We start from the raw sequence: 72,089 nt of genomic DNA on the forward strand, positions 1-72,089 counted from the left end.
AGACAATAAAGAAGCGCTTGCTAGGAGGCAACCCAGCCATTAGCAAAACTTTTTCTGTTATTTTGCCTTATTCTTCATTTATTTATTTATTTATTTTTAAAGCATATAAGTTCAATGTTAATAAGGTAAAGAGTCAATTGCATAGGTTCAAAGGGTTACAGAAGGATTCAGCACACAAAACAGAGAAAAAGAGCTCACTGGCAAGAAAACGCCAGTAAGAGGCACAACTGGGCGTTAAACGCCCAAAAGGAGCATCCACTGGGCGTTTAACGCCAGTAAAGATAGCCATCTGGGCGTTAAACGCCAGAAAGAAGCAGCTTCTGGGCGTTTAACGCCAGATTGACAGCATCCTGGGCGTTCAGAAAAATGCCCAGTAACAAAGGGGTTTCTGGCGTTTAACGCCAGCTAGAAGCAACAGCTGGGCGTTAAACGCCCAAAACAAGCAGCAACTGGGCGTTAAACACCCAGAACATGCAGCAGTTGGGCGTTTAACGCCAGGATTGTGGGGAGTAGGCAATTTCATTTCCAATTCAATTTTTTTCCAATTTTTATGTTTCAATTCATGATTTCTTGTACAAACATGTTACAAATCCTAATTTTTCAAATCCTTTTTTTTTCAAAAAGATATCAAATGTATCTTAATTCATAAGCCCTTTTTCTTAATCCTCTTCAAATTATTTTCAAATCCTTTTCAAACCAAATCTATCTTTTTTCACTCTAAAATCTTTTCAAATTATCAATATCTTTTTCAAATCCTCACATCATCTTTTTCAAAATTCAGATTTATCTTTTTTAAATATCTTTCATATCTTTTCAATTTTAAATCATATCTTTTTCCTATCATACTTATCTTTTACAAATCATATCTTCTATCATATCTCCTTCAAAATTTTTTAACCCACCCTCCCTTTTCCCTTTAAATCCTAATTCGGCCTCCCCCTCTCCTCCACAAGTTGCGCTTGGCTCTCCCTCTTTCCCTCTCTTTTCTTTTCTTTTGCTTGAGGACAAGCAAACCTCTAAGTTTGGTGTGTTTATCCGTGATCACTAAGCCAATACCCACTAAGATCATGGCTCCCAAGGGAAAACAAACCGACCCAAGAGGCAAGAAGGAGAATATTCTAAAACCACTTTGGAATCAAGGGAAGTTCATAACCAAAGAACATTCAGACCATTTTTACAAAATAATGAGTCTAAGTTCAGTGATCTCGGAAGTTAAATTCGATTTGAAAGAAGATGAATATCCGGAGATCCAAGAGCAAATTCGAAACAGGAGCTGGGAAGTCCTAGCTAATCCTGAAACAAAGGTGGGAAGAAACATGGTTCAGGAATTCTATGCTAATCTATGGCAGACGGACAAGCAGAGAATAGCTGGAACCGCATTCTATGACTATAGAACTCTGGTCAGAGGGAAGATTGTTCACACCCACCCTGACAAAATAAGGGAGATCTTCAAGCTGCCTCAACTGCAAGATGACCCAGACTCCTTTAATAGGAGAATGATGAGATCAAACCTGGGATTGAACAAAATCCTAGAGGACATATGCCTCCCTGGAGCCAAGTGGACAACCAACATAAAGAGTACCCCAAACCAACTTAAGAGAGGAGATCTCAAACCAGTTGCCAGGGGCTGGCTGGACTTCATTGGGTGCTCTATACTGCCCACTAGCAACCGCTGTGAGGTCACCATCAGAAGAGCAGTGATGATTCATTGCATTATGCTAGAAAAAGAAGTGGAAGTTCATCAGCTGATTGCTTGTGAGCTTTACAAAATTGCAAACAAGAACTCCAAAGATGCTAAATTGGCTTATCCAAGCTTAGTCTCTCTGCTATGTAAAGATGCTGGAATAAAAATGGAAGTAGATAAGTATATCTCAGTTGAGCAACCAATCACCAAAAAGTCTATGGAAGGACTACAAATGCAGGACGACCCCATCAAGAGAAAAGCAGAGGAGCTCCTCCCGAAAATCCCTCAAATTGAATACTGGGAGCGCCTAGAAGCATCTGTCACCAAGTTGCAAGAAGCTGTGAATCAACTAAAGGAAGAACAGCAAAATCAAAATAGCATGCTATGCAAACTGCTTAAAGAACAAGAAGAGCAAGGGCGTGACATAAAGGAACTGAAGCGCCAGAAGCTGTCTCTTGAAGGGCCAAGCACCCCACAGACTAAAGAAGCATCTACCTCCCAAAATAAAGGTTGTTGAGTCCTAACTCTGAGATAACCTTTTATCTATTTTAAGAGTATATGAGTATTAGAGTTAGAGTCATTTATTTTTAAGTCCTTAATTTCCTGTCTTTTATTATTAAGTGTCTGCTTTTATGCCTAATTTATATTATTAAATAATAAATAAAGATTAGAGTCTATGCCTTAAAGTTATGAATATCCTATGAATCCATCACCTTTCTTAAATAAGAAAATGTTTTAATTACACAAGAACAAGAAGTACATGGTTTCAAATTCATCCTTGAAACTAGTTTAATTATTTTGATGTGGTGACAATACTTTTTATTTTCTGAATGAATGCTTGAACAGTGCATATGTCTTTTGAATTTGATTGTTTATGAATGTTAAATATGTTGGCTCTTGAAAGAATGATGAAAAGGAGAAATGTTATTTGATGATCTGAAAAATCATAAAATTGATTCTTGAAGCAAGAAAAAGCAGTGAATACAAAAGCTTGCGAAAAAAAAGAAAAAGAAAAAGCAAGCAGAAAAAGCCAAAAGCTCTTTAAACCAAAAGGCAAGAGCAAAAAGCCAATAGCCCTTAAAACTAAAAGGCAAGGGTGATAAAAAGGATCCAAGGCTTTGAGCATCAGTGGATAGGAGGGCCTAAAGGAATAAAATCCTGGCCTAAGCGGCTAAACCAAGCTGTCCCTAACCATGTGCTTGTGGCGTGAAGGTGTCAAGTGAAAACTTGAGACTGAGCAGTTAAAGTCAATGTCCAAAGAAAAAGAAGAGTGTGCTTAAGAACCCTGGACACCTCTAACTGAGGACTTTAGCAAAGCTGAGTCACAATCTGAAAAGGTTCACCCAGTTATGTGTCTGTGGCATTTATGTATCCGGTGGTAATACCGGAAAACAAAGTGCTTAGGGCCACGGCCAAGACTCATAAAGTAGCTGTGTTTGAGAATCAACATACTAAACTAGGAGAATCAATAACACTATCTGAATTCTAAGTTCCTATAGATGCCAATCATTCTGAACCTCAATGGATAAAGTGAGATGCCAAAACTATTCAAGAGGCAAAAAGCTTCTAGTCCCGCTCATCTAATTGGAGCTAAGTTTCATTGATATTTTGGAATTTATAGTATATTCTCTTCTTTTTACCCTAATTGATTTTCAGTTGCTTGGGGACAAGCAACAATTTACGTTTGGTGTTGTGATGAGCGGATAATTTATACGCTTTTTGGCATTGTTTTTAGTATGTTTTCAGTATAATTTAGTTAGTTTTTATTATATTTCTATTAGTTTTTAAATAAAAATCACAATTCTGGACTTTACTATGAGTTTGTGTATTTTTCTATAATTTCAGGTATTTTCTGGCTGAAATTGAGGGAGCTGAGCAAAAATCTGATTCAGGTTGAAAAAGGACTGCTGATGCTGTTGGATTCTGACCTTCCTACACTCGGAATGAATTTTCTGGGGCTACAGAAGTCCAATTGGCGCGCTCTCAATTGCGTTGGAAAGTAGACATCCAGAGCTTTCCAGCAATATATAATAGTCCATACTTTGCTCAAGGATAGATGACGTAAACTGGCGTTCAACGCCAGTTTCATGTTGCAGTCTGGCGTCAAACGCCAGAAATAGGTTACAAATGGGAGTTGAACGCCAGAAACAGGTTACAACCTGGCGTTTAACTCCAGAAACAGCCTAGGCACGTGAGAAGCTTAAGTCTCAGCCCCAGCACACACCAAGTGGGTCCCAGAAGTGGATTTCTGCACCATCTATCATAGTTTATTCATTTTCTGTAAACCTAGGTTACTAGTTTAGTATTTAAACAACTTTTAGAGGTCTATTTCGCACCTCATGACATTTTTAGATCTGAACTTTGTACTCTTTGATGGCACGAGTCTCTAAACTCCATTGTTGGGGGTGAGGAGCTCTGCTGTGTCTCAATGAATTAATGCAAGTATTTCTGTTTTTCATTCAAACATGCTTGTTTCTATCTAAGATGTTCATTCGCACTTCAATATGATGAATGTGATGATCCGTGACACTCATCACCATTCTCAATCTATGAACGCGTGCCTGACAACCACTCCCGTTCTACCTTCGATTGAATGAATGTCTCTTGGATTCCTTAATCAGAATCTTCGTGGTATAAACTAGAATCCATTGGTAGCATTCTTGAGAATCTGGAAAGTCTAAACCTTGTCTGTGGTATTTCGAGTAGGATTCAGGGATTGAATGACTATGACGAGCTTCAAACTCACAAAGGTTGGGCGTAGTGACAGACGCAAAAGGACCAACGGATCCTATTCTAGCATGAGTGAGAACCGACAGATGATTAGCCGGGCGGTGACAGCGCACCTGGACCATTTTCACTGAGAGGACGGATGGTAGCCATTGACAACGGTGATCCACCAACATACAGCTTGCCATAGGAAGACCTTGCGTGCGTAAAGAAGAAGACAGGGGAAAGCAGAGATTCAGAAGACAAAGCATCTCCAAAACTCCAACATATTCTCCATTACTGTAGAACAAGTATTTATTTCATGCTCTTTTATTTTTCGCAATTCAAACTGATAAATATAATTGATATCCTGACTAAGAATTACAAAATAACCATAGATTACTTCAAGCCAACAATCTCCGTGGAATTCGACCCTTACTCACGTAAGGTATTACTTGGATGACCCAGTGCACTTGCTGGTTAGTTGTGCGAATTTGTGAGAAATAGTAATATTGACATTGACATACACAATTTCGTGCACCAATGGTGACTGTGTTTTAAAAAGGGAAATTTACGTTTGAGGAAAAGTGGTTTGTGATCTTGAAATGATTTGAGAAATGAGAATTTTAAAGTTAAGACTGATATGGATTGATTTTTGGTTTCAAAGAAAGAGATTTGAGAATAAGTGACTTATGGCTTGAATGATGATTGATTTGATATGAATTGTTAATGAAGTGCGGAAATGATGATGAATAAATGAATAAATCAATCATCAGCCATAGGGCAGGCATTCATCATATGCATCTATGTGACATTGTTTGGGTGTGCATATTGTAATTGGTTTGCCTACGTGAATAATTATGTCTAATTGCTAATTGCTCTACTTGATATAACTGTTTGATTGTGTTTGAACCTTCTTACTTGTGTTTGTGACTAAAAACTTGTTGGATTGTGGTGGATTGACTGTTGATTGAAATGTTTGGGCCTATGGCCATGATTGATTATGTGATGGGCCGAAGGCCGTGAATGCTTTGTGTTTTTAGTTTAGTAAACTATGAAAAACTAAACTGGTTCATTATAGACTTAATGAACCTATGCTTTGAACAGTGTGGTCATTCATACTGCCTAAGAAAAGCTCTTTTAAAAAGGTTTGGATTTTTGGAGAATTAATGGATTTCTCTTTTAAAAAGGATTTCGAATTTTGAATGTGGATCTATGATTTTGAAAAGATACATAAGGCGGGTAACAATCATTGTACTTTAAAAACAGTTTTTATTTTCATGTATCCTATATATTATAATAATTCTGCAACCCTATAGTGAGAATCCTTTCGAGAACAATATTATCACTACCCTACAGATGTTTGCTTTTCAAGATATGGACGAAGAAGTCACAAAGAGTTTATTCTATTTTCTGTTTATATGATGTATTGTAGTAGTTACTTTTTCCCTCGCCTTTATCTTTACAAATTTTTATAAGAGGGATAGGAATTTGATTATGTAATGCTTGTAAAAATATTTGAGTATATATATTTATATGTATTCTCTGTGAGTATTACAATTTGCAATGTAAGTATGGGTGTAAGTTTTTAAAATATACGGTTTAAAATTTTAAACAAGCTCATATTTTAGTATTAAATATTATAAAAGTAGTCGTAATATTCGAGCTATCAGAGTGGCACAACCGGAAGTGTAGCATTTTGATAGTTAGGGTGTTACATGATTTATTGTCCAAAAATTTTTTTTTATAAATTTTATAATATGTGAAAATAGTGATCTTATTTTTTATTATTATTTAAAAAATTATTCATATTTTTTTATTATGTAATTAACTTAATTAATAATCTTTATTATTGCTTTTTTACCAAAAAATTATGTTTATACTATTTAAATATTTTTTTAATTTTAATAAATTAGTAGATATTGGTACTATTATATTTATTGTCCTAGATAATGACTTATTTTTTTATTTCTTATGTTAAATAATATTAAATTATATTTTGTATATTAAATTTATTAATTTACCCATATTAAGAGGAATAAAATTATACAGTAAATTATATGTTATAAAGATTAGTTGATTTACACATAAATTTTCTTTACAAAAAAAATTATCATATATAATAAACCTTGATATATGTAATGTATGTCATGTATATATTAGAATGATTTATTTTAATTATGTGAGTGATTATTATTGTTATTCACTTTTTCTGTTTTTCATTACGTCAGTAAATAATATTTAAAAATAAAAGAAAGAAAAAAGATAATCAGAATTTTTTTTAGTTTGATTAAAAAAATTTTTATAAGTATATCCAATTTTTATATGTACTAAATATAGTAATATTTAATAGTATAGTATTTGTTACAGTAATGACTCAAAACATTAATTCAAGTGAGCAAGATCAAACTAGGTTCACTGTTAGGATTCCAAATCCGAATAAGGTTCATTATCTTAGAATCCAATACAGATGAAGTCCACGTGTCTCATCTCAAACCGGCTCAAATTGAATTTTCATTGTTAGTTAGAGATGGTAATAGATACTTGTGTAGGTATGTAGACCCCCTTTTTCTGTCCTTCACTCCCGTGTTAAAAACATGCCCCTCATCTCCTCTCCATCTTCATCGTAGATTCCTATTTAATTATCATTTTAGAAAACACAGATATCTATGATTATTTATGATTCGTGATGTGGAGCTACTCCAACCACTTAATAAATTTTTAAATAATCAAAGTTCAAGCTATATCATTCTTATAAAGTCACATATATTCTTGTTATAACAATACTAATCGAAGATAAATGATTAAACACTAAATTAATCACATTTTTTATGTATATAATAACAATGACTGGTATCAAATATTATAACTTGTGAAATTATATTATAAAATATTGATAACTTTGGACAACTTTAAGAAGAAATAAAAAAATATTAAAAATTACTGAGTGATTCATAAGATTAAATTTTATTTTTAGTCTATGATTAATAACTTCGAAATTACATATGTGTTATTTATTTTATATCTATTTTATTTTATTTTATATAAATTTATACTTTTTTCGTATCGACGATGTTAGTGATTATAGAGAGACTTTTACCATTAGATAAAATTATAAAGAAATTAAAAATAAAATTAATTGATATTTTTTTGATAATTTATTCAATTTTTAATTTGAATTAAAATTAAATTATATATTCAATTTATATTTGTTTGTTTATCCTAATAATTGTTTATAATAGATAATATATTTAAGTATGTTTTAAAAGAAACGGTTCAATTTTATATGATTGAAAGATAACTATGAAATTGAGACTAAGATGAGGTGGAATATAATAAACATATTGGGAGTAAAATTTAAATAAACAATTAAAAATAAAGTAAAAAATAATAACTAAAAGAAGTAGAAGTAGGCAGAAAAGACTATGAGTGCAGTTGATAAAAAATACATTGTAAGAAAAGTTTAGTATAAATCAATGAAGAGTAAGTATCGTTTTTGTCTCCAACATTTGGGATAAGTCCAAAAGTTGTCCCTAACGTTTAAATCGTCCTATTTAAAATCCCTAACGTTTAAAAATTGGTTCAATGTTGTCATGCCATTAAGGATCTGTTAACAGAATTGATGGCGGGACAAAATTGAGACGATTTTGAAACGTTAGGAACTTAAATAAGACGAAAACGTTGAGAACAAAAATGATACATAAAAATAATATTTCAATTTTATCCTTCAATAATATCAATTTTTTACGGTACATATTTATTCAATTATTTTTTAATCACATCTTAGTAAATTACACTTAATCACATTACTTTCATTGTAAACAAATTTATTTTTTTATAAGTTTACTTTTAAAGATTTTTACTCATCATAAAATATTTGTAGAATGACTAATATATAAACTTGTGAAAAAAAATGATACATAGACAATAAAGTATAAATTGTACCTTTTGTCTCTAATGTATCAAAATTCTTTAATGTTTAATTAGTTAAACTTTATTTTTAATTTTATTCTTCAATAATATCAAATTTTTACGGTAGATAATTATTCAATTATTTTTTAATTTTATTCTTAATCACATTATTTTTTCTAAGTGAATTTATTTTTATTAAGAGCAAAATTAAAAAATAAATTTAAGTATTGATTTTGTCGTATGAAATTATTGAAAAAAAGATTAAAATTATTAAAAATAAAGTTTAACTAAATTAAATATTAAAAAATTTCAATATATTAAAGACAAAATGTACAATTTATACTTTATTTTATATGTATAATTTTTTTTTTCTATTCAACAATTTTATGTATTACTCATTCTACAAATATATTACAATGAGTAAAATTTTTTAAGAGTAAAATTAAAAAAAATTATTTAGAATGAAAATAATGTGATTAAGTGTAATTTACTTAGTTGTGATTAAAAATAATTGAATAACTATATACCGTAAAAAATTGATATTATTAAAGGATAAAATTAAAATTTATTTCTATGTATCATTTTTATCCCTAACGTTTTCGTCCTATTTAAGTCCCTAACGTTTCAAAATCGTCTCAATTTTGTTCTGCCATCAATTCTATTAACAGATCCCTAACGGCAGGACAATGTTGAACCAATTTTAAAACGTTAAAGACTTAAATAAGATGATCTAAACGTTAGGGACAACTTTGAGACTTACCCCAAATGTTAGAGAAAAAAATGATACTTTACTCATCAATAAATATAAAAAATGACAGACAAAAATTAAAATATATTCTTATTAAAAAATTTCAAGAAAAATATCGTGAAGAAAAATCTATTAATCAAATTCTAAGAAAATATTATAGAAAAATATTAATAAACAAAATAGTAACACTCTTAAAAATTATTAATCAAAATACATAAAAAATATAAAATAAAATCATAAAAAATTTTGGCAAAATAAATATAAACAAAATCAAAAAATAAAAAATTACAAAAATTATAAACAAAGTACAAAAGAAAAAGAGAGAAAGAAAGGTATAAATTATATTCTAATTTCATTTATATAGAAAATAATAGAAAAAATTTTAAATTAATTTTTTTATTTTATTTTGTTATTCATAATTTACTAAATAATTTAATATAATTGATTATTTATATATAATATTACTAACCCTAGTAGTATAATTAAAATATATTGAAACGTCAAAAGTAAAATTAAAATTTAATATTAAGGATAAAATTAAAAAAATTGTATTTATTTTCTTATAATTTTTTCTAAATAAAAATTACATTTATATACCTTTAAAATATATGACTTTAACACAATAATATTTTTTATTAAAATAAAAATTATGATAAATACCACATATATTTGTCAGTAAATTATACAAAATATTTTTTGAAGTGTATTACTTTTATTATATAAAAATAACTTGAATAATTTTAAATGTGGTTATGATAATTAACTAAATATTATATATTTTTTAATAATTTATCTCTAATATTATATTTAATAATGTGATAGTTTGTTATATTTGAAAAACTTTTAATTATAGTAAAAAAAAGTAAGATATAATTCAAATAAAAAAAATAAAATGATATCGATTTTTTATTGAAAGGAAAAACATATTTTTTTTCATTGGATTAGAAATATAAATTGAAAAAATTTAACCACAAAATTTAAATTTTCTTATTTTCAAATTTCATAATTTAATAATTTTTTAATTTTTATACTAATCATATTAATTCTCCTAATTTTTTTAATCTATGTCCCCCCTCTCTCACTCTCCCCCCCCCCCCCAAAAAACCAACTTTATCATAAATTTGACATCCAAAAGTTTTATATTTGAACAAAAGCTTTTTTTTTTCTTGTAGTTATTATATGTTACTTTTAATTAAATTTATTTAATCTTATCAAGTTTTTTCAATACTTTTTGTTGACTTTAACTAACTATTTTGTCTATACTAGCTAATTCTATTAAGAGACTGACTTTTACTATTTTCATGACCTATTAAGGTAAAAAGTTTGATCAATAATAAAAATATTTAATATACAAAAATACTGATATTCAAATAATTAAGGAATCACTATTTATTCATAAGATGTAACTTACCTTTATATATTATTGAGTATGAAAAACTTTTAACACGCGACACTAAATCAAAATAAATAATTTTTAAATAAAAATATACTTTCTTGTTGATGAGTCCAATAATACATGCAAATTTTTTTATTGTATTCTTTTCATAATCAATCATAATGTATAAGCTAATTTCGTAATCACAATCATTGTAGTTTCAAAATATGGTTTAACAAATAAAAATTAAAACTAAAAAAACCTTCAAAAATATACTTTTTTTTATCTCTATAATAAATTAAAATATTACAAAATTTAAAAGTCTAAAAGATAGATATCTAACTCTATTGGATTTGGATCCTCTAAATTTTGTAGAGAAAAAAGTGTGATTTCTCACCATTTATTTCATAAATAGGATCAAGAGAAAATATGAGACAGAAACCATTCAAGGGTAAGAGATCATACTTTACCTTCTAAAATGAAAATTCAAAATTTAGAAGATCCAAATTCAACTCTATTACTAAAAATTTTAGATTATACCGCATAAACTTTCTCTTTATATCACCAAGTATTTGCAAATTATCTATATAAATAAGATCAATAACATGAAGAATGAAGAGTAAAAACAAATAAATTTTAATCATAATAGCATCTAAAAAATTAGTTCTAAATTTAATTTAGACAAAAGAAAAATAAAAATTTTTTATATAGTAGAACAAAAGTAAATATTTTATAACTTGTATGAAGAATAACAAAAATATAAAACAAAATAAAAATAGAAAAATATTAAAGAAGGAAAAATATTATTATTATCGTTTAATCGAAAGGAACGAAGGACCTATAAAGTCTAAAAAATAAAAGTACTAAATATAGTTTAGTAGAATGAATAAAAAAATAAAATTAGTATAAAAAATTGAATAAAATACTTTAAACAACTTTATATAGATGAAATTCATTTTTATTTTAAAGGACTTTTATCTTTCTTTGTAAGAGAAAAATATTAAAAATTAATAAAAAATAAAATAATATATAACTCCGTAAAGAATAATGTTAAAAAATAAAAAAATTATAAAATATAAAAAAAATATATGAAAAAAATATATAACACAAAAAATTATTTGAACATTTTAAAGAGTAAAAGAAAATAAAAGTTCTCTAAAAAAAAAGAAAGATATGAAGAGTGTTAAATAATAAATGAGAACTTAAAATTATATTTACAAATTAAAATAATAATGTATTTAATGTGATTTGCAAAGAAAAATTCACATTATTCATTTGAACATTACATATTGCATAATTGAAAAATCAAATAACAATGATAAATTAAGTTTAATATAATATTAGTAAAAGGTTAAAGATAACGTGAAACATTATTATTTTCATGAAAAATAAAACTTATTAATGAGTTAGATTAACGTTAGCATATTAATATAATTAGGTTCACTATGTTAGGCTAAATGAAATGGAAAAAAAAAATTGTCACCTATGACATGTTATTAATATGATATAATAATAGATTATTTACAATTGATTATAATTGATTTAGATTAATCAATCAAACAAAATAAAATTGAAAAATATCTTTAAGAGAAAGTTATGTCAATTCATAACTAAATGATTGAAATTTAATTTGGTATTTATGAATTAATTAAATCAATTAGTGTAATACTTAAATATCTAATAATTAAATTAATTAGTTTATATAATTAGATTATTATAATAAATTATATTTAATGAGTTAAAAAAATAAATTAAAAAATACTTTTAAAATATATTATGTCAATTCTATCATTAAGTGGAGAACACTAATTTTTATATAATTAATAGAATATAATATATAGATGTAATAGATAACAGATAATAGATATAATAGATAATAAATAATATAGTTACGTTGTTAATTATATTATTATTGCATTAACTATTTTCTTTCAAATGGTCAAATGAAATAATAAACTGGTGAGCAGTAATCAAATGTGACATTGATGCTATATATCATTGCATTTATCATTAGTTGAGAATTTTATCTTACTTTTCCAAAATTTACTAATTCAAATATTTGTTTCCTTATTTGCGGTCAACTCATTAATTAAGTATTAAGCATAACTAAATTTTCAAATGCATAAGTGTTAAAAGGACAACAATTAATGAATGACATTTATAACATGAAAAATTAAAATTTATTCTTAGCCATATATTCTCTGTATTTGATATTATAATTTAATTAAAAAATATTTTAAACTTATTTAAATTAAAATATAAAATAAATACTCAAATCAATTTCTGAAATTTTTGAAGTCAAACATTTTAGTCTCTTAAGTTTTAAAATATACAAAATAATCTCTAACATTTACTTCCATTATACAATACAATTTCCTTCCGTTAGTTACTAACGTCTAACGGTGACTATTGATGTAGAACATTAACTCACATATGTGGTCGTTAAATGTTCATGTGTGCATTTTGGACAAATCAGTCTTTACAGTGAAGTACAAAACAGTCCCCAAAAAATTTAACAAATCTCAAAACAGTTCATGAATTTTTTTAAAATTTTCAAAATAATCTCTTCAGATATTTTTAATCTTTATTAAAAGTCATCGTCTAATAATTTTGTTAATAAAAAAATAAAATAGTATTAAAAATTATATAATAAATAAAGAATACAAAAAATAACAAAATATATACTAAAATATAATTTTATATATTAACACTAAAATATCATAAGAAATAATATTATTTAATTATTAATATATGATACCAACATTGAGGTGATATAGAAACAATAATAATAACAACTAAATTTAAGAAATTATTGAATTAACGAAGGTCAATATAAATATACCTAACTTTAGCTTTTAAAATGTTGATACCAAATAAACTTAGAAAAAATGACTATTTTAAAATTTTTTAGAGACTATTTTAAAATTTTTTAAATTTTTTAAAACTATTTTTTACTTTATTCTACATGTGTAAATTAACGTTTCACATCAATAGTCACAATTAGTGATTAATGAAAAAGGCCACATGTCCGACTTCAATGTACGTACTAACTTTTATTAGGGTTTTTTTTATTAGGAGTTTTACTCTATTTTATTAGGTTTTTTTTATCAAATGTGCTAAGTTTTTTAAAATTTATTATTAAATATTATTTTTTTTGAGACTAATTATTCAAATGATACTTTTTTACATTACTATAAATAATTATAATTAAAAATAAAATAGAAAATCAAATTAATTACTGTAGTCAAAGAATGACATATAATTCAGATAGATAATTAGTTATTAAAAGATAATATTTTGATAACAAATCTCAAAAAATGACACATTGATGAAAAATCCCGCCCAAACGTAATCTTATTTCTTCATAATAGTATGGGTTTACTTATTAATTATTAATTATAGTGCAAGACTGCAAGTGGCTTAGTAAATACAGCTATTTTTATTAGAAGTTTTGATAAGAAAATAAGGAACGAGTATGAATGAACCATATGGAGGAAACAAAAAGATAGATAAAAGTTTTTTTTATTAGATTTTAAAAAAAAATTGTTCTTGACAACTTAGATTAAATGGTTAAAATTAAAAGAACTAACATTAATTTACTTTACATCACTTGATTACACACGGTAAAATGTAAATAAAGTAATTCAAAATTTTTATTCATAAAAAAGTGTTTAAATTGTCTCACAAAAAGTATTTAATAAATTCTGTTTCGAGGATTATTTGAAACGATAATTTGGACCTGAATGTGAGGTCCAGACTCCTTAAGCAATGTTTGACTTGTACTGGTGCCGAGGTGCCACCATCCGAGTTCCTTGTGAGGAGGTGGGGGGTGGTACCTGTAAGAGACTTTCATGTTTAAGTTAGCAATGGATTTAAGCAGATTTTTAGCAGATTGAGACTTGAATATACCTAAGGGGCATCAGTGTATTTATAGTAGAATATATAACCATCTTTTGGAGTAGTTCCAACTTTGTTGGTGGATAACCATTTTTTTTATCTTGGAAGTTTGTTGAGATCTACATTCTAGATGAGGTAGAGATAGTAAGAGAGATTCGGGGAGGTAGTTACTTATTTGGATAAGTGGGACTGAACCTCCCTAGTCGCGTCCGACCTCCTAATAGGTTGGGAAGATAGAAGTGGCTACCATTTTTTGGGTGGGCCTTCTTCCTTGTTGGGTCTGGCTTTATGTTTTGGACAAGGGTATGAGCAGTGTCCCTACTTGAGTCCGAGCTTTCATGAGGTCGGGCTTAAGCATTTGTGGTTACAATTTCCTTCGTTGGGTACGCCGCCTTCAAGAGATCGGGTACTCGACGTGTATCAAATTTTGAAACGTTGCCACTTTAATCACATGGTGTACGTTAAGTGGTAATTTCCTAGGGATCCGTGCGGGACATTAAAAGAGTGGTGTGAAATTTCTTTTTTACCCCTCGTATCTTATAAATGCCTCATTCTTTTCCATTTCTTCCTTTTCTGTTTCTTAAGCATTAGCACTCTTACCTCTCTTTTTTTTTTCACTTCTTCCTTTCGTGCGCCTTGTTCCAGCATTCAAGAATTTTCTTTCTTGAAGCTTTTAGAGGGTTTCGTTTATGCTTTTGGAGAGAATCGTTCGTGTTTTTACTGTTTGACATGCTCTACTAATTTTTGTTCCACCAAGGTTAGTGCTTTTGCCCATTTTTGTTATTTTCTGTTTTGGGTAGCACTTTGTATTTTTTTTGTTTGTTTTGAATGATACTTTGAAACGTGATTTAAAATGTCGATGGAGGGTTTTTCATTTTCTTTGGAACTGTCTTTTGGAACTGTCACTTGTTGTTTATTCTTGAAATTTATTGAAACTGTTTGTTGTTTGAGATTGTTGCTACGGGCTTTGATATGGTTGTGTTGTCCTCAAATGGTGTCGCTTTTTCCTTCTCAGAAGCAATACCATTTCTGTATTTGGAATGTTGATAGTGATTGGTTGCATTTATGTGATTTTATACGAGCTGTAGTGAATTGTTGGTGTTGTCGACGACGACCTGACTTCTTGTGATTATTTGCTCGACTTCCCAACTTGTTGTGACGATTTTTCCTTTGTGTGTTGCATTTGTAGGTATAGCTTTAAATGTCTCAATCTGTAATTCACAACATGTCGACCGAAATTTCCTTTGACCTGACCTGGGTAGATATTTTTGTTCTTACTCCGATGTCCATTATTGATAGAGAGTATGCCGAGACCATTTGTAGGCACCATAGACTGTGTGAAAACTTGGAGGATGAGAGGAACTATGAGATAGTAGTTGCAGATCCCGAAGAGAAGGTGTGTTTTCCCCAATTGATAGGTCGGAACGCCCTTTCTTCTATGTCTATGATTGCTTCTTCACTAAGCTAGATGTTAGGCTTCCTTTTTCCGACTTTGAAATTAACGTCCTCTGAACTTGTAACGTTGCTCCTACCCAACTACACCCTAACTCATGGGCTTTTCTATAAATATACTAGCTCCTTTGTCAGGAACTGGATGTCCGACCTTCTCTTAAAGTGTTCTTCTACCTCTTTGTGTTGACCAAACCTTTTAGCTCTTCTAAAAACTAGGTTGGGTTTCTTTCTGGGCTATTTAGGTGATAAAAGTTTTTTCTATGTTCTTCGAGTCTTTTCACAATTCTAAAAATTACTTTTTCAAATTTCAAGCTATTGAAGATGCCCGACCTTTCTTCCTTGACGAGAACGATGAACCCTGTGTGGAAACTTCGACATGGTAGAACTACAATGGACGAAATGCTTTGACGACTTAGGTTGACAACGTTACAAGCAGAATACTTCGTGGAGGAAGGAATTGTGAGGATATGGGCATGCTTCATATTAAAAGGGGCTAGCCGAGAATCAAGAAACTAGGAGTTGGAGGAAATAATATGCGATTCGAATTTTGGGGACAAAATTTCTAATTAGGAAGGGATAATGTAAGAACTGTAATTATTAAAAATTGATCGTTTAGATAATCTAACATAATAAATTAATTTCCCGGAATAGGTTCAAAATTTATAAGTCTTAATTTGAAAATTTAACGGCGAGATTTGAATTCAGTGAATTTTTCTGGGTGGGAAAATGTAATTTTTTGCGAAAAATTTTGTAAAAACGCGTATCGGTAATTTAGCCAGCAGTGCCGGTTTAAGACTGTCCAGTACGGTGTAAGAATAATAAAAATAGTAGAAAAACTTAGGAAAATAATTAAAGTTGAAAACCAGGCACTAATTTTAAAGGTTTTGGCCCAAAGTAGGTCAAACGGGCTAGAAATGCTAACAGGTTGGACCGAGTTTAAGTTGGGCCCAAGTCCAACATATATAAAGCCATTTAAGTGGCCATTTCAGCCACTTTCAACACAACACAGCAGCAGCAACGTGAATTAGAGAAGAGAGGTGAGGGTTGCAAGAAAATACTATTCACATTCATCTTCTTTCGCTTGTAAGTCGAGTTACGGTGCTCCGATTCGTGAACGGTTTGCGACCACGAGAAACTCTCGCCGAGCCCATCGTTCCTAACTAAGAATTGTGGTAATTTTTTTGAAAATATCTGTCTAGTTCTCAACCCTTAAGAATTTTGAAATTTAGATTTTGGTTTTGAGTAGATTTTTATGTATTGGTTGTTTAGGTGCCACCCATTAGCGAGAATTTGTTGGGTTTCATCCTAATCTACTGTGGGTAAGGTAAGCTTACTCTCCACACTTGTAAAATTGTGTATTTGGAAATCCTAGGTATTGTTCTTTATGAATTAATTGTGTATAGCTTGATAATTGTGATATTGGAAGCAAGTGGAGTTGAGTTGGTGACTTGATTGAGCTTGGTTGTGATCAATTGGTGATTTTGGTGCATATTGGTAATTGGTCAAGGTATGGTTTTATTTTTCTTTATGTAATATATAATGTTTTGTAAGATATAGGCTAGTGGACCTTAGGATTGGTTTTGAATTTTTGATGAATTATGATATTGAATGATGATGTTGATGATTGATGGTGATTGATGATGTTGTTGTAGATAAATGTTGTTTATAATGGGTTAAAATGAGGTATATGTGATTTGTTTGATGTTGGGTTGATGGTTGTTGAGAATTGTGATGTATGAGTATGAATTTTGGAAGAATTTTACGAGTTTGGAAACTTATGGATAACGATAGGAATTATGTTGAATTGAGAGGTTGGAATGGATTTAGAAAGTAGAATGGATTGAAAACGGTTTGGTATGAGTATAATGGGTTAAAATGAGGTATATGTGATTTGTTTGATGTTGGGTTGATGGTTGTTGAGAATTGTGATGTATGAGTATGAATTTTGGAAGAATTTTACGAGTTTGGAAACTTATGGATAACGATAGGAATTATGTTGAATTGAGAGGTTGGAATGGATTTAGAAAGTAGAATGGATTGAAAAGGGTTTGGTATGAGTTTAATGTTGTTTTGGTATGGTTGAAATGTGATGGAATTGGTTTGGAGGAAGAATGTGGTAAATTAGAAAAGTTACACAATTAGGTAAAATAAATGTTTTGAGCCAATTTCGACGGGCTATAACTTCACTCTGAGAGCTTGGATTCGAGTGAAATTTATCTTAAATTAAAGATAATTAAGAGAGATTTAAAGCGGTATAAAGATGATTGAATTTGAGATTTTGTAGAGAAAGTTATGGAGGTTGGAAGTTAGGATAAAAAATATGATTTCTGTGATGTTGCAAAAAGTTTGGAAATCTGTCATGTGTGCCCATGCACACTTTTGTACTCACGCACAGAACAGAGCGGGTTCAAGTTATGCGTACGCACAACACCATGCGTATGCATAGGCCGGGAAATCTTTTTGTTGCGTGCATACGCACACATCCCGTGCGTACGCACAAGCCTTGTTTTTCAATAAAAACTCTGTTTTTAACTGTTTTACCTCCCCGGTAAGCTTGTAAACTTTCATAATACTTCTTTAAGTTTCTTTAGCATGATTTTAAGCTTTGAAACATATGACAGTACAATAGGTGAGTTTACCTAGATATTCCTGGTAATAAGTTAGAAGATGGAGACTTAGGTTTCTGGAGTACGGGGGATGGACTAGTTGGGTATTTTGACGGTGTACTATATTGATGATGAACTTGTAATATTGAGGACGGATGATGAGTTTGAGACTTGGAAATGAATACTTATGGTTAATAAGATTTAGTATGTTATTGTGACATGTATTGTTTTGGTAAATCGCTATACGCCTCGGGCAAGGGCTGTGGCAGTCTCTCGCTTGTCGAGGTAGCGGTACCGGTGTAGGGACCGAGTCAGTCTCCCGCCAACGTTGAGATGTGAGGACTAAGACAGTCTCTCGCTCACATAACCTTTCTACCGCCAGAGTGAACTTGGGCACTATAACCCGAAAGAGTGTGCCAGACACTATAATTCACGGGCCGCAAGAAAAAGTGCTGGGCCTAGAAAGAGTGAGCAAGGCACTATAACACTGGTCGTGGTAGAAAGGCGACATCCCGAAGATGTGTTGGGTTGGAATTTTGAACCGACAAGTGATATCACAAGCTAAATAGGATAGACATTCATCATATGCATCTTCTACATGCTTACTTGCTTTGATTACTTGAGTTATGCCTAATTGAATAACATGCCTAAATTCTAGTTGATTTACTTGCTATATATATATACTATTTGTGCTTTACTTGTTTGCATTAAATGTGTTTTACTGGCGTTGAGGATGATCGACAGGCGATGACGATGGGATCGCACAGAGGGTAAGTTGGCGAAGGTTGTGGGATAGCGGTGATTTTAGTGATAGTTAGTAATCGCTTAAGTTAGATTACCCGTTTATGGTTTAAGTTATTTATTTCTTTAAGCTTGAATATTTGTATCGATGTGAAGTTATAGGATTGCCTTTGGCGTCCTAGAACCTTATATCTTACATATTGCGCACTGTTACCATATTGAGAACCTCCGATTCTCATACCATATATTGTTGTTATTTTTCAGATGCAGGTCGCAACCCACCTATGTGAGTTGCAGATTGGTGACAGAGCAGAGGATGGCTTCAATTTATTTTGTATCTAATTTACTTTTGTTATAGTTATTCTTTCATATTTTGTATAAGTATATCTTTGTTGCCTTAGAAACTAAACTTGAGAGATAGAATGTATATGTTGTTTTAAATCAAATACTCTGTATTGTTTGTATTAACCAGTCGACTTAAACTTCGGGGGTTTCGGCTAGTGTCCTTTTTTACTATCATATTTATATATATTTATCTTGATTATTATTATATTATATCTCATGTTGTATCTTGTGCCTTTACGTGTTTAGTTATCGTGAGTGACATTTCGTTCATTGTATCTCTGTTTTTATGTCCTTGAGCTATATTTCTTCATCGTGCTTCTTGTATTATTATTTTCCTTTATATATATATTATGGTATAAGCCTTAGAATTGTCATGGTACTTAGTTATCCTTTGCTTTACGGCATGAGGTAAGGATTAGGGTAATTAGGGTGTTACAATAGAGACTTCAACGTTGATCCTGCTAAGAACCTGGATAGTGCTGCCAACCTTCCATTTAGTTGTTGGACTTCTTTGAGACAAGTCGAGCTCATCATGTCTAGTATGGTTGTGCACTTGTCCAGGATAGCCTCTATGCCTCTTTGAGTGAGCATGAAGCCTAAGAACTTTCGCGCTTCTACTCTGAAGGTGCATGTTGAGGGGTTTAGTCTCATCCCATGCTTTCTTATTGTGGAGAACACCTCGGAGAGGTCAGACAAGAGGGCTAAGTCGTCTTTAGTTTTGACGAGCATGTCGTCCACATATACTTCGATGATTTTTCAAGTGGGGAGAAAAAAAAAACTTTGTTCATCAGTCGCTGGTATGTGACTCCGGCATTTTTTAACCCAAAAGATATTACTACGTAACAGTAGTTAGCCTTGGGAGTGATGAAAGGAGTATTTTCTTGGTCTAAATTATACATCGAAATTTGATTGTATCAAGAGTATGCGTCCATGAAGGACAAGTACTGATAACCTGAGGCTAAGTCAACCAGAGCATCGATACTCGGGAGGGGGTATGGATCTTTGGGACAAGCCTTATTGAGGTCGGTATAATCGACACACATCCTCCACTTTCCATTCTGTTTCTTTACCAGAACCACGTTGGCCAGCCACAATGGATACTTTACCTCTCTTATGAATTTGGCTTCCAATAACATTTGTACTTGTTCCTCCACGACCTGTGTCCTTTCGGGTCTGAGTTTCTGATGCTTTTGCTGAATAGCTCTAGGTAAAAGGTGAGCTTATGAGACATCAGGTCGGGATCTATACCAGGCATGTCGGAGGCTTTCTAGGCGAAGAGGTCGGAGTTTCTTTGTAGTAGGTCAACGGGTTGTGCTTTCAGTCCTTCTTCTAAGTTAGCCCCTATACTCATTGTCTTTCAAGATGATCTCCGATTTGCACTTCTACCTTTCCTCCAGGTTGGGGGCGCAGTTCTTCTCGAGTTTGAATACCACCGAGCTCGAGAGTGTTGACTTCTTTTTCGCGCCGGGTAGCCTTTTAGATTAAGGCTTTCATTGTAACACTTTTGTGCCAACTTTTGATCTTTCTTTATGGTGGCAATTCCTTCTGCAGTAGAAACTTCATACACAAGTGAGGTGTAGAGACAACTGCTACTAGTCGGTTTAAAGTGGTCCGACCTATTAGGGCATTATATGTCGACGTGACGTCAACCACAACATAGTCATTGCTTAAAATCTTCGACTTTGTGCCTCAAATATACATATATATCAAAAGGAGAAATATTATATACATGAAATACAATTGGAACATAATACTTACCAAGAAACTTATTCTTGCTGGAATTATCGTTGATAATTTCCAACACTTAGAATGGACGATCTTTTCTAGAAACAAGTGTTATTTTCCTTTGAATGAGAAGCTCCTCTTTTCTCCAATGAATCCAAACCAAATCTTCGGGTTCCAAGACCATGTTTTAACGGATCTTCTTTACCCACTGAATTATGGCTATGCCCCTCATGTGTGTAAGTTTAATCTTTTCAACCTTACTTTCACCATCTAAAGAATTCAATGACAAAGGCAATAATTCCAAAATAGTCAAATACTTAAAATCATTCTGAGTTTCACAAGGATAACGACCAACATAGTTATAAATATCAAAGTTATAAGAAAACTCAAAGTCTCATATAGAATTATCCGAAACACTCTTAACATGCAAGATATGATCATCTAAACAAACTCTTTGGAAAATAACTTAGTAATGTGTGTAGAATCTTTAATGTTTGGAATTACAATTAAAAATACCATCACATTAAATCTATCCACAAAAAATAATGATATATTTACATTTTTTACCCTAGGCAAACCAAGTAAAAAATTCATAGAAATATCAATCCATGTATGAGTATGAATGAGTAAAGAAATGCACAACATAGTCGAGAATACTTGAGATTTAACTTTCTTACATGTAGTAAAATCAAAGTAAAGTCCTCAACACTCCTATGTATATACGGCCAACAAAAATGTATAGATAATATATTTGAGATTATTTTTATTCTACTATGGTGCTTTAAAACAATATTCTCACAAACAACAAATATAGAACAAAAATAAGATTAGTTGCATAAAAATTTTTCATATAATCAAATACGAATAATTTATGAGTAAGAGTTGTGATTAAATCATACCTTATAGACAACTCATTAGTAATCACATTCTCATTACCTTGTTCTATCACATACAAAAAATAATCCAGCAACTTAGTCCCCTTTGCATGTCTTTTATTCAAGATCCTTTGAACTATCAAATGTAAAATATACATCACCTTGTCATATGTTGAATACTTAAGACATGTTCAATGTAATTTCTCACTAAAAATAGAAGTGGTTGTTTTTCTTTTTCTTCATCCATATTAATGCCTTCAAAATTGTTCACAAAACCTGCAAAACTTTGAAAAAGTGTGATGGAAACACTAGAAAGTTCATAGTTAGTTTCAACATGAGAAATTAAAGACTTTTTAGACTTTAATGGCATTAATGCATTCTTGTGTAAACTATAACTTTTTAAATCTCTCTCACAAGTGAGTTTATTGTGCTAAGTTTTTTTCTCTCATTGATTCTTTTTTTGACTATTCTCTTTCTTTCTCTGAAAACTATCTGTTTTAATCGAACATTGTCTCTTTTCACTCAAACACTCACTTTTTGTTTTCTCAATTTCTTCTTCTCTCAAATTCTTCTCTTTTCTCTGGTGTGTTTTAATTTGGTCACATTCCAAGGACCCTTTTGAGAAATTCTTCACATTTGGTTTCTCCAAGTACACATTTTTATCTATAGCATACTCAATAAATTCTTTCACAACTGACTTTGAAAAGAAATTAAAGATAGAATTGGAAAAACTCTTCTTATTATGTCTATATATAAGATTCTTCTTGAAATGTACAACTTTAAATTTTGTTTTACCTTTTAAACTTTTCACCTTTAGAAATCTTTATAGAATTGGAGTCTGAAGGAAGCTAAATTATAATAAGTTATTGTTACTTCTGATGTAAAATTTTGCAAACCCACAACTCAGCAAGTGCACTGAATCATAACAAGTAATACCATGGTGAGTGGGTTATCGTTCCCACGAGGATTAAAGGACTAAGCAACAATGATCAATTGATTATTCTAATTAGACAAATCAAAATCAAAGGAATAAAGGAATTAAACGTGAATAGAGGCAAATAAAATAGCAAACAGTGAGTGAAAACAATAATAGAGAGAATGTTAAGGTTTCACAGATGTTCACTATTTAGGAAAACAATTCTTGTATTCATTTATTTGAGGCATGCAGAGATCAATCACGACAAATCATAAATAATCAAATCTGAATTTCTTGGCAATTCAATTTCTCTTTAACCTAATTAATTGCTGATTCCTTAGTCAATTAATTACTAATTGCTAAAAAGAACCCTGCTGGAGAAATCTTGCGCTACAAGGCACGCTAGTAGCAAAAGGATTTCATCAACATGAGTGATGCCTAGATATTTTTAGTTGTTTGTAGGTTTATTTTTGAAATAGTTTTCTTAGGTTTGAATCAAAATTCTTATATTTTTAGTGAAGTTTCTATGACTAATCATATATTTGGAATTTGTTTTAGAATGATTGTGTTTTCAGAATTTATTTTCAAGAAATCAGGATAAAAGAAAAAGGAAACACAAGTACACTTCTACAGAAGAAACATAAGGCTGACACTAGGCTTGAAGATACCAACAAGCCCAGTGCCCAAATAGGCACCCAACTACCTTGCTCCAAAGCCCAACACCTTTGTGCCTGTGAGAACCCAAAACGGGCTGGCGCCCAACTCCCATGGGTGGTGCCAAGTGCCACCCAACTCGAACATATTGGGCGCCAACGTCCAATCCTAGAACCCTGCTCCAAAGTAAATTTCCAACTCCCAATGGCCTAGAATTCCTCAAAGCCCAGCGGTAAGACCATATTCCACTTCCAAGAATCTCTAAATTCAACCGAAGATTCAAGATTTAAATGAATGGTTAGTATTAACTTCTAAAAAGATACAATTTAGTTGTTAAGATTTAGTTTAGATTTGGATTGAATTATTGTTTTGAATTTGAATAAGTTGTTATCTTATCCTTTAGAGATAAGAAGATATGATTATTTTTTGAATTTCAATAGTTAGGAAGTTAGAATATAAATAAGTGAGCATGGTTCACAAGGGAATCATTGACGGATCATCGAATAATAACTGAATTCATCCATCACCTCATTAGTTTTAGGTTGTTTTCTTTTCTACCATGAGTAACTATACCTTCTCTTATTAAAGGTTAAGAGTTCTGTTTGATTTTATGAATTAGTAAGGTGGGTGTTTTCTTTATTTTGACTCATGCTTTTCTACTTTTTCACGATTGAGTCTCGTTCTTCATTTTTAATGTTTAGAAGTATTGAAAGATATTCTAATTTTATCTTAAATTCTGTTATTAAAGTAAAATTTAATATCGGAATTAGTTTGAAATTTTTTCTCATGATTTTCAACTTGATTAGGAATAGTATTTTGAAAGTTGTGTGGCTTTAAATCGAAATGTTGCTTAACCTTTTCTCTTAATTAGTTGACCAAGGGATTGACAATTAATTAAGTTAAGAGAAATTAAATTCCCAAGGAATTGGAATTTGGTTATAAATGATTTGTTGTGAAAAGATTTTTGTATGAGTCAAAGTAGGAAAACATAAGCATTACCTTTTCTAAGAGTTAAACATCTCTGAAACCTTTAACATCTCGCTCATTAATTGCTTTTCTAAATCCATAAGCTTTCTCTCGTTCAACTTCAATATACTTCTTCACTGTTCTTTGCTTTCACTTCAAGATTCACAATCCTCTTGCAAAGATTTGATGGATCTAATTAGATGTTCAATTAGACGTTGCTTGATTCAATCTGTTAATCCTCGTAGAAATGATATTCACTTACCGTGGTATTACAAGGAGTGATTTAATACCCTTGCCAATATCAAAGCATATCAATTTTGGCTCATCAATAAGGATGTGGGTTTTGAACAGGTGTATAGTCCTATTATTAAGCCACAAACTATAAGAATTATCCTCTCCCTTACTCTTACTAATGGTTAGAATTTGCATCAATTCAATTTTGATAACGGTTTTTTAAATGGATTTCATGAGGAAACTATGTTCATGAATTAACAAGAGAAATTTTACTCATCTGACTCTATTATGGTGTGCAAACTACATAAAACCATATATGGCTTAAAACAGCCCCAAGAGCATGGTTTCATACCATAACAAAAATTTTACATCCCTCTGGCTTTCAACATACAAAATCTGATCACTTTTTATTTGTTAAAAGGACTAACACATATGTTTTATATTTCTTAGCATATGTGGATGATATCATTCTTATAGATAGTTCTAATCATGAAATAGATGTTCTCATCAAATAGCTGGTGCGCAGAAATTGTGATTACACTTTAATTATGTAAAATTCATCGCTCTTTCTTTCCCTGGTAATGGCGCCAAAAACATGATGCTAATACCATGGTTCACAACTTCGCACAACTAACCAGCAAGTGCACTGGGTCGTCCAAGTAATACCTTACGTGAGTAAGGGTCGAATCCCACGGAGATTGTTGGTATGAAGCAAGCTATGGTCACCTTTCAAATCTCAGTCAGGTAGGGTTAAATGTGATTGGATTAGATAATGGTGTTTTCGAATAATAATTAATAAAATAGGGATAGAAATACTTATGTAAATCATTGGTGAGAATTTCAGATAAGCGAATAGAGATGCTTTCATTCCTCTGAACCTCTGCTTTCCTGCTATCTTCATCCAATCAGTCTTACTCCTTTCCATGGCTGGCTTTATGCAAGGGCATCACCGTTGTCAGTGGCTACATCCCCTCCTCTCAGTGAAAATGGTCAACGCACCCTGTCACGGCACGGCTATTCATCTGTCGGTTCTCGATCATGCTGGAATAGGATTCACCCTCCTTTTGCGTCTGTCACTAACGCCCAGCACTCGCGAGTTTGAAGCTCGTCACAGTCATTCAATCATTGAATCCTACTCAGAATACCACAGACAAGGTTTAGACTTTCCGGATTCTCTTGAATGCCGCCATCATTCTAGCTTACACCACGAAGATTTCGATTAAGAGATCTAAGAGATACTCATTCAGTCGAAGGTAGAACAGAAGTGGTTGTCAGGCACGCGTTCATAGGGAATGATGATGATTGTCACGTTCATCACATTCAGGTTGAAAAGCAAATGAATATCTTAGAAATGAAATAAGATGAATTGAATAGAAAACAATAGTACTTTGCATTAATCTTTGAGGAACAGCAGAGCTCCACACCTTAATCTAAGGAGTGTAGAAACTCTACCGTTGAAAATACATAAGTGAAAGGTCCAGGCATGGCCGAGATGGCCAGCCCCCAAAACGAGATCACAGGATCAAAATACAATCCAGGATGCCTAATACAATAGTAAAAGGTCCTATTTATAATAAACTAGTCACTAGGGTTTACAGAAATAAGTAATTGATGCATAAATCCACTTCCGGGGCCCGCTTGGTGTGTGCTTGGGCTGAGCTTGAGTGTTACACATGTAGAGGCCATTTGTGGAGTTGAACGCCAGTATTTGTGCCAGTTTGGGCGTTCAACTCTGGTTTTGGATCCTTTTCTGGCGCTAGATGCCAGAATTGGGCAGAGAGCTGGCGTTGAACGCCAGTTTGCGTCATCTATTCTTGGCCAAAGTATGGACTATTATATATTTCTGGAAAGCCCTGGATGTCTACTTTCCAACGCAATTGGAAGCGCGCCATTATGAGTTCTGTAGCTCCAGAAAATCCATTTTGAGTGCAGGGAGGTCAGAATCCAACAGCATCAGCAGTCCTTCTTCAACCTCTGAATCTGATTTCTGCTCAAGTCCCTCAATTTCAGCCAGAAAATACCTGAAATCATAGAAAAACACACAAACTTATAGTAAAGTCTAGAAATGTGAATTTAACATAAAAACTAATGAAAATATCCCTAAAAGTAACTAGATCCTACTAAAAACATACTAAAAACAATGCCAAAAAGAGTATAAATTATCCGCTCATCACAACATCAAACTTAAATTGTTGCTTGTCCCCAAGCAACTGAAAATCAAATAGGATAAAAAGAAGAGAATATACTATAAATTTCAAACTATCAATGAAACATAGCTTCAATCATATGAGCGGGACTTATAGCTTTTTGCCTCTTGAATAGTTTTGGCATCTCACTTTATCCATTGAGGTTCAGAATGATTGGCATCTATAGGAACTCAGAGTTCAGATAGTGTTATTGATTCTCCTAGTTCAGTATGATGATTCTTGAACACAGCTATTTTATGAGTCTTGGCCGTGGCCCTAAGCACTTTGTTTTCCAGTATTACCACCGGATACATAAATGCCACAGACACATAATTGGGTGAACCTTTTCAGATTGTGACTCAGCTTTGCTAAAGTCCCCAATTAGAGGTGTCCAGGGTTCTTAAGCACACTCTTTTTTTGCTTTGGACCTTGACTTTAACCGCTCAGTCTCAAGTTTTCACTTGACACCTACACGCCACAAGCACATGGTTAGGGAAAGCTTGGTTTAGCCGCTTAGACCAGGATTTTATTCCTTTAGGCCCTCCTATCCACTGATGCTCAAAGCCTTGGGATCCTTTTTATTTGCCCTTGCCTTTTGGTTTTAAGGGTTATTGGCTTTTTGCTCTTGCCTCTTGGTTTTAAGAGCTTTTGGCTTTTTCTGCTTGCTTTTTCTTTTTCTTTCTATTTTTTTTTCGCTATTTTTTTTTCTGCAAGCTTTGTTCTTTGCTGCTTTTTCTTGCTTCAAGAATCATTTTTATGATTTTTCAGATTATCAAATAACATGTCTCCTAGTCATCATTCTTTCAAGAGCCAACATATTTAACATTCTTAAACAACAACTTCAAAAGACATATGCACTGTTCAAGCATACATTCAGAAAACAAGAAGTATTGTCACCACATCAATATAATTAAACTAAGTTCAAGGATAAATTCGAAACTCATGTACTTCTTATTCTTTTGAATTAAAACATTTTTCATTTAAGAGAGGTGATGGATTCATAGGACATTCATAACTTTAAGACAAAGTTACTAACTACTAATGATCATGTAATGAAGACACAAACATAGATAACACTTAACATAGAGAAAACGAAAAACAGAAGAAATAAGAACAAGGAATGAATCCACCTTAGTGATGGTGGCGTTTCCTTCTTGAGGAACCAATGATGTCCTTGAGCTCTTCTATGTCTCTTCCTTGTCTTTGTTGCTCCTCCCTCATTGCTTTTTGATCTTCTCTAATTTCATGAAGGATGATGGAGTGTTCTTGATGTTCCACCCTTAGTTGTCCCATATTGGAACTTAATTCTCCTAGGGAGGTGTTGATTTGCTCCCAATAGTTTTGTGGAGGAAAATGCATTTGAGGCATCTCCGGGATCTCATGGTGATGAGCTTCCTGCGCCTCTTGAGCTCCATGAATGGGCTCTCTTGCTTGCTCCATCTTTTTCTTAGTGATGGGCTTCTCTTCCTTAATAGGAATGTCTCCTTCTATGAAAGCTCCAGCTGAGTAACATAGATGGCAGATAAGATGAGGAAAAGCTAGCCTTGCCATGGGGGATGACTTTTCAGCTATTTTGTAGAGTTCATTAGAGATGACTTCATGAACTTCTATTTCCTCTCCAATCATGATGCTATGAATCATGATGGCCCGATCCACAGTAACTTCAGATCGGTTGCTAGTGGGAATGATTGAGCATTGAATGAACTCCAACCATCCTCTAGCCACAGGCTTGAGGTCCAATCTTCTTAGTTGAACCGGCTTGCCTTTGGAGTCAATCTTCCATTGAGCTCCTTCCACACATATGTCCATAAGGACTTGGTCCAACCTTTGATTAAAGTTGACCCTTCTAGTGTAGGGGCGTTCATCTCCTTGCATCATGGGCAAGTTAAACGCCAACCTCACATTCTCCGGACTGAAATCTAAGTATTTCCCCCGAACCATTGTAACGTAGTTCTTTGGATCCGGGTTCTTACTTTGATCATGGTTCTTGGTGATCCATGCATTGGCATAGAACTCTTGAACCATTAGGATGCCGACTTGTTGGATGGGATTTGTTAGAACTTCCCAACCTCTTCTTTGAATTTCATGTCGGATCTCTGGACACTCATTTCTTTTGAGTTTGAAAGGGACCTCGGGGATCACCTTCTTCTTGGCCGCAACATCATAGAAGTGGTCTTGATGGTCTTTGGAGATGAACATTTCCATCTCCCATGACTCGGAGGTGGAAGCTTTCGTCTTCCCTTTCCCCTTTCTAGAGGATTCTCCGGTCTTAGGTGCCATCAATGGTAATGGAAAAACAAAAAGCTTATGCTTTTACCACACCAAACTTAGAATATTGCTCGTCCTCGAGCAATAAAAGAAAGAATAGAGGAAGAAGAAGAAGAAAATATGGAGAAGAGGGGTGAAGTGTGTTTCGGCCAAGTAGAGAGGAGAGGGTTGTGTTGTGTGAAAATGATGAAGAATGGAGGGCTATATATAGGGGAGGGAGGGGGGTTAAGGTTCGGCCATTTAGGGTGGGTTTGGGTGGGAAATTGGTTTTGAATTTTGAAGGTAGGTGGAGTTTATGAGGTAGGTTTATGGGGAAGAGTGGATGGATGTGAGTGGTGAAGAGGTGATGGGGAAGAGAGATTGAGGTGATTGGTGAAGGACTTTTGGGGAAGAGTGTTTATGGGATTGTGTGAAAGAGAGTGGTGAGGGATGAGAAGAAGTGAGTGGAGGTAGGTGGGGATCCTGTGGGGTCCACAGATCCTGAGATGATCCTGTGGGGTCCACAGATCCTGAGGTGTTCAAGGAATTACAACCTTGTACCAAATTAGGCATGTAAAATGCCCTTGCACACAACTCTGGGCGTTCAGCGCTAGGTTGGTGCCCATTTTAGGCGTTCAACGCCCATTTGTTGGCCATTTCTGGCGTTGAACGCCAGAACCATGCTTGTTCTGGGCGTTCAGCGCCCAGACACTGCCCATTTTGGGCGTTCAGCGCCAGTACCATGCTCTGTTCTGGCGTTGAACGCCAGGCAGGTGCTTCCTCCAGGGTGTGATTTTTCTTTTGCTGTTTTTGATTCCGTTTTCAATTTTTATATTTATTTTGTGACTCCACATGATCATGAACCTAAGAAAACATGAAAAACAAAAATATAGTTAGATAAATAAACATTGGGTTGCCTCCCAACAAGCGCTTCTTTAATGTCAATAGCTTGACAGTGGGCTCTCATGGAGCCTCACAGATGTTCAGAGCATTGTTGAGACTCTCCAACACAAAACTTAGAGTTTGGATATGGGAGTTCAACACCAAACTTAGAGTTTGGTTGTGGCCTCCCAACACCAAACTTAGAGTTTGACTGTGGGGGCTTTGTTTGACTCTGCTTTGAGAGAAGCTTTTTATGCTTCCTCTCCATGGATGCAGAGAGAGATCCTTGAGTTGTAAACACAAGGTTGTCCTCATTTATTTGAAGGATCACTTCTCCTCTGTCCACATCAATCACAGCTCTTGCTGTGGCTAGGAAAGGTCTTTCTAGGATGATGGATTCATCATCTTCCTTTCCAGTATCCAGGACTATGAAATCAGCAGGGATGTAAAGGCCTTCAACCTTTACTAACACGTCCTCTACTTGTCCATAAGCCTGTTTTCTTGAATTGTCTGCCATCTCTAATGAGATTTTAGCAGCTTGCACCCCATAGATTCCCAGTTTCTCTATTACAGAGAGGGGCATGAGGTTTATCCCTGAACCAAGGTCACACAGAGCCTTAAAGATCATGGTGCCTATGGTACAAGGTATTATGAACTTACCAGGATCCTGTCTCTTCTGAGGCAATGTCAGTTGATCCAGATCACTTAGTTCATTGGTGAACAAGGGAAGTTCATCTTCCCAAGTCTCAATACCAAATAATTTGGCATTCAGCTTCATGATTGCACCAAGAAACTTGGCAGTTTGCTCTTCAGTGACATCCTCATTTTCTTCAGAAGAGGAGTACTCATCAGAGCTCATGAATGGCATAAGGAGGTTCAATGGAATCACTATGGTCTCTAGATGAGCCTCAGAGTCCTTTGGTTCCTCAGAGGGAAGCTCCTTATTGATCACTGGACGTCCCAGGAGGTCTTCCTCCTTGGGATTCACGTCCTCCTCTCCCTCATTGGGTTCGGCCATTTTGATTATGTCAATGGCCTTGCACTCTCCTTTTGGATTCTCTTCTGTATTGCTTGGGAGAGTATTAGGAGGGATTTCAGGGATCCTCTTACTCAGCTGGCCCACTTGTGCTTCCAAATTTCTAATGGAAGACCTTGTTTCATTCATGAAACTTACAGTGGCCTTGGACAGATCAGAGACTAAGTTTGCCAAATTAGAGGTATTTTGTTCAGAATTCTTTGTCTGTTGCTGAGTGGATGATGGAAAAGGCTTACTATTGCTAAACCTGTTTCTTCCACCATTATTAAAGCCTTGTTGAGGCCTTTGATCCTTCCATGAGAGATTTGGATGATTTCTCCATGATGGATTATAGGTGTTTCCATAAGGTTCACCTAAGTAATTCACCTCTGCTATTGCAGGGTTCTCAGGATCATAAGCTTCTTCTGCATAAGAAGCCTCTTGAGTACTGTTGGATGCAGCTTGCATTCCATTCAGACTCTGAGAAATCATATTGACTTGCTGAGTCAATATTTTGTTCTGAGCCAATATGGCATTCAGAGTATCAACTTTAAGAACTCCCTTCTTCATAGGCGTCCCATTACTCATAGGATTCCTCTAAGAAGTGTACATGAACTGGTTGTTAGCAACCATGTCAATGAGTTCTTGAGCTTCTGCAGGCGTTTTCTTTAGGTGAATGGATCCACCTGCAGAAGTATCCAATGACATCTTTGATAACTCAGATAAACCATCATAGAATATATCTAGGATGGTCCATTCTGAAAGCATGTCAGAAGGACACTTTTTGGTCAGCTGTTTGTATCTTTCCCAAGCTTTATAGAGGGATTCACCATCTTTTTGTTTGAAGGTTTGAACATCCACTCTAAGCTTGCTCAGCTTTTGAGGAGGAAAGAACTTGGCTATGAAAGCCGTGACCAGCTTATCCCAAGAGTTCAGGCTATCTCTAGGTTGAGAGTCCAACCACGCTCTAGCTCTGTCTCTTACAGCAAAAAGGAAAAGCATGAGCCTGTAGACTTCAGGATCTACTCCATTAGTCTTAACAGTATCACAGATCTGCAAGAATTCAGTTAAGAACTGAAAAGGATCTTCAGATGGAAGTCCATGAAACTTGCAGTTCTGCTGCATCAGAGAAACTAATTGAGGTTTCAGCTCAAAGTTGTTTGCTCCAATGGCAGGAATGGAAATGCTTCTTCTATGTAAATTGGAATTAGGTGCAGTAAAGTCACCAAGCATCCTCCTTGCATTATTATTATTTTCGGCTGCCATCTCCTCTTCCTATTCGAAAATTTCTGAAAGGTTATCTCTGGATTGTTGTAATTTAGCTTCTCTTAATTTTCTCTTCAGAGTCCTTTCAGGTTCTGGATCTGCTTCAACAAGAATGTTCTTGTCCTTGCTCCTTCTCATATGACAAAGAAGAGGGCACAGAAAAAATAATAATAATAATATGGATCCTTTATATCACAGTATAGAGGTCCTTGTGTTAGTAGAAGAAAAGAAGAAGAAAATCTAAACTCAGAGAGAGAGAGAGAGGGTTCGGATTTTTGGTGATGTGAGGAAGAGATGTTAGTAGATGAATAAATAAATAGAAGGAGATGAGAGAGAAGGAATTTTCGAAAATAATTTTTGAAAAAGAGTTAGTGATTTTCGAAAATAGTTTTTGAAAAATGTTAGTAATTTTCGAAAATTAAGATTTAAAAAATTAGAATAAAAAGAATTTTTGAAAAAGGGGGGAGATAATTTCAAAAATTAGAGAGAGAAAGAGTTAGTTAGGTAGTTTTGAAAAAGATAAGAAACAAACAAAAAGTTAGTTAGTTAGTCGAAACAAATTTTGAAAATCAATTTTGAAAAGATAAGGAGTTAGGAAGTTAGAAAAGATATTTTGAAATCATATTTTTGAAAAAGATAAGATAAGAAGATATTTTTGAAAAGATATGATTGAAATTAGTTTTGAAAAAGATTTGATTTTTAAAATCACAATTAATGACTTGATTCACAAGAAATAAAAAAATATGATTCTAGAACTTAAAGTTTGAATCTTTCTTAACAAGCAAGTAACAAACTTGAAATTTTTGAATCAAAACATTAATTGTTATTGTTATTTTCGAAAATTTGATATAAAAATAAGAAAAAGATTTTTTTGAAAAATATTTTTGGAATTTTCGAAAATAACTAAGACATTTGAAAAAGATTTGATTTTTGAAAAAGATTTTGAAAAAGATAAGATTTTTAATTTGAAAATTTGATTTGACTCATGAAAACAACTAGATTTTAAAAAATTTTTGAAAAAGTCAAATCTAATTTTCGAAATTTTAAGAGAGAAAAAGGGAAAGATATTTTTTGATTTTTGAATTTTTAATAATGAGAGAGAAAACAAGTAAAATGATGCAATGCATGAAATTTTTAGATCAAAACAATGAATGCATGCAAGAATGCTATGAATGTCGATATGAACACCAAGAACACTTTGAATGTCAAGATGAACACCAAGAACATGTTTTTGAAAATTTTTTAATGCAAGTAAAACATGCAAGACACCAAACTTAGAATTCTTTAATGCTTAGACACTAAGAATTCAAGAATTCATATGAAAAACAAGAAAAGACACAAAACATGCAAATGCAAAGATCAAACAAGAAGACTTACCAAGAACAACTTGAAGATCATGAAGAACACTATGAATGCATGAGAATTTTCGAAAAATGCAAGATGCACATGCAATTGACACCAAACTTATAACATGACTCAAGACTCAAACAAGAAACACAAAAAATATTTTTGATTTTTTTATGGTTTTCTAATTTTTTTGTATTTTTTTTCGAAAATTATTATGAAAAAGAAAAATAAGAATTCCCAAAATTTTTAATATGAATTCCAGGAATCTTGCCATGTTAGTCTAAAGCTTCAGTCCAGGAATTAGACATGGCTCACCAGCCAGCCAAGCTTTCAATGAAAGCTCCGGTCCAAAATACTAGACATGGCCAATGGCCAGCCAAGCTTTAGCATGTAAATCAGGAACAACAGCAGATGGATTAACAACAACTAGCTTGCTCTTGATAACAAATTGCAAACCTCAGTCCAAATGAATTTAGACATGGCTTTACAGCCAGCCAGGCTTCGCATGATTCGTGAAACACTAGAATTCATTCTTAAAAATTCTGAAGAAAAATATATTTTTTTGAAAACATTTTTTTTTTCGAAAACAAAGGAGACATTTTTGAAAGATTTTTGAAAAATTTTACAAAAAGAAAATTACCTAATCTGAGCAACAGGATGAACCGTCAGTTGTCCAAACTCGAACAATCCCCGGCAACGGCGCCAAAAACTTGGTGCGCAGAAATTGTGATTACACTTTAATTATGTAAAATTCATCGCTCTTTCTTTCCCTGGTAATGGCGCCAAAAACATGATGCTAATACCATGGTTCACAACTTCGCACAACTAACCAGCAAGTGCACTGGGTCGTCCAAGTAATACCTTACGTGAGTAAGGGTCGAATCCCACGGAGATTGTTGGTATGAAGCAAGCTATGGTCACCTTTCAAATCTCAGTCAGGTAGGGTTAAATGTGATTGGATTAGATAATGGTGTTTTCGAATAATAATTAATAAAATAGGGATAGAAATACTTATGTAAATCATTGGTGAGAATTTCAGATAAGCGAATAGAGATGCTTTCATTCCTCTGAACCTCTGCTTTCCTGCTATCTTCATCCAATCAGTCTTACTCCTTTCCATGGCTGGCTTTATGCAAGGGCATCACCGTTGTCAGTGGCTACATCCCCTCCTCTCAGTGAAAATGGTCAACGCACCCTGTCACGGCACGGCTATTCATCTGTCGGTTCTCGATCATGCTGGAATAGGATTCACCCTCCTTTTGCGTCTGTCACTAACGCCCAGCACTCGCGAGTTTGAAGCTCGTCACAGTCATTCAATCATTGAATCCTACTCAGAATACCACAGATAAGGTTTAGACTTTCCGGATTCTCTTGAATGCCGCCATCATTCTAGCTTACACCACGAAGATTTCGATTAAGAGATCTAAGAGATACTCATTCAGTCGAAGGTAGAACAGAAGTGGTTGTCAGGCACGCGTTCATAGGGAATGATGATGATTGTCACGTTCATCACATTCAGGTTGAAAAGCAAATGAATATCTTAGAAACGAAATAAGATGAATTGAATAGAAAACAATAGTACTTTGCATTAATCTTTGAGGAACAGCAGAGCTCCACACCTTAATCTAAGGAGTGTAGAAACTCTACCGTTGAAAATACATAAGTGAAAGGTCCAGGCATGGCCGAGATGGCCAGCCCCCAAAACGAGATCACAGGATCAAAATACAATCCAGGATGCCTAATACAATAGTAAAAGGTCCTATTTATAATAAACTAGTCACTAGGGTTTACAGAAATAAGTAATTGATGCATAAATCCACTTCCGGGGCCCGCTTGGTGTGTGCTTGGGCTGAGCTTGAGTGTTACACATGTAGAGGCCATTTGTGGAGTTGAACGCCAGTATTTGTGCCAATTTGGGCGTTCAACTCTGGTTTTGGATCCTTTTCTGGCGCTACATGCCAGAATTGGGCAGAGAGCTGGCGTTGAACGCCAGTTTGCGTCGTCTATTCTTGGCCAAAGTATGGACTATTATATATTTCTGGAAAGCCCTGGATGTCTACTTTCCAACGCAATTGGAAGCGCGCCATTTTGAGTTCTGTAGCTCCAGAAAATCCATTTTGAGTGCAGGGAGGTCAGAATCCAACAGCATCAGCAGTCCTTCTTCAACCTCTGAATCTGATTTCTGCTCAAGTCCCTCAATTTCAGCCAGAAAATACCTGAAATCACAGAAAAATACACAAACTCATAGTAAAGTTCAAAAATGTGAATTTAACATAAAAAATAATGAAAACATCCCTAAAAGTAACTAGATCCTACAAAAAACATACTAAAAACAATGCCAAAAAGCGTATAAATTATCCGCTCATCAATAGCTCAATCATATTTTTCCTCTCGAGGACCTAGGAAAATTAAATTACTTCTTGGGCTTAGAGATTAATTATATTGATAAGGGTAGAATTATGCTCAATTAAACCAAGTATGCAACTTACTTATTTCACAATGCAGCCATGGATACAGCCAAATCAATTCATACTCCTATGATGTCTTTTCTGAAATTGTCAAAGGATGATTCTAAAGCATATGATGATCCCAAATAATATTGTTCAATAGTGGGAACCCTTCAATACTTGACAGTGACTCACTCAGATTTATCATTCTCTGTGAACAAAGTGTCACAGTTTATGCACAATCCCACAATACACACTGAAAAGTTGTAGAACGAATATTCTCTTATGTACAAGGAACGGTGGGTAATAGTCTTTTATTTCAGAAATGCACTGACTTTTGTTTGATTGCTTATGCAGATGCTGACTAGGGAGCTGACGTTGATGATCGAAGGTCTGTTAGTGGATATTATATATACCTTGGAAGAAATCTGGTTTCATGGAAGAGTGAAAAGAAGTTTAAAGTCTCGAGGTTGAGTACAAAGGTAGAGTATAATTCCCTTGCAGCTGTGCAAACTGAGATCATTACATTACAGCAACTTTTGGCAGAATTGCGAGTCCCTCAACCAGTGCCTCCTACCATATACTCAGATAGCCAAAGTCTGTGTTTATTAGTAGCTAATCCTATATTGCATGGCGGGTGCAAACATCTTGAAATAGATTTGCACTTTGTTAGGGATAAAATTAGTCAGAAGGAATTGTTTGTCATCAATATACTAGCATCAGATCAGATTACTGACACTCTAACCAAACCACTTTCTGTATACTTGTTTCATAGGTTCAAATACAAATATAGAGTGTTTGAGAATCCACTAATAAGTTTGAGGGAGAATGTTAGGCAGTAAGCTACTTGTATAGTTAGTAATGTTAGTGATGTTTTTGGTTATATATGATTGGCTAGTGTTAGCTAGTAGTCTTGAGCTATTCATGTATAAATATATCACTTGTATTCACGCTACATGCACTAACCAATACAATTTTAGAATTCAATTTTTTCTCTTTTAATGTTATCTCTCTACTCTCTTTGCTTTTTTTACTTTGATGCTTCTGAGCTCTAACTATAACTGACAAATCAATGACTAATATGTTGCCGATTTGAATTCTATTTAAAAGTTTGTCATTGGTTAATAAATTTTTCTATACACAAAGCAGAATTTGAATTTTTAACACTTGTTTAAGTAGACAAATAAGCTAACTACTCTATAATTTTTGCATTGAAAAGGTAGATTATAGTTAAAAGAAATCTATACAATTCATCCTGGCGTAAAGTTATAAAATATTAACTGGTAAAAGTTTATCAAATTCTACATGCAAGAATGTATATTTGAAGATTATTAGTTGCAAAATCTCCATGAATAAATATTTTGGAGTTGATTTCTATATAAGATACACGATGAACAAAAATTAAAGCTCACAGATATCAGCGAGTGCACTGGATCGCTCAAGTAATACCATAGTGAGTGGATATCGTTCACATAAGAATTAAAGGATTGAGCAAGCAAATATTAGATAAAATAGCTGATTACATTAAAAGAACTTGGATTAAAGAGGGTAAGATTGAGAGCTTTAGAACTTGAATGCTTACGGACAGAGGGCTTGGATGTTGATTTGAGAGAAGACAATGATGGTGAGAGTTAAAGGTTTTACAGATGCTTATACTTTTAGAAAAATCAAACCTTGTTTAATTATCTTGAAGTTGTAAAGATCTTTCACGATAAATCTTTAGTAACTGATTTCTAATTCTTTGACTCCTCAGTTTCTCAAGCATTAATTAGTTGTTAATTAATTAATCAAGAGATTAAACACAAAAACTGATTTTAGATTCAAATAAGATTTAAAAGTAGTCCTTAGTTCTGTCCAGTTAAATCTTGGAAGAAAACACAATTTTTAAAAGTTACTCTAACCCGAATTATATGTCACTTATTCAAAATTAGAGTGATTAAAAATTATGTATGTGTCGCACACTAATTGAACCACTATTCCTAACCGAATTCAAAGAGTCATGTGAAAGAGTTTTCAAACTTTAATTCAAATATCAAATCTTCCGATTGTAACAAAAGAATTCAAAAGAGATTAGTATACCTTTTGATGCTACTAATCCGAATGAAGAACAAATAACTCAATTATGAAATAGATCAGTATAAAACTTTAAAATAAAATAAATGCAGATTAATAACCCATAAAAAACATAAATAGAGCTCCTAGTCCTTTGACAAAAGATTAGTTACCCATAGAAAAATAAAAGAAAACAAAACAAAAGAAAAGAGAAAGAGAGACACGTGAGGGATCCGAAGATCCTCCCCCTAGGGGTTACCTCTCTTGTGAACAAAGTTCACTTATATATATATATATATATATATATATATATATATATATATCCGAATTCTAGAATTCAAATTTAAAACTATCTAATCTTATCTTTCAAAAAAAAAAAAGATAAGATAACTATTTACTGACTTCAAATTCAAATAAAAAGTAATAATTGAAATTAAATCCTAACAACCAAATCTTTATGTTTCTAGAAAGAGTTAATAACTGATCTTCTAGAATCTTGAATATCTTAGATGTGATTAAGACTTCTAATGACGTGGATAATTAAGATTGAGCTTTAATTGTTACATCTAGAGAATTATAATTATGTTTAATCCGGATTTGTATTAGAGAAAATTGGACAAAAAGTTCAAAAACACATTCTAGAAGAAGTAGCTTCGCCGAGCGTGGAATGTAGGCCGCCGGAAGTAGGAGCTTGTTCGCCAAGCGCAGGACATCGCCGCCGGACATGCTGGAGCTTGGATGGGGACTGCCAGGCATGCGTCCTTTCTCGCCATGTGTGCGTAGCTTTAATTCCTTGAGCCATGCTTCTATTCCTGCGGCTATATTTCTATTCTTTGTACCACGTTTTTGTTACCTTTGTGTGTGTGTGTTTTGTTTTTTTATAAAAAAGTCTTGATTCTTGTTAATTTTTGAATCCAAAACTCTTGAAAATATGAAAACATTATCCAGATTTTGAATATTTAATTATTTATTAAATTCTTTTAAAAGACATAAAATTTTTTATTAAAATATAAAAAATAAATAAAATATAATCCTAAAAACCCTTTAAGATGACATGGCATCAATACATGTTAACTTCTTTTTACCAATATACCCAACTTTATCATCGTGTCTCTATTCTATTATTTAATTACTAAAAATTAAACATGTCTCTAATTTTTTGTTAGTTGCTTGAAAAGTTTATTGGGCCGATATGATTAGAGCCTTGTGTAAATTGCAAGGTTCGGAAAATCGGACCGGTCATCAAACGGCTTTAGTTACTGGTTTATTGGTTCATTGATCCAACCGGTTCAATCAGTGGTTCAACTGAAAAAACCATTTTAGAATAAAATAATAAATAAATTATATATAAACATCATAAAATATAATTATAGTCTAATATAAATCTTAAATATCTTCCAAATTTAAAACATATGAAATGTCAACCAAATCCATATGATCATATCAAAATACAAAGTTAAATAGTGAAAAGAGCAATGGTGCAAACAGCAACAATACAACTAGAAATAATCATTAATCACTCCTAAATTAATTCAAAATAGTAGCATAACAAATAATCACTCCTAAATTAATTCAAAACAGCAGCATAACAAAATCACTAACAACAGTAGTCCTAGGAGGAACATCCTTAATCACCACAGAACCAGCACCAATCTTAGCACATTCACCAACCTTAATGTTCCCCAAAATACAAGTCCCTGCACCAATCAAAACCCATCACCAATCTTTGGATGCCTATCACCAGAAGCTTTACTAGTTCCACCCAAAGTCACACTATGCAAAATTGACACATTGTTACCAATCACTGCAGTTTCATCAACCACTAATCCAGTTACATGATCAAGCAGAATCCGCTTCCAATCTTAGCACCGGGATGAATACCAACCGCGAAAACCTCGAAAACTCGGTTCTGGATCATAACTGCCAAGACTTTTCTTCCTTGAAGCCATAGCTTATGAGCAACTCTATGAGATTGGCATGCTAAGAAGCCTTTGAAGTTTAAGAAGCAATGCACATGGTTTATGCAAGCAGGGTCTCTTTCCTTAACTGCTTTGAGATCATCCTTCATAGAATCCATGATTTCTTGGTCAGATTTCAAGATCCCAACAAAAAGATCAAAGAGTGTGTTACTTGGAAGGCTTGCACTGCTTAATCTGTTAGCAAGGTAATTGGCCAAAGCAAATTCCAATGAATCATGAGACAGAATTGAGGATTGGTAGTAACTATTCAGAATAGGTTCCTCATTTACATCAAGTTCAGCCTCTTCCTTCATCTTCGGCCATAGATCCACAACTTCATTTTCTTGAACTTCCTCAACAAAAGTAGGGGTAGTATGAAGAGTTTTCACCTGGTACTTGCAAACACCATCAGTGAAATTGTTTCTGAAGATTTTTGACCCCTTGAATTATTTTTGACACCATCAGTTGCTTCTTGATTAATACTATTTTCCATAACTGAAATTAATAACACCCACAACACAATAAAATTAAAAACAGCCACAACACAATGAAAATTAACAGCATGAAAATTAACCATGTTCTTAACCTAAAGCAGAGGAACGAAGAACGAAGAAGATGAGCAGAGGAAGTTCACAGAAATTGAATAGAAATCGAAGTTCACAGAGGAAGTTCACAGAAAAAAGAACAGAAATCTAAGTTCACAGAGAAAGTTCACAGAGTATCAACTTCATGTTTCTTATACTAAAGAAGATGAGCAGAGGACGAGTCACTCACCTAGGGTCGATGGAGGGCTACTGGTGTTGAGGACCACGCGACGATGAAGACGATGAGAGGGCTACTGGTGTTGAGAAGATGAAGACGATGGAGATGGAGGGCTACTGGGCAGGGAACCAGGCGACGATGGAGAGCTACTGGGGCTGAGGACCAGGCGACAGCGGTGGCGCTGACAACCTGAGACAGTGGCGACGATGGAGGGCGACTGGGCGGCTAGGGTTCAGACTTCAGAGGGCGGCTAGGGTTCACTCACTGTGAGACTGAGATACTGAGATGAATCATGAATGAATGGGGGTCGGGGGAAGAAGGGGGGGTGGGGTGCTCCACGAGCGGGTCGGGTCGGGTTACATTTTTTAATTTTTTTTAAAACAATAAAAACGGTATCGTTTAGCAGAACTGGCCGGTCACCGGTTCGGCCCAATCGACCGGTCACCAGTCCGGTCCAACCTGTCAGTTTTTGGCCAGTTCACTGGTTTTTTAGCGGTTTTTCCTACTGCGGTTTTTAAAGGAGGACCGGACCGTTTGCATCGTCGGTTCGCAGTTAAATCAGTCGAACCGACCGGTCCGGTCCAATTTTCAGAATCTTGGTAAATTGCTTTAGTATTTACATTATGAGAAAGTTTAGAGCCGCAACACTTTTATTAAAATTTGGTTAATATTTAACTAGTAAAAGAAAAATGTGTAATTCCATACCATTGAATAAAATCTCACACCATTAAAATATTAATAATAACTAATTAATAGTTATAAATCACTAAATTTACTGGCTCCCTAACACCCCTATTTACATTATATATCAAAGTTAATTAATAACTTCAACATAGATTTTGTGAATTTACAAATTATACCAGTAAATAAATAAATAAATCAATGCGTTATATATTCTAGAAAATGTACGTAGTATAAGACTAACTAATCACTTGCAAACTAAATTTTGTAAAGTTACACATTTATCCATCATGTTGTGTGTGACACGTCAAAGCTTATTGAATATTTATATCCTTTTTCCCATCAAATTTATGCTACTATGTCCAGCTAACCTATTGCATATATCCCAGATATTTTTCCTTTTATCAAACATTCAAATATTTATAAATACCCTCTTATAAACCCTACAAAATCCTATAAAAACATCACAAAAATCTCCAACCTTCTTTGAAGATTTTAGAATAATGTCGGAAATATTCCATGCTGGTGGAGATGTTGTAAGTAGAAATCTCAAGCGCAAGTTAGAGGAGCCACCAGCCGCGGACCATGACTCAGAGGTGTTACTTTCTTTGAGTCTTGGCCGCAACAACAATAACATGGAAAGTGGCGACTCATCCTCCAATTTCACATTCAAATCCTTGAAAACTGCTGAAAACCAGACGAAGCAAGAACGCTTGTTTCCTTGCAAGTTTTGCAACAAGAAATTCGCCAGCTCTCAAGCTTTAGGCGGACATCAAAATGCTCATAAGCGCGAGAGAGTCCTCTCTAAAATGGACAAAATGTTTAACAGGGGAACATTTGCGCTTGATGCTAGTCATCAATTATGTGCATACCCAACAACCATGACAAATTATCTACCTTACCGTGGCTCAAACTCAATACCTCTTTATCAAGGTGCACATATGCACCACCACATACTTCATATGCCTTGCACCATGCCTGGTTTTCGTTTAGGATCATCTAGCTACGGAAACCAAGGCTTACACAACATTCCTCTGAATTCTCGCCACCACGGCCACCACCCAGATGCTGGATTTGGTTTTGGAGTTACTCAACTTCCTTCATCTAGAGAAGTTGCGGGTGATAGAAGTTCTATGATTCATGCTAATCTCGGTAGCCTTCTTAGAAATAACTAATTAGATAAACTTTATTGTTTATCCTCAAGGGATGAAATCGATCGAGTTCTACTCTTTAGTGCCTCGACTATCTAGGCATCATCATCTAGTCTAATTTTAGTTAAGCTTTTCGGTTCTTCTTGTTGCTTTATTACTAATGTTACTTTTCTCTTTGGTATTTTCCATAGTTGAATTTTGTTCTTTGACTTTGAGAACTTTTATCCCATATCAATCTTTTACATTTATTCTTGCTCCTTATATAGCCTCCTTGAAATGATTTCAAAACCAAAATAAATCGGCATATATAACGTGGATGAATCAAAGTAACAAGCCTATAAACCATAGCGGAATTGATTCAAAATATTTTTTGGGGAAATTATATCTAGTAATAAACATCATATTACAACTATATAATTGTCGGAATCAACTTTTCAAACGAGGAATGACTGCTACGTAGGCGTCCGTTACGGATGATCACATCGACGGTGCATTTGGGCCGGCTCATTGGCCACGGCTCAGCTGTCCATAAAGCTTTGAATCGTTGGAAAATTGGCAAACAAAACTTTTTTCGAGGGTAACATTGATCGATTGTTAGGTCGTCGATAAACATTGGCACCATATGGCACATATTTCGTTAGCAACGACTCAACGAGTATGCAATGGTCCAACCATATCTATTTTTTTTTTTTTTTTTAAGTTAGGAGTGAGGCTTAAATCCAAGACTTCTAAACGATGATAGATAGACTATAGTCAAATTTGGGTAAACAGCTCTTTTTGAAAAAATAGTTTAAATAATAAATACTTATATTAAAAGTAATCTATAAATAAGTTATTTTGTATTTGATTTTTTTATTCTAAAAGTAGTGCTTATTTTAAGAAAATAGTGATAAAAATTTTTTATTATCAGAGAAGTCATTTTTTTAACTTTATCATAAATACTAAAATAACTTTTTAAAAAACTACAATTTAATTTTAAAAATTGTACTAGATATTAATACTATACATTTTTTTTAAGTTAAAAATAAAAAAAAGAAGGTAACTTATGAATCTATCCAAACCAGCCCTATATCATTTGAGTTATAATTCGTTGGTCCCACTATATCTAACTTTATCAATGATTAAGCCATGGATAATAATTAAATAATTAAATGTTATTATTAATTCTAAAATTATCTTATTGATGCCTTGGTCATTGATAACGCAATATAAATTAATATTTTTAATTTTAAATTAAAGTATCGATGGTCAAATCATGATAACAATGTGTTGATCGCAAAAAATCGACAAAACACAATGAAACAACTAAAATTAAATATTAATAACGAAAATATGTTACCGATAACTAAGGCGTCAGTAATGAGTTTAATTAAAAATATATTTGCACTAATTTATTTATGAACGGCTTAGCCTTGGTAACGCTTCTTGAACGGAACTCATTGTTTTATGTCATCAGTAATATCTGAAATGAAAATCAAAACATCAACAAACCCTTCCTTCCCACCATTTCACCATTCTCACTTTCTCTCTAACACCCTTTCACTCTCTAGCTTCGAGTTCGAGCCCAATTTCTCATTGTCGGGGCTCTTTTCAAGATATCAAGACTGTCATTACATAGTGAGTAGCCTTCTAATTTAATTGATTTAGCTTTTTTTATTAGTTAAATTTTTCTGATATTTTGAGTGTCTTCATTTTTGTGATTTTGAGTTTGGTTTTAATAACATTGTTCTTTGTTGATGATTTTTAAAAGAATTTGCTGCAGTTCTTGGTAGTGGTGTAGTTTTTTTTGCTGTTTTTAGGAGTTTTATAGATTTATTTGCCACTAGGTTTGTGTTTATTAAAATGTATTTTGTTTAGAATTATTATACTACCTTATTTAAATTGAATTAATTTATATATAGAAGAATGGTTGATTTGCAAATGATTATATGTTTAGGAAAAAAAACTTAAGCGCATAGGATAGAGATGTAGAATTGGAGAAGTAAAATGATTCTGTGTATAAGGTAGTGATATTTTTCATTTGTTTGTTGTGAAAATTATTTGTGTTTATCCAGTGATTGATGTGAAGAATAAGGTAGTTAGAACAGTTAGGATTAATATAAATAGTTACAATTTGTATGATGCTTATTTATACCGAATGATGTAATATAGAAAATCTTAAATACATGCGGTAATAACTCGAACTTTTTGAAAATTTCATTATAAACTAATTTCAATTTCTTTTACTTGTTTAAGATTTTATTTTTAAAAATTATTTTATTAATGGTAATTAAATCAAGTTTTAATAAATAGAGTTTAAATTAAATAGAATTCTTATATAATTTTTATTTCAATTTACTTTATTTGTTTAAGATTTTATTTTTAAAAATTATTTTATTAACGGTAACTAAATCAAATTTTAATAAATAGAGTTTAAATTAAATAGAATTCTTATATAATTTTTATAATAATTAAACATTTAACATGTTTGAAATTTAAAAATTTCAGTAATTAAAAAGTAATAAGGATTTTGTACGATATAATTTGAATAATAGATATTTAGAATTTAATATTAAAATTTTATGAACTAAAAAAAATTATTAAATTATCTCTAATTTTAAATTAGAGTAATTATTTAAAATTAGCTAGTAAGTTGATAAGTAAATAGTATTCTTAAAAATTTTTTAATGAATTACATTTAGTTTTAAATTACTACTCTACTCTCCAACTTTATAAAAAATTCTATTCTATCTTTATTCTCTTTTTCCAAACCTAACCCTAATTTTACTAACATACACATTTTCTCACATCTCTCAGTCGCCAATCACTCCCACCCTCATGTATATAAGAGAAAACAAAAGAAAGAAAAGATCGAGAAGAGAGAAGAAGAAAAGAAAAAGAGAAAAGGGGAGTCTTGTCGCTCGCCGTCATTATTGCAGAGAAGGGAGCTAGAGAGGGAGAGGGAAAAGAGTTCACAAAGAGAGAGAGAGAGGAAGACCACTCTTAAACCTCTATTTTATGTTAATTTTTGGATAGAAATATGAAATTTATCAACTTATCTTGCACTTATTCACCAAGAATGCATGTTATTATGATTTTTTCTTAAATTGTATTTAAGAGTTAAAAACATGCTTTTTAAACCAATAAACTGTCAATTTTAATTCAATGCTATCTCATTCAATACCGTAATGTGTTTGTTGAGTGATCTCAAGTGTAACAAGGCAAGAATGGCTTGGGAGATGGAGCAAAAACATGCAAAAGTGAAGAAATCATGAAAAAGTTAAGAATCGAATATTTGACTGCCATACGTATGTATCTTTCTCAATTCGTGCATACACACGACTTATGCGTACGCATGACATGCAGCGCATGCCTCTTTAATGAAAGCACGTGGCTATGATTTTGGGGCTCATTTGGGGCCCAATTTAACTCTATTTTAAAGGAAAGAGGGAAGCAAAAAGGCCAAGAAAATGGGAAGCAAGGGGATCACCAATTTCGAGAGTAGAGAATTTTTTTTGGATAGAGAGTTTGTTCATAGTTTTCTAGTAAGAGAAACTCTAGATTTTCTCTAGGTTTTCCTTGGGTTCTTATCAATTTTGCACTCAATTCTGAATTTTAATCTTGTTTAGTTATAGTTTGATTTAATTTTTTTGTTATCTCACTTTACTATTTCTTAGGATTACTGAGTTACTTTGTTATTTCCTTAGTTCATGTGTCTTGTTAATTTAGAATTTCTATTAATGCATTGTTGTTTCTATATTTTTAAATATGTTAATTGAGTTGCTATTATTGATATTTGGTAGTAATTAGACAATTGCATGATATTTTTTTCTTATTGCTCACCAAGTGCTTGATGAATATTTACTTTAATTAAAGAGTAAATTTTTGAATTCTTGGCTTGTGGTTGAATAATTAGAGATCCTTGAGTTATCAATGTCCAATACTCAGTGGTAATTTAGGATTGGTAGTTGAGTTGGTTTTCACTAATGCTAATCTTTTACCAAATTTGATTGGTAAGTTGATTAAGATTTGGGGATTAAGAATTTGACTTTTCTCAATGTTAAGGGATGACGAAGTGGGAATAACCTTTAATAATTGTCATGTTTGTGGTTGATAACAAGCCTAAATTCTCAACCCTAACCAATTCCTTTTATGTATTTGATTACCAGCCATCTCTTTTATTGATTCAATTCTCTTAGTCCTTTTATTTTAATTCTATTTCTTCCTAGTATAGTCACCTCTTAAATTGTCGCCATCTCAATTGTATGCTTACTAGATAATTGTTTACTTGCTTATTGCTTTTACTTAATACAATTTTATTGTTGGTTGCTCTTTAATTTCTAGTTACCTTACCTTTCAACATTCATATTCAAACCTCCCAAATTTTATAACCAATGATGTGTATTCAATTGTAAGTCCAAGAGAGAATGACCCGAGATTTAATTCTCAGTTATTGATTTGATTTTTGTAATAACCTTCTAAACTTTGCTTGTGAGTTGGTTGCTGATTTAGACTATACTTGTGACATAATTGAATTTTTAAAACTTATGAATTTTCTAAACTGGTAATTAGCCTGCATCAAGTTTTTGGCACTATTGCCAAGGACTTTACATATGTGTGTCATATTGTTGGTTATTGTTAATTTGTGCATATGTGAATAAGTTTGCTTTTTAGTTATTTTATTGTTTTTGTCAATAGTTAGGACTTTTATTAAGTAGTAATTAGTTTTTACTTTCCTTTTGTTATTTCTTTTTATCATAATAATTGCATGAACTCTATGGTTTCTACTTTAAATAACGCGGTCATTACCAAAACCGAGCTTAGCCCCTTTTTATCCAGAGATAAAAGAACTTTGTTATATATTAGGCAAGCTCGGCACTAGTTGGCATTTGTGGATAGTGAAGCGGCTCCCGCCGATTCACCTTCCCCTTCTGAGATTGACTCTGAGTCTTCATTCAAAGAAGGAACCGTATATTTCTCTGTTGGTACTTTTGATGCTTCCTTGACTAATACAAGTGTTGAAGACATGGTTGCCCCAAGGAGGATTACTCTCAAGGAAGTGAGAGCCCCTGATATTACTCTTCAACCACTCCAAGTTTGTTATCTTGACTTGGATTCTAACTTTGAGCTTAAGACTGGACTAATCAACTTGCTTCCTAAATTTCATGGATTGCTTGTAGAAGATCCAATTAAGCATCTGAAGAATTTCCAAGTGGCATGCTCAACCATTAGACGTCATAGGTTAGATGAACTTACAATTTTGGTATTCAATTTTTATTCTCCATTGAGAAAAAAGCGAAGGAATGGTTTTATCCCAACCTATGAGGTGGTTACAAACTGGGATCTACTATACAGAGAGTTCTTGGATAACTTCTTTCCAACGAAGATGATTGATCATTTGAGGAAAGAGCTTTTTTGTATCATGCAAAGGACACTGAGACACTCCATGAATATTGGGAGTGATTCAAGAAGTTACTTGATTTTTGCCCTCACCATTGGATGGAAGGTTTGGTGCTAATTAGCTACTTTTGTCAAGGCCTCAAGCCCCAAGATAAAATCCTCCTTGATGCTTCTAGTAATGGATCGCTTGTGAAGTATAAGACAGCGGAGGAGGTTTGGCAACTTATCTCTGATTTGGCTGAGTCCACACAACATTTGAGAACAATAAATCTTTAACCCAAGGCTATTGTGTAAGTATCCCCAAGTGAATTCGCTTTGAGCAAGAGTTTAGGAGAGATGACCACCCTCTTTAAGAAAATCCACCAAGCACAACTAGTACCTCAAAGAATTCAAGGAGCACTGCAACAATACCAACTTGAACCCCCAACTAGAGTGTGTAGTGTGTGTGCTCGTAGATTCCACTACACCGATGAGTGTCCATAACTCCAAGATGACATTGTATTGGCGGTGGCCAATCCTTTCTATAAGCGCTTGGTGCGCAGAATCCCACACTTTCGCATAACTGTACCAGCAAGTGCACTGGGTCATCCAAGTAATACCTGAGTGAGTCAGGGTCGATCCCACAAGAATTGTGGTTTGAAGCAAGCTATGGTTATCTTGCAGATCTTAGTCAGGTGGATAAAAGAGATGTTGGTTTTGGTTAAAAGCATAAAAGGAATAAAAGTGTATAAAATACTTTGTGAATTTGAATGGAACCAGTGATAAGAAGATGGTTAAGGCTTGGAGATGCTTTGTCCTTTTGGATTAACTTTGGTCTTACTTTCTTCTTCAATTGTGAATGATTTTTTCTATGGCAGGCTGTGTGTGATTGACGCTGGTTTGAGCAGCTGCCAATAGTCCTCCAGATATGAATCCCAGGGTTAGTGCATATCCATTCTAATTGAGGGTAAAGCTCCTGCAGTCCATTCTCCTTGGTGATCCTACTCAAAATGCCACAGATAAGGTCGGATCTTCCAGATTAGAGGATGCTGCACCTTTGGATTCTAGCCTCTACCACAGAGACCCTAATCTCGCCATACCTTGGTTGAACTGGTGTCTTGAGAAGTCCCCAACGAAGTCGTAGATTAGCCGTCTAAAAGATGTATAATCAAGCTAGTGGTTCATCATTGTCCGATGAAAGACTCACTCTGAACCCATGTAGAATGTGATAACCTTATGCCAGTTCAACGCATTCATATTGATGAAGAACGAAGATACATATTAGAATAGAGAATCAAACACGAATTGAGAAAGAACAGTAGTACTTTTATTAATCCATAAAACTCAGCAGGGCTCTTTCCCTCAACCTAGGAGATTTATAAACTCATACTGATAGAAAATATAATCATCAAAATGAAATATGGCAGATCTCTCTGTATCATTATGTAAAATATCCCTTAAAAACAAAACTAATGAATAAGGATTACATAAGAAGGGTAAAACAGTCTTTTGTGCTAAAATCCACTTCTAAAGCCCACTTGGTGAGTGTTTGGACTGAGCTTTGATAAGATCCACATGCTAGAAGACCTCTAGGGCATTGAACACTGGCTAGGGGGTCCTCTTTGGGCGTTTGGATGCTGGTCTCCTCCTTTGGGCGCTGGACGCCTGGAGTGAGGAAGGAGGCTGGCGTTGGACGCCAGTTTTGGGCCTTCTATTCTAAAGCAAAGTATAGACTATTATATATTTCTGGAAAGCTCTGGAAAGCAGATTTTCGTAGCCATTAAGAATGCTCCATTTGGACTTCTATAGCTCCAGAGAAGCTCTGTCGAGTGCAAGGAGGTCAGATTCGGACAGCATCTGTAGTGCTTTCTTTGTCTTTGAATCAGACTTTTGCTCCGGCTCCTCAATTTCAGCAAAAAATACCTGAAATTGTATAGAAACACACAAAATCAAATTAGAATCCAAAAATGTGAATTTTACACTAAAACCTATGAAAACTTAATAAAAATTAAACAAAACAAGCTAAAAACTATATGAAAATGATGCCAAAAAGCGAATAAAATATTCGTTCATGACAACACCAAACTTAAACTATTGCTTGTCCCCAAGAAGCTAAAAAAAATAGGATAAAAAGAAGAGTAAGATAGTAAATCTCAGAGTTTCTAATGAAGCTTAGTTTCAATTAGATGAGCGGGACTTAGTGGCTTTTTGCTTTTGAATAGTTTTGGCATCTCACTATCCATTGAAACTCAGAATCGTTGGTCTCTTTAGAAACTTAGAATCCAGATGATATTATTGACTCTCCTAGTTCAGTTCTTTTTTTATTTTTGAACACAGCTTTCAGAGTCTTGGTCGTGACCCTAAGCACTTTGTTTTCCAGTATTACCACCGGATACATAAATGCCACAGATACTTTAACTGGGTAAACCCTTTCGGATTGTGATTTAGCTTTGCTAGAATCCCTAGATAGAGGTGTCTAGAGTTCTTAAGCACACTCTTAGGATCTTTGGATCCTTTTACTCTTGACTTTTGGTTCAAAGGGTTACTGGCTTTTTGCTCTTGCCTTTTGGTTTAAAGAGATATTGGCGTTTTCTATTTATTTATTTATTTTTCGCCATTTTTTTTGCATGCACATATACTATTCTTTTTTTTTGCAAGATGGTTTTTCTTTTTCTTGTTTTTTTTGCTGCTTTTTCTTGCTTCAAGAATCAATTTTTGGATTTTTCAGATTACCAGTAGTACTTTTCCTTTTTCATCATTCTTTCAAGAGCCAACATTCTAAAATTCTAACTTCAAATATACACTATTATTCATACATTCAGAAAACAAAAGCAATGCCACCACATCAGCATAATTAAACTATTCTTATTATAAACTTGAAGTTCATATATCTCTTAATTCTTTTCAAATAAAATTTTCTTTTTAAGCAAGGTGAGAGACATATGAAATATTTTACAACTTTAAGACATAAATAGAAATGATCATGCAATAAGAACAAGAGAACAGACAGAAAAATATAACAGAAAATAAAAAATAACAAAAGAAAAGGAGATAAAGAGAATAAATCCACCTTTAATGGTGGTGGCTAGTGCTCCTCCTTGAGGATCCAATGTAGTGCTTGATCACTTCAATGTCACTCCTTTATTTTTGTTGTTCTTCCCTCATAGCCATTTGGTCTTCTCTAATTTCATTGAGGATGGTGGAATGCTCTTGATGCTCCATTATCAACTTATTCATGTTAGAGGTAAATTCTCCTATGAAAGTATGCCATTGATCCCAATAGCTTTGAGGAGAAAAATACATCCCTTGAGGCATCTCAGAGATCTCATGCTGAGGCGGCTGCATAGGCTCATGTGTATGCTCTCTAGTTTGCTCCATCTTCTTCTTAGTGATGGGCTTGTCCTCCTCAATGAAGATGTCTCCTTCTATGACAATTCCAGCTGAATTGCATAGATGACATATGAGGTGTGGGAATGCCAACCTTGCTTTAGTGGAAGGCTTCTCAGCTATCTTGTACAATTCTTGAGGAATCACCTCATGTACTTCCACCTCACTTCCAATCATGATGCAATGGATCATGATGGCTCTTTCAATAGTCACTTCTGATCGGTTGCTAGTAGGGATGATAGAGCGTTGGATGAATTCCAACCATCCTCTAGCTATGGGCTTGAGGTCAAGCCTTCTTAGTTGAATGGGCTTGCCTTGGGAATCCCTTTTCCACTGTGCTCCTTCCACACAGATGTCTGAGAGCACTTGATCTAGTCTCTGATCAAAGTTGACTCTTCTAGTGTAAGGATGTGGATCTCCTTGCATCAAAGGAAGCTGAATGCCAACCTCACACTTTCCGGGGTAAAATCTAAGATTTTCCCTCAGACCATGGTGCTCGACTTCTTGGGATTTGGGTTCACACTAATGTCATGGTTTTTCGTGACCCATGTAATAGCATAGAACTCTTGCACCATTAAGATCCCAACCTCTTGGAACGGATTGGTTAGGACTTCCCAACCTCTTCTCCGGATCTCTCTTCGGATTTTTGGATACTCATTCTTCTTAAGCCTAAAAGGGACCTCAGGGATCACTTTTTTCTCTGCCACTACTTCATAGAAGTGGTCTTGGTGGGCTTTGGTGATGAATCTCTCCATCTCTGAAGATTTGGAGGTGGCGGCTACTGCCTTTCCTTTCCTCTTTCTAGAGGATTCTCCAACCTTAGGTGCCATAAGTGGTAATGAAAAGCAAAAAGTAACGCTTTTCCCACACCAAACATAAAAGCTTTGCTCGTCCTCGAGCAAAAAATAAAGAAAAAAGAAGAATGGAGTAGCAGAAGAAGAAAATAAAGGGAGAAGGAGGCAGAGAGCAATTCGGCCAAGGGGGCTTTGATATGTATGAGAGGTGTGTGTATGAAGGGTTAGAATGAGGGGTATTTATTGGAGTGGGTTAGGGTTAGGTTCGGTCATGGGTTGGTAAATGGAGGGGGGGATTTGATTTTGAAGTGGGTGGGGGTTGGTGAGAGTTATGATGGTTTTGGGAAAGTGATATAGATGTGATTGGGTTAGAGTTTATAGGGAAGAGTGTATGGGAAGTGTGAAAGAAAGAAGGAAGAAGTGGGATAGGTAAAGATGCTGTGGGACCCACAGGTCCTGAGAGGATAGGGAATTCAGATCCCCTGCCCTCTGCATTGGCGTTTGAATGCCCAGGGTCTGCTCCCTGGCTGGCGTTCAACGCCACCTATGCTGCCCATTGGGGGCGTTGAACGCGCAGCCAATGCTCCCTGGCTGGCGTTCAACCCCAGCAACACTCCATCCAGAGTGTTCTGTTTTCACTGATTAACATTTTTGTCTTTGTTCTGACTGCTGCACATGATCATGAATCTAAAAGAAAATAACTTAAAGAAAAACAAAATGAAAGAAAATAAAAATAATTTATTAAGGTTGGGTTGCCTCCCAACAAGTGCTTCTTTAACGTCATTAGCTTGACCGTTAGCTCCTTACAAAGGTGAGTATGGTCTCAGAATTTCGCCCCTTACAGTGAACTTTCTTCCTGTCTTCTCATGAATGATCTCCACATGCTCTAGAGACAGGATACGACTCACTGTATGTGGTATGACTGGTTTCTTGGTGAAAACAACTCTCATGCCAGGGGAGAGGCCTTCAGTGGAGACTTTCTTGTCTCTCCAGCCTTTAGGTACTTTGGTGCACGAATTTTAAATCACACTTTTCACAACTCGTACCACTAACCAGCAAGTGCACTGGGTCGTCCAAGTAATACCTTACGTGAGTAAGGGTCGAATCCCACGGAGATTGTTGGCTTGAAGCAATCTATGGTTATTTTGTAATTCTTAGTCAGGATATCAATTATAATTATCAGTTTGGATTGCAAAAAATAAAAGAGCATGAATTAAATACTTGTTATGCAATAATGGAGATGATGTTGGAGTTTTGGAGATGCTTTGTCTTCTGAATCTCTGCTTTCTCCCTGCCTTCTTCTTCACGCATGCAAGGTTCCTCCTATGGCAAGATGTATGTTGGTGGATCACCGTTGTCAATGGCTACCATCCGTCCTCTCAGTGAAAATGGTCCAGGTGCGCTGTCACCACACTGCTAATCATCTGTCGGTTCTCACTCATGTTGGAGTAGGATCCATTGATCCTTTTTGCGTCTGTCACTACGCCCAACCTTTGTGAGTTTGAAGCTTGTCACAGTCATCCAATCCCTGAATCCTACTCGGAATACCACAGATAAGGTTTAGACTTTCCGGATTCTCAAGGATGCTGCCAATGGATTCTAGCTTATACCATGAAGACTCTGATTAAGGAATCCAAGAGATACTCATTCAATCGAAGGTAGAACGTAGGTGGTTGTCAGGCACGCGTTCATAGGTTGAGAATGGTGATGAGCGTCACGGATCATCACATCCATCATATTGAAGTGCGAATGAACATCTTAGATAGAAACAAGCGTGTTTGAATAGAAAATAGAAATAATTGCATTAATTCATCGAGACACAGCAGAGCTCCTCATCCTCAACAATGGAGTTTAGAGACTCATGCCGTCAAAGAGTACAAAGTTCAGATCTAAATTGTTATGAGGTATAAAATAAATCTCTAAAAGTTGTTTAAATACTAAACTAGTAACCTAGGTTTACAGAAAATGAGTAAACTAAGATAGATAGTGCAAAAATCCACTTCCGGGGCCCACTTGGTGTGTGCTGGGGCTGAGACTTGAGCTTTACACGTGCCTAGGCTGTTTCCAAAGTTATTCGCCAACTTGTAACCTGTTTCTGGCGTTTAACGCCAGAATGCAACATGGAACTGGCGTTGAACGCCAGTTTACGTCGTTTATTCTTGAGCAAAGTATAAACTATTATATATTGCTGGAAAGCCCTGGATGTCTACTTTCCAACGCAATTGAGAGCGTGCCATTTGGACTTCTATAGCTCCCAAAAATCCATTTCGAGTGCAGGGAGGTCAGAATCCAACAGCATCTACAGTCCTTTTTCAGCCTGAATCAGATTTTTGCTCAGCTCTCTCAATTTCAGCCAGAAAATACCTGAAATCACAGAAAAACACAAAAACTCATAGTAAAGTCCAGAAATATTAATTTTTTCTAGAAACTAATAAAAATATACTAAAAACTAACTAAAACATGCTAAAAACTACATGAAATTACCCCCAAAATGCGTATAAAATATCCGCTCATCACAACACCAAACTTAAACTGTTGCTTGTCCCCAAGCAACTAGACAAATAAAATAGGACAAAAAAGAAATCGAGAAGCAATAATATCTCAGAGTTTTAAGTGAAGCTCAGATTCCAATTAGATGAACGGGACTAGTAGCTTTTTGTTTCCGAACAGTTTTGGCATCTCACTTTATCCTTTGAATTTCAGAATGATTGGCGTCCATAGGAACTCAGAATTCAGATAGTATTATTGATTCTCCTAGTTTAGTATGTTGATTCTTGAACACAGCTACTTTATGAGTCTTGGCTGTAGCCCTAAGCACTTTGTTTTCCAGTTTTACCACCGGATACATAAATGCCACAGACACATAACTGGGTGAACCTTTTTAGATCCCCAATTAGAGGTGTCCAGAGTTCTTAAGCACACTCTGTTTTTGCTTTGGACCTCGACTTTAACCGCTCAGTCTCAAGTTTTCACTTGACACCTTCACGCCACAAGCACATGGTTAGGGACAGCTTAGTTTAGCCGCTTAGGCCAGGATTTTATTCCTTTTAGACCCTCCTACCCTTGCCTTTTGGTTTTAAGGGCTACTGGCTTTTTCTACTGCTCCTTCTTCTTCTCTCTTTTTTTTTGCTACTTTTTCTTGCTTCAAGAATTAATTTCATAATTTTTTAGATCATCAATAACATTTCTCTTGTTCATCATTCTTTCAGGAGCCAACAATTTTAACATTCATAAAATTCAATATAAAAAAATGCACTGTTCAGGCATTCATTCAGAAGACAAAAAGCATTGCCACCACATATAGTTAGTTAGAATTTTCCTTATTAAGAACTCGAAAAAAATATTGCCTCCTTATTCTAAAAATCTGCTATTTTATTCATGTTTGATGATGATGAGAAAAATAAATTATAGCTTAATTGGAGATAAAATCAAAATAGAGATACTAATTACTACTACTCATATATAACTTCTAAGGTAAATTTCTAATAAGAACAATTATCACAGAGTTAAGGCTAAGATTAGAACTCAACAACCTTGAATTTGGGAGGTGGATGCCTCTTTAGTCTGTGGAGTGCTTGGCCCTTCAAGAGATAGCTTCTGGCGCTTCAGTTCCTTCAGTTCATGCCCTTGCTCTTCTTGTTCTCTAAGCAGTTTGCAGAGCATGCTGTTTTGATTTTGCTGTTCTTCCTTCAGTTGATCCACAACTTCTTGCAACTTGGTGACAGATGCTTCTAGGCGCTCCCAGTATTCAATTTGAGAGATTTTCGGGAGGAACTCCTGTGCTCTCCTCTTGATGGGTTCGTCCTGCACTTGTTGTCCTTCCATAGACTTTTTGGTGATTGGTAGCTCAACTGGGATGTACTCATCTACTCCTATTTTTATCCCAGCATCTTTACATAACAGAGAGACCAAGCTTGGATAAGCCAATCTGGCATCTTTGGAGTTCTTGTTTGTAATCTTGTAAAGCTCACAAGCAATCAGCTGATGAACTTCCACTTCTTTTTCTAGCATAATGCAATGAATCATCACTGCTCTTCTGATGGTGACCTCAGAGCAGTTGCTAGTGGGCAATATAGAGTGCCCAATGAAGTCCAGCCAGCCTCTGGCGACTAGTGAGATCTCCTCTCTTGAGTTGGTTCGGGGCACCCTTTGTGTTGGTTGTCCAATTAGCTCCAGGGAGACATATGTCCTCTAGGATCTTGTCCAAGTTCAGGTTCGATCTCATCATTCTCCTATTAAAGGAGTCTGGGTCATCTTGCAGTTGAGGCAGCTTGAAGATCTCCCTTATTTTGTCAGGGTGGGTGTGAACAATCTTCCCTCTAACCAGAGTTCTATAGTCATAGAATGCGGTTCCCGCTATTCTCTGCTTGTCCGTCTGCCACAGATTTGCGTAGAATTCCTGAACCATGTTTCTTCCCACCTTTGTTTCAGGATTAGCTAGGACTTCCCAGCTTCTGTTTCGAATTTGCTTTTGGATCTCCGAATATTCGTCTTCTTTCAGATTGAATTTAACTTTCGGGATCACTGACCTTAGACCCATTATTTTGTAGTAATGGTCTGAATGTTCTTTGGTTAAGAACTTCCCTTGATTCCAAAGTAGTTTTGGAATATTCTCTTTCTTGCCTCTTGAGTTGGTTTGTTTTTCCTTAGGAGCCATGATCTTAGTGGGTATTGGCTTAGTGATCACGGATAAACACACTAAACTTAGAGGTTTGCTTGTCCTCAAGCAAAAGAGAAGAAAGGAGAGGGATATGAGGAGAGCCAAGTCCGAATTGTGGAGGTGGGGGAGGCCGAACTAGGATTTAAAGGGAAGGGGGGTGGGTTTTCGAAAATTTTGAAGAAGATATGATTTGTAAAAGATAAGTATGATAGAAAAAGGATGCACTTTAAAATTTAAAAGATATGAATAATATGGAAGATATTTGAAAAAGATAGCTTTGTTTTGAAAAAGATGTTGTGAAGATTTGAAAAAGATATTGATGAGTTGAAAAGATTGTAGAAGGAAAAGAGATAGATTTGTTTTGAAAAGGATTTGAAAATAATTTGAAGAGGATAAAAAAAATGGGTTTATGAATTAAGATACATTTGATATCTTTTGAAAAAGGAGTTGAAAAATTAGGATTTGTAACATGTTTGTGCAAGAAATCATGAATTGAAACATAAAAAATAAAAAAAAAATTGAATTGAAAACAAAATTGCCTACTCCCCACAATCCTGGCGTTAAACGCCCAACTGCTGCATGTTTTGGGCGTTTAACGCTCAATTGGTGCTTGGTCTGGGCGTTTAACGCCCAGCTGTTGCTTCCAGTTGGCGTTAAACGCCAGAAACTCCTTTGTCACTGGGCGTTTTTCTGAACGCCCAGGATGCTGTAAATCTGGCGTTAAACGCCCAGAAGCTGCTTCTTTCTGGCGTTTAACGCCCAGATGGCTATCTCTACTGGCGTTAAACGCCCAGTAGATGCTCCTTTTGGGCGTTTAACGCCCAATTGTGCCTCTTACTGGCGTTTTCTTGCCAGTGAGCTCCTTTTTCCTGTTTTGTGCTCTGAATCCCTCTGTAGCCCTGTAAACTTGTGCAATTGATTCTTTACCTTGTTAATATTGAACTTATATGCTTTAAAAATAAATAAAATAAAGAATAGAATAAAATAAAATAACAGAAAGAGTTTTGCTAATGGCTGGGTTGCCTCCCAGCAAGCACTTCTTTATTGTCTTTAGTTGGACCTTGCTGAGCTTTTTAATCTAGCCTCAGCTTTGAGCATTCTTGCTCAATATTGCCTTCAAGATAATGTTTGATTCTCTGTCCATTAACAATGAACTTCTTATTAGAATCAATGTCTTGAAGCTCCACATAGCCATATGGTGACACACTTGTAATCACATATGGTCCCCTCTATCGGGATTTCAGTTTCCCGGAGAATAGCCTGAGCCTAGAGTTAAATAGCAGAACCTTCTGTCCTGGTTCAAAGACTCTAGATGACAGCTTTCTGTCATGCCACCTTTTTGCTTTCTCTTTGTAAAGCTTGGCATTTTCGAAAGCAGTGAGTCTGAATTCCTCTAGCTCATTCAGCTGGAGCAATCTTTTTTCTCCAGCTAATTTGGCATCAAAGTTTAGGAATCTGGTTGCCCAGTAGGCTTTGTATTCCAGTTCCATGGGCAGATGACAGACCTTACCATACATAAGCTGGTATGGAGAGGTCCCTATAGGAGTCTTGAATGCTGTTTTGTAAGCCCACAGAGCATCATCCAAGCTTCTTGCCCAATCCTTTCTACGGGTACTTATAGTCCGTTCCAGGATTCTTTTTAGTTCTCTGTTAGAGACTTCAGCTTGCCCATTTGTTTGTGGATGATATGGAGTTGCCACTTTTTGGCTAATTCCATACCGGACCATGGCAGAGTAAAGCTGTTTGTTGCAGAAGTGAGTGCCCCCATCACTGATTAGTACTCTAGGGACACCAAACCTGCTGAAGATATTTTTCTGGAGGAACTTCAGCACTGTCTTAGTATCATTAGTGGGTGTGGCAATGGCCTCTACCCATTTAGATACATAGTCGACTGCAACCAGAATATAAGTGTTTGAGTATGATGGTGGGAAGGGCCCCATGAAGTCAATACCCCATACATCAAATAACTCTATCTCCAAGATTCCTTGTTGAATCATGGCATAACCATGAGGCAGATTACCAGCTCTCTGGCAACTATCACAGTTACGTACAAACTCTCGAGAATCTCTATAGAGGGTAGGCCAGTAGAAGCCACATTGGAGGACCTTGGTGGCTGTTCGCTCACCTCTGAAATGTCCTCCATATTGTGACCCATGGCAATGCCATAAGATCTTTTGTGCTTCTTCTCTAGGCACACACCTTCTGATTATTCCGTCTGCACACCTCTTAAAGAGATAGGGTTCATCCCACAAGTAATACTTTGCATCAGTAATTAATTTTTTCTTTTGTTGCCTGCTGTACTCCTTGGGTATGAACCTTGCAGCTTTATAGTTTGTAATGTCTGCAAACCATGGTGTTTCCTGAATGGCAAACAAATGCTCATCCGGAAAGGTTTCAGAGATTTCAATAGAGGGAAAGGGCGCCCCTTCTACTGGCTCTATCCGAGACAGATGATCAGCCACTTGGTTTTCTGTCCCTTTTCTGTCTCTTATTTCTATATCAAACTCTTGCAGAAGTAACACCCATCTTATGAGCCTGGGTTTTGAATCCTGCTTTGTAAGTAGATATTTAAGAGCAGCATGGTCAATGTACACAATCACTTTTGATCCTACTAAGTAAGATCTAAACTTGTCAATGGCATAAACCACTGCAAGCAGTTCCTTTTCTGTGGTTGTGTAATTTTTTTGGGCATCATTTAAAACACGGCTAGCATAATAAATGACATGCAGGAGCTTGTCGTGCCTCTGCCCCAATACTGCACCAATGGCTTGGTCACTGGCATCACACATTAATTCGAAAGGTAATGTCCAGTCTGGTGCGGAAATAACTGGTGCTGTGACCAGCTTAGCTTTCAGGGTTTCAAACGCCTGCAGACACTCTGTGTCAAACACAAATGGTGTGTCAGCAGCTAGCAGGTTGCTCAGAGGTTTTGCGATTTTTGAAAAATCCTTTATAAACCTCCTATAGAATCCTGCATGCCCCAGAAAGCTTCTGATTGCCTTAACATTGGCAGGTGGTGGTAATTTTTCAATTACTTCCACTTTAGCTTGATCCTCCTCTATTCCCTTGTTTGGAATTTTATGCCTAAGGACAATCCCTTCAGTCACCATAAAGTGACATTTTTCCCAGTTTAAAACCAGGTTAGTCTCTTGGCATCTTTTCAGAACTAGTGTCAGGTGATCAAGACAGGAGTTGAATGAGTCTCCATATACTGAGAAGTTATCCATGAAGACTTTCAGAAATTTTTCCACCATATCAGAGAAAATAGAGAGCATGCATCTCTGAAAGGTTGCAGGTGCATTACACAGCCCAAATGGCATCCTTCTGTAGGCAAATACTCCAGATAGACATGTAAATGCAATTTTCTCTTGATCTTGGGGATCTACTGGAATTTGGTTGTAACCTGAATAGCCATCCAAAAAGCAGTAAAAATCATGACCTACTGATGCCAAGGCATCATAGGCTAGTTTCACTAGCATTTTTCTGTTAGTTTTAGTTGTTTTATGCATTTTCTTGAGCTTAAAGTAACCAAAAATGGTTAAATGAAGAACAAAGCAATGAACCATCCAAACAATATGATTTTGATGCAAATTCCATGAGTTTTAGTTATATTACTTAAATGCTATGAATGGAAGATTTCTCATGAAATTTTGCAAGACTTTGATGCAATTGTTTGGATGATTTCAGGGAAGAAGAGGCTAAGCAAGGAAGCAACAAAATCAATAAAGGAAGCTTGAATATCACATGTGGAGTTTAAGTTCCAGTTTAAGCCTAAACTGGAGCTTAAACGCCAAAATCATGAAGGATAAGAAATGCTGGAATTGAAGTTTAACCTCCAGTTTGACCTTAAACTGGAGGTTAAACGCCAGAATGAAAAGCCTCACTAAAGAAGCATTCCACGTTTAACCTCCAGTTTGACCTAAAACTGGAGGTTAAACGCCAGAATGACAATGCCACTCAGGAAGGAGTTCCACGTTTAACCTCCAGTTTGACCTCAAACTGGAGGTTAAACGCCAGAAGTAGGAAGAGTACCAGGGAGCCATTCCACGTTTAAGCTCCAGTTTGACCTCAAACTGGAGCTTAAACGTGTTCGACAGCTTTTCTCCTCCAGGGTTGCTCTCTCCATTTCCACGTTTAACCTCCAGTTTGACCTCAAACTGGAGGTTAAACGTGTTCGACACCTCCAGGGCTACCATTCTAAGCTTCCACGTTTAACCTCCAGTTTGACCTTAAACTGGAGGTTAAACGTGTTCGACCTCCAGGGCTGCCCTTCCTATTTCCACGTTTAAGCTTCAGTTTAACCTTAAACTGAAGCTTAAACGTGTTTGACTACATGACTCTCCAGGGCTACCTTCTTCCATTTCCACGTTTAAGCTTCAGTTTAACCTTAAACTGAAGCTTAAACGTGCTTCTACAAAAGGCCTCACTGGAAGTATCTGGCGTTTAAGCTGCAGTTTAAGCTTAAACTGCAACTTAAACGCCACTCTTGGAAAAAGGTTTCTGGGCCAATAATCTTGCGGTTTAAGTTACTCTTTGAGCACAAACAATAACTTAAACTTACTCTAGTATGAAACCCAATTGAATATCATGGTTTATGGGATTGGGCCTGAAGGATTGATGAGTTTGAAATCTCAATTTATTGAGTCATGTGTCATTATTTGATTAGCACTAAGTTGGCTCAATGAATGTTACAGAATTTGGATCAACAGCCTCATCAAGATTATGGATCATAAACCCAAGGCAAAAGGAAAGCAAGGAGAGGCCTCAAAGCCCAAGAAGCACAACTGAAGCTCAATATAGAAAGTGTATAAATAGGATAGAAGTTAAGTTAGAGAGGACTTTTACTTTCACTTTTAGCTAGTTTTCCTTTTCTTTGTAATTGAATTCAGAGCTATGATTCACTAAACCCCCTTTCATTGGGTTAGGGAGCTCTATTGTAATTCAATGAATCAATAATAGTTTATCTTCTTCTTCAATCTTTTCTCTTGAATTTTGTTAGAAAGCTTCTCGATCTAATTCCATTGAGTAGTTGTCTTGGGAAAGAAACTACCCATACTTGGAATCCTTCGGAACCTTGGGAAAGGAATGGAGGATTCATGCTAGAGAAGCTTTCTCACAGTGAATTGGATTGGGGTTTGGATGGATATTGTGACATGTAATCCTACCAAATTGTGGTTCATGAAACTGTGTGGTATAATCAGTGATCAAGCATCATCTCTTCTTATGAACATTTAAACCAAGGGATTGGGAATTTGTTTGTTTTTAGAGAGAATTGGTGAGCCAAGGGATTGGGATCCAATCATATAAGATTGCCAAGCAAAATTCAATGAACGCATTGCTTGAGGAAGAGATAAACGTGTTTTGATTCGGAGATCTCAATATCTCCTATAACCCAATGAATCCCCCATTTCTGATTTCCATCTTCTCTTTACATTCTGCAACTCAATTCATGCAATCACCCCCATTCCCTTTTAATTTCAGCAATTTAGTTTCTGCTCTTTAATTCATTGCAATTTAAGATTCCGCCATTTCAATTTCTTGTCATTTACTTTTCCCGCCAATTTTACATTCCGCAATTCTCATCTCAATCTTGATTCCGCTCAACTAGAACACACTTCTAATCCGAATTGCTCACTCAACCAATCCTTGTGGGATTTGACCTCACTCTATTGTGAGTTTTTACTTGACGATAACCGGTGCACTTGCCGGAAGGAATTTTGCCGATCGTGCAATTTCCTAAATCGTAGCATAACTAGTTTATGTGCATCACCTACTAGTCTCTCTAGCATCTGGTCTATAAATGGTAAAGAAAAATGATCCTTTCTGGTGGCTGTATTGAGCCTTCTATAGTCAATACACATGCGCCACCCTGTAACTGTTCTTGTAGGAACCAGTTCATTTTTTTCATTATGAACCACTGTCATGCCTCCCTTTTTGGGGACAACTTGAATAGGGCTCACCCAGGGGCTATCAGAAATAGGATAAATAATCCCAGCCTCCAGTAACTTGGTGACCTCTTTCTGCACTACTTCCTTCATGGCTGGATTTAACCGCCTCTGTGGTTGAACCACTGGCTTAGCATCATCCTCCAATAGGATCTTGTGCATGCATCTAGCTGGGCTTATGCCCTTAAGGTCACTTATGGACCACCCAAGAGCTGTCTTGTGTGTCCTTAGCACTTGAAGTAGTGCTTCCTCTTCCTGTGAATTTAAAGCAGAGCTTATGATCACTGGAAAAGTGTCACTTTCTCCCAGAAATGCATATTTCAGGGATGGTGGTAATTGTTTGAGCTCGGGTTTAGGAGGTTATTCCTCTTCCTGAGGAGTTTCCAAAGGCTTTTTCAATTCCTCTGAATCCTCCAGATCAGGCTGAACATCTTTAAAGATGTCTTCCAGCTCTGATTCGAGACTCGCAGCCATGTTGATCTCCTCTACTAAAGAGTCAATAAGATCAACTTTCATACAGTCTTTTGGTGTGTCTGGATACTGCATGGCTTTGACAGCATTCAACTTAAACTCATCCTCATTGACTCTCAGGGTTACTTCCCCCTTTTGGACATCAATGAGAGTTTGTCTAGTTGCTAGGAAAGGTCTTCCTAGAATGAGAGTAGCACTCTTGTGCTCCTCTATTTCCAGCACTACAAAGTCAGTGGGGAAGGTGAATGGCCCAACCCTGATAATCATGTCTTCAATCATGCCTGATGGGTATTTAATGGAGCCATCAGCAAGTTGGAGACATATTCGGGTTGGTTTGACTTCTTCAGTTAAACCAAGCTTTCTGATATTGGATGTAGGTATTAGATTGATACTTGCTCTAAGATCACATAAAGCTGTCTTGGTGCAATTACCCTCTAATGTGCATGGTATCATGAAGCTCCTGGGATCTTTAAGCTTTTCTGGGAAGCTTTTCAGAATGACTGCACTGCATTCTTCAGTGAGGAGAACCCTTTCAGTTTCTCTCCAATCCTTCTTATGACTCAAGATCTCTTTCATGAACTTGGCATAAGAAGGTATTTGCTCAAGTGCCTCTGCAAATAAAATCTTTATTTCAAGAGTCCTAAGATAGTCTGCAAAGCGAGCAAATTACTTATCCTGCTCCTCTTGGTGGAGTTTTTGAGGATAAGGCATTTTGGCTTTGTATTCTTCAACCTTGGTTGCTGCAGGTTTATTTCTTATAGAGGTGGTTGGAGAAGCCTTTTTAGAGGGGTTGTTATCAGTACTTGTGTGTGTCTGATCCCTCACTGACGTTTGAATGCCAGGGGTGGAAGCTGGATTGGCATTGGACACCAACTCCTTACCTGTTCCTGGCATTTGAACGCCAAAACTGAACTTCCTTTGGGCGTTTAACGCCAACTCCTTACTTGTTTGTGGTGTTTGAACGCCAGAACTGAGCATGGGTTGGGCGTTTAACACCAGCTCTCCATCCTTTTTTGGCGTTTGAGCGCCAGAATCATTCTTCTCTGGGCTCTTACTGTCCTCAGAGGGATTTTGGATGATATTTTGCTCATCCTCTGTCAGTTGTTCTTTCCTTGGCTTTTTGCTGCTCTGAAGCGAGGTATTTAATGTTTTTCCACTTCTTAATTGAACTGCCTGGCACTCTTCTGTTATCTGCTTTGATAACTGCTGTTTTGTCTGATTCAATTGTGCCTCCATATTTTTATTAGAATTTTTAGTGTCTTGTAGCATCTCCTTGAATTCTGCTAGCTGTTTTGTTAGAAAGCACAATTGTTGATTGAGTTCAGCAACTTGTTCTGGAGGACCAAGTTCAGTAGATACTGCTTTGGCTTCTTCTTTTATGGGGGACCCATTACTTATGTACAGATGCTGGTTTCTGGCAACTATATCAATAAGCTCTTGAGCCTCTTCAATAGTTTTCCTCATGTGTATAGATCCACCAGCTGAGTGGTCTAGGGACATCTGAGCTCCTTTTGTAAGCCCATAGTAGAAGATGTCTAACTGCACCCACTCTTAAAACATTTCAGAGGGGCATTTCCTTAGCATCCCTCTGTACCTTTCCCAGGCATTATAAAGGGATTCATCATCCTCTTGTTTGAAACCTTGGATATCCAGCCTTAGCTGTGTCATCCTTTTTGGAGGGAAATATTGATTCAGGAATTTGTCTGATAACTGTTTCCATGTCCTTATGCTTGCTGTGGGTTAGTTATTTAACCACCTTTTAGCTTGATCTTTTACAGCAAACAAAAATAGTAACAGTCTGTATACATCCTGATCTACCTCCTTGTCACGTACTGTGTAAGCAATTTGCAAGAATTGTGCCAGAAACTCAGTAAATTCTTCCTGTGGAAGACCGGAATACTGGCAGTTTTGCTGCACCATGACAATGAGCTGAGGATTTAGCTCAAAACTGCCTACTTTGATGGAGGGTATACAGATACTACTCCCATATGCAGCAGTAGTGGGGTTAGCATATGACCCCAGAGTCCTTCTGGATTGTTCATTTTCACTTAGATCTATGACGGAGAAAGGGAGATGATGTGAATTGCAAGTAAAATATATTTTTATTTTTTTTAATTAAAAATAACCGAAAAAATGAAATAAAATAAAGTAAAATAATTAGAAAATAAAATATAGATTTTGAAAATTAAAAGAAAAAGAAAATAAAAAGAAATTTGAATGTTGAATTGACTAATTAATTGAAAAGATTTGAAAATTTTTGAATATGATTTTTGAATAAGATTTTGAATTTGGAAAAGATTTGATTTTTAAAATAAAAATCTGAATTTTTAAAGGTAATTTTCGAAAAATCAGTTAAAATAAAGGGAAAAGATATTTTTGAATTCAATGAGGAAAGAGAAAAACAATAAAAAGACACAAAACTTAAAATTTTTAAATCCAATGCTCCTTATTTTCGAAAATTTTGGAGGGAAAACACCAAGGAACACCAAACTTAAAAATTTTAAGATCAAAATACAAAGAAGACTCAAGAACACCTTGAAGACTCACAAGAACAACAAGAACAAGATTCAAAGATTCAAGAACATAAAAGGGAACACCAAACTTAAAACTTTTAGAAAACTAAGAATAACTTTTCGAAAATTAAAGAAAAATAACAAGAGAACACCAAACTTAAAAGTTTGGCACCAGATTTAATCAAAGAAAAATTATTTTTGAAAAATTTTTAAAAGGAAAATTCCTAATTACCAGGAACATAAACACAACATTCTAGCCAATTGAGTTATAAATTTAAAGTGTTTTAATAAGGTATTTAATGTATAATTTTTTTTTTGAAAACTAATATTTTGAAAAAAGTACAAGAAAAACAAGAAAAATCACAAAACAAGAAAAACTAAAGATCAAACAAGGAAAATAAACAAGAACAACTTGAAGATTAAGAAAGAACAATGAATATAAATTCGAAAATTTAAAAGAAAATAAAAACATGCAATTGACACCAAACTTAAAATATGAAACTAAACTCAAACAGGAAAACTCAATTATTAGTTTGTAAAAATTTTCAAAAAATTTAAAGAGAAAATAAGAATTAAAAAAACATTCAACCAAAAACAATGATAGAAGACTCTAAACCAAAAAAAAAGAAAAATTTTTCCTATTCTAAGCAACAAAATAAACCGTCAGTTGTGCAAACACAAACAATCCTCGGCAACGGCACCAAAAACTTGGTGCACGAATTGTAAATCACACTTTTCACAACTCGTACCACTAACCAGCAAGTGCACTGGGTCGTCCAAGTAATACCTTACGTGAGTAAGGGTCGAATCCCACGGAGATTGTTGGCTTGAAGCAATCTATGGTTATTTTGTAATTTTTAGTCAGGATATCAATTATAATTATCAGTTTGGATTGCAAAAAATAAAAGAGCATGAATTAAATACTTGTTATACAATAATGGAGAAGATGTTGGAGTTTTGGAGATGCTTTGTCTTCTGAATCTCTGCTTTCTCCCCGCCTTCTTCTTCACGCACGCAAGGTTCCTCCTATGGCAAGCTGTATGTTGGTGGATCAGCGTTGTCAATGGCTACCATCCGTCCTCTCAGTGAAAATGGTCCAGGTGCGCTGTCACCGCACTGCTAATCATTGTCGGTTCTCACTCATGTTGGAGTAGGATCCATTGATCCTTTTTGCGTCTGTCACTACGCCCAACCTTTGTGAATTTGAAGCTTGTCATAGTCATCCAATCCCTGAATCCTACTCGGAATACCACAGACAAGGTTTAGACTTTTCGGATTCTCAAGGATGCTGCCAATGGATTCTAGCTTATACCACAAAGACTCTGATTAAGGAATCCAAGAGATACTCATTCAATCGAAGGTAGAACAGAGGTGGTTGTCAGGAATACCTTCATAGGTTGAGAATGGTGATGAGTGTCACGGATCATCACATCCATCATATTGAAGTGCGAATGAACATCTTAGATAGAAACAAGCGTGTTTGAATAGAAAACATAAATAATTGCATTAATTCATCGAGACACAGTAGAGCTCCTCACCCCCAACAATGGAGTTTAGAGACTCATGCCGTCAAAGAGTACAAAGTTCAGATCTAAATTGTCATGAGGTATAAAATAAATCTCTAAAAGTTGTTTAAATACTAAACTAGTAACCTTGGTTTACGAAAAATGAGTAAACTAAGATAGATAGTGCAGAAATCCACTTCTGGGGCCTACTTGGTGTGTGCTGGGGCTGAGACTTGAGCTTTACACGTGCCTAGGCTGTTTCCAGAGTTAAACGCCAACTTGTAACCTGTTTCTGGCGTTTAACGCCAGAATGCAACATAGAATTGGCGTTGAACGCCAGTTTACGTCGTTTATCCTTGAGCAAAGTATAGACTATTATATATTGCTGAAAAGCCCTGGATGTCGACTTTCCAACACAATTGAGAGCGCGCCATTTGGACTTCTGTAGCTCCAGAAAATCCATTTCGAGTGCAGGGAGGTCAGAATCGAACAGCATCTGCAGTCCTTTTTCAGCCTGAATCAGATTTTTGCTCAGCTTCCTCAATTTCAGCTAGAAAATACCTGAAATCACAGAAAAACACAAAAACTCATAGTAAAGTCCAGAAATATGAATTTTTCCTAGAAACTAATAAAAATATACTAAAAACTAACTAAAACATGCTAAAAACTACATGAAATTACCCCCAAAAAGCGTATAAAATATCTGCTCATCATACTTTCTTCTTAGTACCTTTGTTTTCAGTGTTTGTTAATGGTTTCCCAACACCAAACTTAGAATTGATGTTTGGGAGCTTAGTAAAGCTCTGCACTGAAAGAGATGGTTGGAATACTAAGTGTTGCACCATTGTCTCTTTCTTTTCAGAGGGAGAATTGAGATTTGACATCTTGAATAAGAAGTAGTCCTCTCCTAGTTGGAAAACCATTTCTCCCTTGGCCACATTAATCATGGCTTTTGCAGTAGCTAGGAAAGGTCTTCCGAGGATGATAGAATCATTCTCATCGTCTCCTATGTCCAAGACTATGAAGTTTGCAGGGATGTAGCAGTCTTCAACCTTCAATAAGACATCCCTCTACTAAGCCATATGGCTTCTTTATTGATTTGTCTGCCATCTCTAGTAAGATGTTTGCAGCTTGTACCTCAAAGACTCCCAGCTTTTCCATTACAGAGAGTGGAATGAGGTTATGCTTGACCCTAGGTCACATAGAGCCTTCTCAAAGGTCATGGTGCCTATGGTGCAAGGAATCAGGAAGCGTCCAAGATCTAGAAGCTTCTGAGGTAGCTTCTGCTGAACCAAAGCATTGAGTTCTTTGAAAAGCACTGGAGGTTCTTCCTCCAAAAGCTTTGTACCAAATAGCTTGGCATTCAACTTTATAAGAGCTCCTAGGTACCGAGCAATTTGCTCTTCCCTAGTATCTTCTTCCTCATCAGAGGATGAGTGTTTCTTAGAACTCATGCACTGCAGAAGTGCATTCAATGGAACCTTTACGGTCTCTATATGAGCCTTAGCTTCTTTTAGTTCTTGGATAGGGATTTATTAAGTAGGTATTGAGCACTCAGATGGTGTGCCTTTACTGGCGTTCAACGTCAGCTCTGATGGATCTTTGGGCATTGAACGCCCATGATGTATACCCTTAATAGCGTTAAACACCAGTTCCCTTACCATTTTGGGCATTGAATGCCCCGTAGGATGTCTTGGCTAGCATTCAATGCCAGCCTCCTTGCCTGTTGGGGCGTTGAACGCCCAGTGAGGGCTTCCTCACTGGCGTTCAGCGCTAGGCTTTTAGCCATTTGGGCGTTGAATGCCCAGTGAGATCTTCCTCACTGGCGTTCAATGCCTTTCCATTCTCTCCAGATTCGGCCTCAGTCTCAGTGGTGATGGCCTTGCACTCTTCTCTTGGCTTCACTTCAGTGTTACTAGGAAGAGTGTCAGGAGGAGTCTCAGGGATTCTCTTGCCCAGTTGACCAATCTGTACCTCCAAATTTCTTATGGAGGATCTTGTTTCAGTTATAAAACTATGAGTGGTCTTAGAGAGGCTGGAGACTAAAATGGCTAAGTCAGAAAGGCTCTACTTAAGAGTCTCCATATTTCCTTGAGAAGATGGGAATGGTAGCCTGCTGTTGAACCTATTCTGGTTCCTTCCACCTTGATTATTATTAAAGCCTTGTTGAGGCTTCTGTTGATCCTTCCATGAAAGGTTAGGATGACTTCTCCATGAAGGATTATAGGTATTTCTATAGGGCTTTCCCATGTAATTCACCTCCTTCATGGTGGGTTGATCATGAACATAAGCTTCTACTTCAGAAGAAACTTCCTAAGTGCTGCCAGTTACAGCTTGCATTCTAGTCAAATGCTGAGAGATCATATTGACCTGCTGGGTCAAGATCTTGTTCTGAGCTAATATGGCATTCAGAGTATCAACTTCAAGAACTCTTTCCTTCTAAGGGATCCCATTGTTTACAGGATTTCTCTTAGAGGTGTACATGAATTGGTTGTTTGTAACCATCTCAATGAGTTCTCTTGTTCTGCAGGCATTTTCTTTAAGTGGAGTGATCACCTGTAGAGCTGTCCAATGATATTTTGGACATCTCAGAAAGACCATCATAGAAGACACCTATGATTGACCATTTTGAGAGCATGTCAGGAGGACACCTCCTGATCAGTTGCTTGTATCTTTTCCAAGCTTCATAAAGGGATTCACCTTCTTTTTTTTGAAGGTTTAAACTTCCACTCTGATTTTGGTCATCCTTCGAGGAGGAAAGAATTTAGCCAAGAAAGCATTGACCAGCTTTTCCCAAGAGTTTAGGCTCTCTTTTGGTTGAGAATCCAACCATATTTTAGCTCTATCTCTTACAGTAAAGGGAAAGAGCATAAGTCTGTAAATCTCAAGATTCACTCCATTGGTCTTAACAGTATCACAGATTTGCAAGAATTCAGCTATGAACTGATGTGGATCTTCCAGTGGAAGTCCATGGAACTTGCAATTCTGTTGCAGAAGAGAGACTAGCTGAGGCTTAAGCTTAAAGTTGTTAACTCCAATCATAGGTACAGAGATACTTCTGCCATAAAAGTCAGAGGTAGGCATGGTGAAGTCACCAAGAACCTTTCTTGCCTCTCCTTCATGATTAGGCTCGACCATGTCTTCAGCTTTTTGTTCAAAATTTTCTGAGAGGTTTCTTCTGGAGTGTTGTATTTTAACTTATTGTAAGTTCCTCCTTAAAGTCCTCTCAGGTTCAGGATCAAGAATAAAGAGAGGTTCTTTATCCCTGTTCCTGGTCATAAACAAGAAAAGAAGAAACCAAGGAAAGAGGAGATTGGGAGTTCTATGTTCAAGAACAGAGGACTCCCTGTGAGATGTAAAGAAAGAAGAGAAAGAAGAATGAAGATAGAAGAAGGAGAAGAAGAATTCGAATAAAGAGAGGAGAAGAATTATAAGTAAATAAGATAAACAAGAATTAAAATATTTTTGTTTTTGTTTTATTTATTTATGTAATTCAAAAATAAAGGTTAATGAATTAAAAAGATTTGAAAATTAAATGATGAATTTTTCGAAAATAGAAGAGAGAGATAGAAGAGAATTTTCGAAAATAGGAGAGAGAAGAATTAGTTAGGAAGTTTTGAAAAAGAAGAGAGAGTAAACAAGTAACTAGTTAAAAAAGATTTGAAATTAAGATAAGATAGAAGATTAGAAAAGATTTGAATTTAAAAATAATTGAAAAATTCAACAAGATAAGATAAGAATTAAAAAGATTTGAAAAAGATTTAATTTTAAAATTTAAAAGAAGATAAGATAGAAAAGATAAGATAAGTTAAGTAAGAAAGATAGGATAAGAAAGTTAAGAGAAGATAAGTTTTTAAATTAAAAAGATTTGAGTTTTAAATTTTGAATTTTTGAATTTGAAACAAGATAAGATAAAGATTTGAAAAAGATTTGAATTTTGAAAAGGTTTAATTTTTAAAATTTGAAATTTGAAATTGAAATAAGATAAGATAAGATTTTTGAATTTTGAAGAAAGATAAAAAGATAAGATAAGATTTTGAAAAAGATATGATTTTTGAAAGGATTTGATTTTGAAATTTGAAAACTAAGATAAGATAAGATAATAATTTAAAATTAAATTCTAAATCTTTATTTTAATTTTTGAAAATTTAATTAAAAAAAGATAGAAAATATATTTTTTTATTTTTGAATTTAATGAAGAAAGAGCAAAACAACAAAATGAAACCAAACTTAAAATTTTTAGATCTAATGACACCTAGTGTGCGAAAATTAAGAAGAAAAACACAAAGAGACACTAAACTTAAAAATTTTAAGATCAAAACAAAAAGAAAAACAAGAACACTTTGAAGATCAAGAAGAACCCCAAGAACAAAACTCAAAGAATTCAAAGAACACAAGAACATATAAAAGACACCAAACTTAAAATTTTTGAAAACCAAGAACACTATTTTCAAAAATTTAAAGAAAATATACAAGAAGACATCAAACTTAAAGATTGACACAAGACTCAAACAAAAAACACTAATTTTGAAAATTTTTTTAAAAGAAACTCAAAGAATTCAAAAATTTCAACAAGAACAAAAATAAAAGACTCAAACCAAAAACAAAGATTAAAAAAAGAAAAGA

The 72,089-nt window shown here is 34.9% G+C and overlaps 1 protein-coding gene and 1 pseudogene across 1 annotated transcript; one reads left to right on the plus strand and one right to left on the minus strand.

Moving 5' to 3' along the window:
- Nucleotides 1–39,845: 39,845 nt before the first annotated feature.
- Nucleotides 39,846–40,565, minus strand: LOC148548987 (serine acetyltransferase 1, chloroplastic pseudogene; annotated as a pseudogene).
- Nucleotides 40,566–42,182: 1,617 nt separating this feature from the next.
- Nucleotides 42,183–42,854, plus strand: LOC107611245 (zinc finger protein 6-like). Its single transcript, XM_016313196.1, has one exon. The coding sequence runs from the start codon at nucleotides 42,183–42,185 to the stop codon at nucleotides 42,852–42,854; it is 672 nt and encodes a 223-aa protein (XP_016168682.1).
- The last annotated feature ends 29,235 nt before the right edge of the window (nucleotides 42,855–72,089 follow it).

This window comes from Arachis ipaensis, chromosome B8 (assembly GCF_059453495.1).
Source record: "Arachis ipaensis isolate K30076 ecotype BB chromosome B8, ASM5945349v1, whole genome shotgun sequence".
NCBI classification, from domain to species: domain Eukaryota; kingdom Viridiplantae; phylum Streptophyta; class Magnoliopsida; order Fabales; family Fabaceae; genus Arachis; species Arachis ipaensis.

Coding starts and splice junctions, on each gene's coding strand:
- LOC107611245 (XM_016313196.1), top strand. CDS start 42,183: ATGTCGGAAATATTCCATGCTGGTGGAGATGTTGTAAGTAGAAATCTC.